Source organism: Lepisosteus oculatus, chromosome 8 (assembly GCF_040954835.1).
Source record: "Lepisosteus oculatus isolate fLepOcu1 chromosome 8, fLepOcu1.hap2, whole genome shotgun sequence".
In the NCBI taxonomy this organism is placed as follows: domain Eukaryota; kingdom Metazoa; phylum Chordata; class Actinopteri; order Semionotiformes; family Lepisosteidae; genus Lepisosteus; species Lepisosteus oculatus.
In genome coordinates, this window is record NC_090703.1 from 33,352,867 (window position 1) to 33,424,955 (window position 72,089).

The following is a 72,089-nucleotide window of genomic DNA, read 5'->3' on the forward strand; positions in this document are numbered from 1 at the left end:
TTAACAGCCTTCAGACTAGATGAGGTAGAATTTGCTAATTCTTCTAAAGTCGAGGACATTTGAATTAACTCTCGACTCAGAAAGTTCATGCCGGCTTGTGGAAATATTATACCTAAATAATATTCCCAATCAGCCAATTTTCTTTGTGGTCTATGGTTTGGTCCGAAGGGGCTGTGGATTTGAACACGGATATGAGGAACCACATATCCTAAATAACATGAGCCAGACCACTGGGCTGGCAACCATGGGTAGGCTCGTTTTCCACAAATTAAATATGTTCCGTTTGGCGCTCCCCATGCCTCTGAAAATAAGAAGTTTATACCGAATTGTGGGGTGTGCCGATCCCATCCTGGAATTTGGAAGGTAGAGGTGGATATATTTGCAGAGATGGTAAGGTTGCAACGACTCCATCCAACCAAGTGCAGACCATTAGTGTGCTGAAAACATATGTTTCCCTCACGTTCCTTATTTAGAGTCAGGTATGGTGGTGTATGGGTTCTGTTATATTTAGGAGCGTAAGAGCCTGTGAAACTCGTAGGCTCTAAGCCTCGCTCCTGTAGATATTGTAATGTTGTGCAGGTTAAAGTCGTGTTATGGCAACCCCCATAGTTTGTCATATTAAAATCTCCTAAAGTATCCCTCCAAATGATCATGCCTATGACTTCCTCGCGACGCCAAGGAATGGGTCCCATAGGAAGTCCTCCCTGTACATATTTGGGTAATGCGGGACACACCCAGCAGGCCCTGATCAGTCTTTATCACACTCATAACCATTGGTTGGTTTTCTTAGCTGTCAGATAGGAGAGGCCTAAAAAGGAATTAATTCCATGTTCTCCTTTGTGGGAGAGATGATCATTAATTCCTGCGGAACATAGTCCTACAGCAACAATTATCATTATTGACAGAAATGATTTCATTCTGGGTCTGTAAATGGGGATGAGGCTCGTCGGCATTGTGGCGCGTGGATCCAGCGATCTTTTCCTTCCACTCGAACCGCAGACTCGGTTGTCAACAGGATCTGGTAGGGTCCGTCCCACCTGGGCTGGAGAACCTGTGAAGGAAATTTCCTGATCCACACCCACTCTCCTGGGATGAGGTTGTGCCCTCCTTCAGGTGGTGGTCCCCACGCCTCCAGGACCTGCTCGCGGGCTCCTTGGGTGGCCTCTGTCAGCAACTTGCAATAATACAAAGGAATGGTTGATCCATCTGAGGAAATCCCAGTCTCAGCACCTGTAAGAGAGCTTGTTTCAAATTATTACAGGCGGCTTTTGCTGCGGGAACCAAGGCAATCTTGTCCTTGTACTGCACTCCCCCCTTAAGCAGATCTGTTAAGAGTTGTGCTCACCCTGTAAAAACATTGCACCCAGGCCCTGTTAAAATTTCACAATGCTAGACACAAAAGGGCCTTATTATAACTGCTTCTATTAGACACTCTAAAGCTGAAGCAACTCAGACTTGTGGGTTTCCTCGTCAGGGGAAGCACTCAGAATACCATCAACATACTGAGTGATCACAGCCAGTTGAAGCCACGTGATACCCTGTTCTGGATAGTCATTCTTTGTAATGCATAATATTCCAACCCAATAGATTTGGAATAAAACCACCCATTAAAATCTGGTACTCGGCAAGTAAAACTTGCTGTCCCAATACTCCTGTGGCCTCCTGCCGTCTTCCCATATACATTAATCTATAGCACACTGTTGAACAGAGGAGTGAAACAAGCATGACAGTAGTGCTCCAGTATCCCCTAACAGAGAAACCAACACTCCATTAACAGTACATTTTTAACCACTGGACTGGGACAGACTTAGGGAGGATATAAGGGATTTACAAGATCTAATCGTTAGGTAAACAGATTTTCTCACAAGACGTTATTCTCCCCAGTCTCGATTCTAAACCTACAGCGTTTCAGTATGTCTGGTTTCGAGACATTCGAATAAAACCAAATTGTTTCCACTATTGCAACTAATAGTATAAAAATACAAAAACTGTTTAACTACTTTTACGTCCACCTGTACTGTACTTATACGTTTCAGACGCTCTTATATTTTCCAATCTCCTTAAGTTGATTTTCGTCAAGTCTCTTTAGTTACGTCTCTAGCCAGTCCCGCTGGCTAAACACACTCACACCGTCTTTTAGTATACCAAAACTCACAGTTACACACATACATGCCGGCACACAAATTCATAAAACACACATACACATCGAGAATATATTTTTCTCTTCGTACTACAATGTGCTGTATTCTTGTTTTACTTCTACATTAATCCTTTTAATTCCTGAAGCGCACTCCACGTTTTCTGCATTTCTAATTTCGGGTGCAGTACTTTAGCCCACCGGTCAATATCTTCCGGTTTTGGATTTGATCGTATGGGGGAATCAGGGAAGGTAGGTACGAGTGCAGACCCCCTCGACGGGGTGCGAGACAGTGTTAGAGTGGCGCTGTCATCAACGGCGCCAGCCCCTGCTACATCAAGTCCTTTCCCACTTCGAGTGAGAGTACAGATCTGCGGGCGCCCTCCCTCTAACAGGGGAGACCCTGATCAGTCTTTATCACACTCATACCAAGTGTTATCCCAATCAGACCCCCCATCTCCATATGGCCACTGTGGGAATTGATCCCAATTATTTTCGTTTCCTGCCTGTTTGTTCCCCTGTGGGAGAGCAGGTTATAACTTAGTCGCCGGCTGTAGCACATTAACCAGTGCAGCGTGACCAGGAGTTAATTCCTTCTTTAGTTTCTCATTCTCCTGTACTGCCTCTTTTAGCTTTTTTTTTCTATACTCTTTCCAAGCGAGTAAAGTATCTTTTCTTCCGGGTTTTTTGTTTTCCCCGTAAACACACTTTTAAGTCACATCCCAATTTCTTTTTTGCCAGCCGTGCACCAGGGTGGGAGGTACATGCTCGTGCTTTTGCCAATCAATACTCATATGCTTTCTTTACAGGCATCTTCGCCCCAAATTCCCTCTGACAAACACAGATTTTCCCATATTTTTCTCCTTCTTTTCCGTCAACTTACACTTTTCCGATATATAAACGGACCCTTCCACCACTTTCTCAAACCATCAGTTAGCACACATGTTCGGTCTCTTTTACTTTTGTCGTGTGTGAGGTAACAGCTCATACAGTAAGGGGATGCTTTCACTTGAAAAACCTGTGCATTCCTGCACTCATTCAGCCAAGGGTGTCTGTTACCTCTAGATCTAAATATCTCTCAGAGACTTTAGAGAGGACTTACACCGCACTGTTCACAGGTAAGGAACGAGACCTCGAAAACCCCCTTTCTTGATCAGTAATTCACCATCCCCAGAACGCCAGCATCGCTGCTTTTGCCCCGGGGTGGACTTACGCACTGAGCTCAATCAGGGCGATTCTCGGGTCTCAACGTCCTTTAAATCCTGCTACTTAATGCTTTGCTCTTTTATTATGAGGTGTGTTTGTTAGTGTCGTGCGTGTGTATATGTATTTCACGAACAAGGAAAACACCAAAAACATACATACATATATATCTCTTCTACTCCTGTTTCCTTTAAAACAAAAAACCACGCCACGCCACGCCAATCCGTGCACGATCAAGGCGTAGCTAATCTTAGGACCCCGGGTGCAATTAAGGCCCACACCAATCCTGGATTATACGTGCATTTAATGTACCACTCAGCTCCAGAACCCCGGGCGCAATTAAGGCCCACACCGATCCTGAGCCTCAGAACTCCAGGCGCAATTAAGGCCCACACCAGTCCTGAATTTTGTGCATTTAATGCACCACTCAGCTCCAGAACCCCGGGCGCAATTAAGGCCCACACCGATCCTGAGCCACAGAACTCCGGGCGCAATTAAGGCCCAAACCAGTTCTGACCTTCAGAACTCCGGGCGCAATTAAGGCCCACACCAGTCCTGAACTACATGCATTTAATGCACCACTTGCTCTAGAACCCCGGGCGCAATTAAGGCCCACACCGATCCTGAGCCTCAGAACTCCGGGCGTAATTAAGGCCCAAACCAGTTCTGACCTTCAGAACTCCAGGCGCAATTAAGGCCCACACCAGTCCTGAACTTCATGGTAAGGGTCCAAAACCCGTTCAAAAACTCCACACGTATTAAGGCATACACCAGCTTCGAACGCCTGTACACAATACCGCGGAACCCCTGCCAGACCAAATTCTGGGCTTACAACAAACAACCCATTACATACACCGGTGTCTTCCCCGGGCCGGAGGAATTCAGAAACTCACGTTTACTCCGTCATCTCGGGCGATTCTCGCAGGGAGCAGAGATTTCCCAATCGGTCAGAGAGAGTTGGGACTTTTAAATAAAAGAGGAGTCCTTACCTCTTAGTTATGTGCGCGCTGACCGTCTCTCCTGCCGATGGGAAGTTCTGCGCCTTCTGGAGCATCCGCCGACTACGCCAAATTTGTTGTAACATAAGAAATAAGGTTCTTGATCCTGAGATGAAGTAAAACAGATGAGTTTATTGCATGCAAGGAACAATAAAGCCAAAGTCTTGTTTCCCGCAAGAAACAACAAAACCGAAGTATTGTTCAACGTACTGTTACAAACTTTTGGGTTATATAGTGTTTTCTTCTCCGTTTCTGACGTCACTCGGTCTGATGGTAAAGAGGGGGGTTCATGGTATTTGGCCAGTTTACGATGTTCTGGACAAATGGTCAGTTTAACATTACACCTAGGGGGGTTCCTAGCTTGCATCTGCAATCCTTATCAGTTAACCCCCTTTCCTGCCATAAACCCCAGCTTGTGACTTAGAAGTCTAAACCCCCTACAGAAAGGATTAAATTCAAACCCCCGTCTTCACATCTTTCTTCAACGCTGTACATTGTCTGTCGATAATGTTTCTGTAGTGCTTTTTCAGCACCCTCCATGTGACCGCACCGGTGGTGCCGTGGGTAAGGTTCCTAACTCCCATGTCACACGGTCTGTGATCGAATCCCACTGGAACTATGACTTTTTTTTTTAACAAACATTTCTTTGAAAAAATGAAACATTTCCCTTTGTCAGAGATTAAATATAACCTCACTTGCACCAAACAAATTTATATTTCTAAATATCACAACATGATTGAATTTAAGTCTTTTTAATAACAATGAATAGTCACCTATGTGTTACAAAATAAACATTTATATTGATTTGAATCGCGTTTTGATTTAAATCGTAAACGCGCGTTTAAATATATGTGTTTAAAGGCGATATATAAAAGCGCTGATTCTTATGGAATGTGTTCCGCCGGGGATTCCAAAAATGTTTTTTTTAATCGCGTATCTAAGGAAAATAGCAGTATAACTTTGTTCATGCACAAACAGTGGCATGTTACATTATTAATTTGGGTGTCTCCTCTTGCCAGAAAGCTCTAAATTGCATTTTGAGTGCAGTTTTTGACTTTTTCCAAATTGCAACCCATAAATAAAGCTGATACAGTTTAGACTTACTGTATTTTAAACTGTATTACAGCAGCACATTGGACAATGCAACGTAAATTGCAAAAATGCACTTGGAATCTGTCCAAGCCCTACTTTGTCAGGCATCTTCTTTTACTGCAACGGACATAAAAACTCTCTTGCTTTTAACAGAGCGTTTCATAATTTCTAACTACGAAAATTATTTAAACTGTGACACTTATCATTCATCTTTAAATAAACTTTATTTTATAAAGCGTTTTAAGCGAATACGTAATTAGATTGCTCATAAACCTAATCGCTTTTTCTACATAAACACAGCGTGATTGCTCTCTGAAAATGCTTTTTCTTTATATTTAGGCTCAGATTTCAACTATAGATTGTATTATTATAAACTTTCTTGGAAAAATGTCTTTTATGTAAACCATGTTTGCTATTAATTCATTTAGGGCTAGAATACGTTCATTGTCTTCCAATCGAGTTGAGTTGACATCGGAAGCTTGCCACACCCAGACTGTTACACCAACCCATTAGCATGTTAAAGCGATTTCATTGAGGAGCCTAGCTTTCTAAACTAGTAAGTACTGTACTTCCTACTTTGAAAATACCTGTGAAACCAGTTTAATAAGTCTCAGCCAGCACTCCCGCAGAGAGGGGGGTTGTACTCGTTAATGTCTTAGCACAAAGCAGAAACTTCTTGTATTTTACGATGACATACAAGTGGAAAGATTACAGATTTTAATCGTCTTTTTTCTGAACCAGGGAAAATCTGATCATGTTTCTCTATTACAATAATAAAAAACTTTTATTATTGTAACTATTAATAAACTATTCTTTATTAATACTAAATAAATAATACTAAAAATACTACAGCAAAGAGGTCACTTGATTTTTGGAATAATTCCAAATAGCACAATGATCCACTGGCATCCCTGAAGTCTGTTTAGTCCATAATCTTCCAAATACAATCACTAAGCAATTATAAGAATTATACCATCCTATTTCTTTGTGATGTCTTGTAAAAACAAAACCTATTTTTTATAAGGCTTTTACTCAAAAGATTTCCAAACACACAAAGCATTTGTGAAGTACTATAGTATTTCTAAAGGTTACTGGTACAACATCAATCATTAAAGCTTAACAATAAAGTTTAGATTGCTGACTATGGACTAACTACATTAACTAACTGCAATGCAACAGTAGACATTTTTCAAGTAAGAATATCTGGTTGAATTCTTGCATTTGTAGCCAATTTAATGCGAGAGATTTTAAGTTTTAACAGAAGAAAACTATGAATATGAAAACATCCATAGCAACAAAAAATACTGTGCACATATCAAAAGGCTACTTCAGTAATGAAATAATGATCACAGTAGAAACCAGACACTGTTTACACCATATTGTTAAGAAAAACTCAAGACAGAAATGTTCATATACAGCTGGAAAAAACAACTTCTAAAACAACAGTGAAGGCTGCAACACTATGCCCATGCTTTTCCACACTTGTAAGGATAACCTTAAAACTTAGGCTGTTGAGTCCAATCAATTAAAGCTGGAGTTCTGCAGGTTGTACAGGCTTAAAAGGTAGATCGGTAGTTTATCTGCAATATAGTCCAGTACTTTAGGTGTTTCTTGGTTTAATTTTCCTGCTTATTAATGCTTACTTTCCTACATTTCCAATGCAGTTCACTATCATTATACACAAAAGCCAAATCATAAACTTTGAAGCTAGCAGACTTCAAGAAAACACCTGTTGGTGTTAAATGGTGAGGTTTTATTATAATCTAAGGTATGAGAACAAACTAGCTACATTTTTAACACACTGTATAATACACCACTTTGTTGTTGTATTCCAAGTGATGTGAAGCATTTCTGTTTTAATTGAACCTCTAGAGTTATTTCTCCAATGTTTAGGAGGATATCGCCACAATAAGGGGATGCTTGTCATATGCTAAAAGAATAGCTTATAACAGGAAATGCAAAGTCTGATTTTTTTAAAAAGCTCCTTTAAAGCCTGTGCCCCAGAAGGTCCATTTATGTTGAGCTGTGAAAGTGCTTTACAGTAAAAACCTTGTGTAAATGGTTAAAAGCAATGATCCAGGGACCAAAGGTGATTCAGGAGCCTAGAACCAATATTTGTGTGCTCGGTGCAGTCAGATGTTGAAATTTGTTCCCCGTTTTTGAAAAAGTCCCACTGTATTCTGTTCCTTTTATTTACAATAAGAATCTAGGAACCTCTAGGAGACATCAACTGCAAAGTGACATGACTGAGAGCCTCTTGAGTCCTGCAGATACAGGGTACCTCATAATTTTAATGAAATCAAATGTGTACTGTACGTGTAAAACTGAAGCTGACCTAACAACCATCCCCTTTTCTGCAGAGCGTGTTTAATTGTACTGTTTCAGCACATCAGTTTTTTTTCCCCCACCAACTTTCCAGAGGAGCTATAAATATTTGAAATAAATACACACAGTATTGCTCATAAGGTCTGATATTTGAGGTCCAGTTATTTAGATGCATACATCTTATTTTATCTCAGCTTTTCAGCTGAAATACACAGATCATATATAAACAATGCAGTAAAAAAAATGTCTCATCAAGTATTTAATCATTAGGTATAACAGTTTCCCTTTAGGCCTCTGAAAACACCACCTTCTATCTTGTGAATACCAGTACCTCCTAATTGTCTAAAGGCTTTATTTCTTAAGAGCATGACATTAAAAACTGCTCAACTTTACAGCTGCATGTTTGCTTGCAGCATTCCAATACCTCTCAAGCAGTAAAAACAAATAACTTACTGCAAAGCTGCTTATTAGGGAGAAAAAAATCTCAGTTACATTCCAAGATCATAATCATTAGCTTTCCCAGCTGCAAATAACTACAGGTGCAAAGAGACAATGTTCAGACACTAAAAACAACCTGCTGAAACATGAAACCAAGGAATTGTCTTCAGAGTTATTATCTGGCATACCTCAGGATAACACAAAACCTTCCATACAGCCAGAACTTTACGGTGTACTGAGAAGAGAGCTAATATACAAAAAGATATCATTTTCAGACCACCACGACAGCAGAACATGAACCCTGTACTGTGCACTTAATACTTGAAGATAATGATTTGTGTGACAAACAAATTAACAAAGTCCCTATTTGTCCTAGCTAGGTCCCAAACCTGAATTTAAGAATAAAATATCCTTTGCGGGATGATATTTCTCAAAGGCAGATGACCCCACCTGTTGCTTTAAACGAAAAAGGTTTTGTAGAGTAACAACTTCTTTCAACATCAGGTTTGCCCTCGCTAACAGCAGGCTTTCCAGCTATCGTTTGTTTGGTAAATATGGATTTACAAACTGCATTATTAACCAAACCATAAAAAAAAAATCTCGACACCGACACGTTAATCGTTTAAACCTTGATGCAAAAACAACAAAGGAATCATATCTCGCCACTTGGCAGGGTGTTATAATGAAATCATGTCTTTGTTGTTGGGGCGACTTTTTTGGTAGTAATATGATGATTAATATTACTAAGTAATATTCTTTAGTATAAAAGTTTTTATTATTGTTATAGAGAAACATGATCAGATTTTCCCTGGTTCAGAAAAAAGACGATTAAAATCTGTAATCTTTCCACATGTATGTCATCGGAAAATACAATACGTTTTTGCTTTGTGCTAAGACATTAACGAGTACAACCCCCCTCTCTGCGGGAGTGCTGGCTGTGACGAATTAAACCGGTTTCACAGGTATTTTCAAAGTAGGAAGTACAGTACTTACTAGTTAAGAAAGCTGGGCTCCTCAATGAAATCACTTTAACATGCTAATGCATTGGTGTAAAAGTCCGGGCGTGGCAAGCTTCCAATGTCAACTCGACTCGATTGGAAGACAATGAACATATTCTAGCCCTAAATGAATTAATAGCAAACATGGTTTACATAAAAGACATTTTTCCAAGAAAGTTTATAATAATACGATCTATAGTTGAAATCTGAGCCTAAATATAAAGAAAAAGCATTTTCAGAGAGCAATCACGCTGTGTTTATGTAGAAAAAGTGATTCGGTTTATGAGCAATCTAATTACCTATTCGCTTAAAACGCTATATAAAATAAAGTTTATTTAAAGATGAATGATAAGTGTCGCAGTTTAAATAATTTTCGTAGTTAGAAATTATGAAACACTCTGTTAAAAGCAAGAGAGTTTTTATGTCCGTTGCAGTAAAAGAAGATGCCTGACAAAATAGGGCTTGGACAGATTCCAAGTGCATTTTTGCAATTTATGTTGCATTGTCCAATGTGCTGCTGTAATACAGTTTAAAATACAGCAAGTCTAAACTGTATCAGCTTTATTTATGGGTTGCAATTTGGAAAAAGTCAAAAACTGCACTCAAAATGCAATTTAGAGCTTTCTGGCAAGAGGAGACACCCAAATTAATAATGTAACATGCCACTGTTTGTGCATGAACAAAGTTATACTGCTATTTTCCTTAGATACGTGATTAAAAAAAATAATTTTTTGGAATCCCCGGCGGAACACATTCCATGAGAATCAGCGCTTTTATATATCGCCTTTAAACACATATATTTAAACACGCATTTCCGATTTAAATCAAAACGCGATTCAAATCAATATAAATGTTTATTTTGTAACACATAGGTGACTATTCATTATTATTTAAAAGACTTAAATTTGATCATGTTGTGATATTTAGAAATATAAATTTGTTTGGTGCGAGTGAGGTTATATTTAATCTCTGACAAAGGGAAATGTTTCATTTTTTCAAAGAAATGTTTGTTAAAAAAAAGTCATAGTTCCAGTAAGATACGATCACAGAACGTGTGACATGGGAGTCAGGAACCTAACCTACAGCGCCACCGGCACAGTCGCATGCAGAGTGCTGAAAAAGCACTACAGAAACATTATCGACAGACAATGTACAGCGTGTACAATTCTTGTGTTGTGGTACATGAATATAATTATATCGTTATTAATTTATTTAGATACGCGATTCCATATTATATTTTATATAATATTTTAATCAAATTCTAAAAGTATGCTTGTAGACTCCGGTATCTCTTTAGTTAAAGACTTCAATGCTTAAAATGTTTAGGGAGAAATGGAATACTTGTGTGTACTTTTTCTTTAAAGTACCAAGACCAGCCATATACTGTATGTTTATGTTCCAAAATTAATATCATTTATGGCCTTCAAACGCGTTACAGTATGCTCCTATTCTTTTTATGCTCAGCTACTAAGATTTCCCTTCAGTGGTAAAATTCTGTATGAATATTCAATACTACAATGGGCACCGGAAAGAAGTGAATTGAGGGTCACTACCCGGTTACTGCCCCGGATGTCCATCAGTGGTCTTATGTCTTCCTCCAAACTCAGCAGAAATAGATTCGTTCAACATTCCCTCAGGATTCATTGTCTGCAAGATGACTGCCAGGATGTGATTCAGCTTCTGCTGGGGGAATCGGGCATTCAGAGTCTTTTGCCTAGTTACTGTTACATTTTATTAATGTCCAGTCTAACAAAATGCCCAGCCATCCAAACCACATATTAGTAATTCGGCAGGAAGTATTAATAATTTTCATAGTGGTAAAAAAGGTCACAAGGCTGATAATTGTTTCCTCATAAAGGGCAGATACAATTTTTTTCTTGCTTCACATCAGAATAAACACAGTGAGTTTATTTGTCATATAAACCTTAATGGGAAGCTCCTGTATGTGTAAGTTGATAATGGTAGTGAAAGAGTCTTTTGTATCTGATGAAGTTAATAATGGGAAACTTACCATTCATACTATCTACAGCAATAAAAAGTAGTATAACCGTGCTCATGTCATTGGAATATAAAAGTAAAGCAGCCTGGAATGTTCTTAGTTGGAAAGGTTATTATTTTTTATTATATCAAATATAATTATATTATTATGTTTTAAAAACATCAAAGTTCATTCCTAAAATCTGTACTACATTTATACATCATTGTCTCTTTTATTCATACAATTAAATGGTTTATGAGTGTAGCAGCAAGGCTTAATAATAATGCAGAATTAAGTGTTTCTGAGCCTTCCCAAATGAGGCCCCATTTCTCTGTTCATCTCTGTGGTGCAGCCACAGAGAAACCATTCATGCAAGATGTTTTCTTTTGATAAGGACAGCTCCCACAGGGGGAGGCACTTAGCTAAGCCTGACTATCATGATCAATGGATATCCATTTGTGCCTATCTGTCTAGGGAGTGCCAGTTGGACATCTGGACTGCATTACTAGGTGTCAGGACTAAGTGACTCATATCTCACCTTGATCAACCAATCAGGGACTGGTAGGGCCGAGTAACCCACGTGGGACTCTGATGCCCATGGAACTTTCAGCCAATCAATGAGCTGAAGTTCCTCCAGGTAAAAACAGGCAACACAGAGAGCCTGAGAGATTCAGATTGAGATTCAGATTCAGATTCAGATTCAACAATTCTAAAGGGAATTCAAAGGAGAATACCAAGGGCAGGACATTCTCGCAGCGCGCCTCCTGAGCATCCTGAGACTCAGCCCGGACAACCACGGAACGGCCAGTGTGTCCGAGTGCCAGAACTTTCCTTTGTTCTAAGAGTCTAGAGTGGAGGTTGCCAGAGAGTAACCAGCAGCAGGCCTCGTGAACAGGTCGGAACTGTGGACAGCTGAATTACTATTCAGAACTAGCTCTTCATCATAAACGAACTGGTCCTCTTCCTGACTTGCTGGGACCCACAGTCATCTTTTCTCCTGTGCACAAACTTTGCTAGTTAAAGCCAACAGTGAGCATCAGCAGCGCACCGTCGCAAGCCGCACAGCACAGCCTGGCACGGAGCCAGAGAGCGCAGATTGGACAGCAACAAGCCTGCAACTGTTTCTTTGTGCCCGCAGGAGATCTGAATCCCCAAAGATTGGATGAGTATTCAACTTCAATGCATTACAGCTCAAGAATTCAATTGTTATCCCAACCAGTTGATATCAATTTAATTCCTAAGAGTTATGTACTTGTTTGAGTATCTAATGTAGAAGTTGTCACCAAGTTCACTTTACGAAACGGTCTTAATGAATGATATACTGAACGTATGTCCTCTTGATATGTGTAACTCTTTGTAACTGATTGAATATATATCTTTTGTATTCTGATAACCCTCTCGATAAGATCTGTTAGATTTACATGCATATTTTATGTATTAATAAATGTATCCTCGTGTATTAGTACCTGTGTGTGGGCGTTGTTTGAGTTATGTCGCATGGCTGGATTCTAAAGCCATCAAAAGAATCAACTTTGTGATTTACTGCTACAATTAATAATTGTCTCAGTAAATGCCCAAACCCTACAGAACTGGTGCCTTCAGAGAACCAGTTTTCCCTACATTATTTGGTGTCCCTGGGTCGGTTTAATCTACATTATTTGGCGTCCCTGGGTCAGCTTAATCTACATGAGCATTCTTTCTTAAATACACTATCAATAAGGTATATGTGTCTTTTCCAGCAGTGAATTTGCTATTTATATTTTTAATGTTTATAGAAAAATAAAATGTCTAAAAAGAAAAAAAATATGTATTCTTATATCATTTTCTAATGCTTTTTTCAAAAATATTAATTTTGTATCAGTTAAGTTAAAACAGTTTCATTCTTCCATGTAAGGGACACCAAGTGTATATTCATAACTGTGACATACTGCATGTGAATATAAGAAGGGAATAATACTCTGCCCTAAATCTCCTCTGAAATTACCTCTGCTGACAGTATACCAAGCATGTTATAGAAAGTTCTCTGTGTCTCCTGAAAATAGAAGTTATGGAGACACCACCAAAACAGAGAAACATGGCAATCACCTGCAGTTATTAGGTCAGGTATTGGGTAATCCCAGGTACTCTCACAAACATATCGTCATAATCATATACCCAGCATTTTAAAGGACCTTTCACTGCCATTTCTGTGTTAAGCTCATACATGTTTGACACAGTGTTATACTGTTTGTCTTTAAATCAGGATAAACTACTCAATAAAACAAATAATTACCATTAAATCTTTGTTTTTGACTTATTTTGTTTATGTACCGACAGACTGACAGAATATATAAATTCATTTGAAATTCTATTTTATTGCATATTTAGAAATGTGCAATAAAAGTAAATGATTCTATTACAGTTACCAAATAAATTGTGCATTCCTAAACGTCCCATTAATGAACTATGAATAATATTTATATCATATTATTGATACTTTTATTATTTAGTATTTATTTATTCAAGTCCATCTCTGTTATATAAATGGGATGTAATATACTTTTTTTAACATTAGTTTTCCATTACAGGTTTAGTTGATTGCTGAAGTTTTTCAGGTGTCAAATTCAAAGCTCTTAAAGAAGATTCTTTTTTCCCAGTTTAACCAGGCCAATTACACTAGAAAATGAAAGAAGAAGCATTTAAAAGAAAAAATAAATTGAAAACTTGGAAAAAAAAATGAAAAAGCACAGCAAGCCGAAACAAACATGTCCAGCTTTAAAGCTAAGGGGATGTTTGCTCAGATATAGGACGCCCAGTTTCGCTGATCAAAGCAATTGTGAACTTTACCCTGGTTTACCTTAGGAACAAACTTTACCTGGGTTAAGTAAGTGGCAATCATTAATCCAGAAAGACACCATATAAAAGATGAAGGACAAGACAGGGAGGAACAACAGATAATACCAAAAAAGAATGATCCAAGGCGAGAATTCCTTGCTCGAGATCACCTGGGAAAACCAGATTGACGCAAAGTACAGTATTTGAACCTTGTTAAGACAGCTTGCTATTCTGTAGTTTTAGGAATTTTCTGAGTGAAGAATCCCTAAGTTAAAAAATGGTTAGGTTGGTGAATTTTAGAATACAGAGACTGACAAAATCTGTTCTTTTGGCTTCTGTAAGTATTATTTAAGAGTTGAATACTAGGAAGTGGTCTATGGTTTTTAAGCATGGTTAGAACATTAGGTCTATGGGACACCTTCTTTGTAAATATATATAGGATAACTTAGTGTTGTATGTTTACCAGCCATTCAAAACAAGTGGGCGATACCGCGTTATGTGGTGCGCTTGTCATGGTGTAACTCAAGTTACCGTATAATACCGTATTAATATAGTATATTCTCGCATAATACCGCATGGTACTTCAAGTAAAATAATAGTAATTTGCGGAATTTCCGCAAGGTGGAGCTAATAAAGCTCAGCCTCTCATGTTTGAGCTGTCGCTATCAAAGTCTTTACCGAAGATATTACTAATAGTATTAATAATGAATGACCTTGGACTAGCTGTAAACTCAAAGTATTGCCCTGGTCCACACTCTTTGTAACCGTCTTTGTAAACGAAAAGATTTTATTTTTTATATAGCGCCTTATTGTGCACGTTTTAGTATTGAATATTTAGATGGAAATTTAGCACTGAAGGGAAATTTTAGTAGCTGAGCATAAAAAGAATAGGAGCATAACGCCTGTGAAGGCCATAAATGATATTAATTTTGGAACATAAACATAAAATATTATGTAAACTGTATATGGCTGGTCTCGGTACTTAAAAAAATATCCCCCAGGATTCCATTTCTCCCTAAACATTTTAAGCATCAAAATCTTTAACTAACATGTGAAATAATGTGTATAAAAAGTGGTAGTTTTAAGCTTTTCTGCAAATACGCTCAATACCGGAGTAAACAAGCATACTTTTAGAACTTGATTAATAGGGAATAGAATATGGAATCGCGTATCTAAAGAAATTAATAACGATATAATTATAATGCATGTACTGCAACACAAACTTGATACTGTATGTGTAGGGCTGTTTCACCACATGGTGAAATGGTCTAACTGCCTGCCTTCTAAGCGAGAGATCGGCTGTTCAAATCCCGCTAGCGCCTTGAATTTTCTTTTAACAAACATTTATTTGAAAAAATAAAATAACAATATTATGGACAATTAAATTACTTTTTATATTTCTAAATATCACAACATGTTTGAATCTAAATCATTTTTTAATAACAATGAATACTTATCACCGTCTTTCCCTCAGAATCGCTCCAGAAGCAGGAACCGGTATCGTGTGGGGATCCCTTTAGATCTCCCTTCAGATTTAAAAGGTTATTAATAATATCTTTGGTGTCACATCTTCCCAGTTTAGCTTATCTTTTGCTGCCTACGCATGCTTACACAGCTCCCTGGGTAAACGATCATACTTGACTGAGAAAGCTTTAGAGAACTTAACATTTTTATTATCAACAAATTGTAAATACGATGTTTACATTGGCGTTCTTAATTTTTCACTTGAGTGTATGGAGGAATGTCAGCTGTTAATGAGAGCAGACCTCCCCTCTTAGGCTGCGCAATTGATTTTTAAAATTTTTATAAAGAAATGGAGTGTGACAGAGGGATCTCTGTCACTGTCCGCAAACAGTGCATTACAAGACACTCATCATCCATCTTGAGTTACGCACATATACACTTTCCTGTCGGCTAGCTAGCTCATGAGGGTCCACACTCGGGGCTTGGCTAGCAGTTACCTATTTTCATACACGCAATACATTATCACCTCTTATTTCAAAATCCATTTCTGTTACCTGAAGAGACACAAACGCAAACTCTGTTTCTCTTTATTTGTACTTATCTGTGTGAGAGAACCCTCTGTCTTTTTCTCTCTTCCGTGTTGCTGTCCGACTTCCTGGTATGGTGGCCTCTTGGGTCCAAACCTGATACCCGTTTTCAGCTTGGCTTTATAATGTCAACGTGGAGTGGTGCATGCGCACATCTTCCGGTAAAGGAAGTACCATTTTTTCAGGAGGTTAAAAATAAGTGAACTGTATTCAAGGTTGATGGGTTTTTTTGTACATTCTGTTTACACTATTCTTTAAAAGAAAGAAGGAATTCCCATGGTGGGGAAATAAGTTTATCTGGGGTGAAATGCAGCTCCATAATTTTGTAGTTGGGGAAATTAGTTTATCTGGGGTGAAATGCAGCTCCATAATTTTGTAACAGTGGTACAGTCCAAAGGGGCAGGGCTATATGGTACCTATTTAGGAAGGGGGGAGAGATCTAACAGGGTTTTAGTCTCGCTATTGCTACAGTGTGGAGCTGATAGAACCTAGGTGTGCTAGAACTCCTGACCTCTTTCTTAGAGAAAGTTTTTTTTTTTGTGTGTGTGTACTAGTTCAACTTTGTTGTTTGTTTTTTTTTTTTGTTTTGCTATATACAAATAGTCTGTGGGGAGCATTGTCATAATATACCATCATCTTTGCACCTAAGTGCAATTGTGGCTGAGCCATCATTTAGTTTTAAAAGGATGCACTTGGGCACCCCTCCTGCCCTCCCTGTGACATGGAGGCTGTATGTGTTAAAAAGAGGAAACACTTTACACTTTAACTCTTCAGGTCACAGTGAACTTTCACCAGAGCCACTCACTAATAGTTTATGCTAACACCTAACTTTCTTAACACATGGCACCCCCCCGGGGGTTCCAGTTAGTGCGTGATTATGCATCAGTGAAAAAACGGAAGTTTAAAAAAAGAGAATTAGCTCACTGATCTGCGCCTCAGGTTCTGTGATATGGTAAAACTTTACAAATACACATTGAAAAAAAAACTCCCATCTTCTTTAAAACACAATAGGCCAGGAAATGTGGGAGCTTTTGATAGAGATTTTCAAAGTATGTTTGCAAGATTGTTCCATTTTGGATGACCAATTCTTCTGGTTTTGATTTATTTAAATTATTCTATTTCTCCCAGAAACCGTTCTGATTTAGTGACTTTTTGTGTGGCCAAGTTTATGCCTAATTTGTTGGTTTGATATTTAGTTTGATATGGACACCAACAGTGTCTGAATTTCGTCATCGCTCAGTGCAGTTTGGAATCTGTCTAGGCTGTCTGTGTCCGATCTGTATGCCTCGTTGAGGTCATACAGCAGGCTGGGCTGTGTCAGTGTGTCTCTGTGCTGGTGTGCTCTCTTCATGTAGAGTGTGATCTGGCTGTGGTCGGAGAGAGGACCTTTAAAGGTGGCTTCTCAAAGCACTTTACAGGATAAAAACAACAATAACAACAACAACAATAATGTATTTCATTGCACTTTGACAGATCATCTTTAAATCAATTGTTGTCAGAATATCCCTGCCTCCAAACAAGAACAAAATTGTGACAATTTTATTAATGGGCTGTTTCAGTAACTCAAAGTATTTATTTAAAGTAATTATTTAACAATATATGTAAATGTTTTATGATATGTCGCTGTTGTGAATGTCTGTTGAGTGTATCTTATTTTTAGTTTTGGTTTTAGTTTTGTAGCCAAAGGGCCTTGCAGATCAGAATATCAAGGAACGAAACAATTACCGCGCCCAGCTCCTCAATGGAATCGCTTTAACTTGCTTATTGCGTTAGTGTTAACAGTCCGTGTGTGGCAAGCTTCTTTCTACCGACTCCAGCGAAAGAAACCCATCTTTCATTGGAAGACAACGAACACATTCTACCCATACATGATAATATAATATAAATATACCAAGGTATTGGGTTGAGTACCCATCACAAAAAAATTTGCAAGCCTGTACTACAGCGACCATAGTATGAAGACCTTTTATGTCTTACCTTTTAGTGCCCAAACAAACGCAAACATGTTTTTAATAAAATGCTTTTATTCATTCATAATCTAACTCACATAACTCACATTCCCGAATGCCCCCCACCCCGCTTAACAATTTTAGGAAGACTAAGGAAGAACTAAGGAAGTTGTCATCTGTTGTTAAAGCTCTGTGAGCTCTGTGCCTTTGAGACCACTTATTATCCCAAGTTATTTAAATCACCACAAATCAAATAGAGAAAAAAGAGCTGACTGACAAGATTTAAGATGTGGCTCCATAAAAAAATGAATTAAAGAATGTGCAATTAAGTTTTTTGTACCTGAAAGGTTTTCATCATCACCATTTCACTGATTCCCAGTTTTAGGTGCTCTGGGATATGTTCAGACACAATCAAGTTAGTATGTGCCAAAAACCCAAAACTATTCTCTGAAGACATGTTGGCAGTGCACAAAATGTTGTAGCTAAAAATCATTTCTAACATTCACGGGATAAGAAGTATAATATGAAATAGGTGAGTATTTAGATTTGCATTTTTTCTGTAAGTTAATGCTAATTGGCATTAAATAAAATGTATTCTTTTGCGTTTTTAGAAGCATTTTCAGACACATTTAGTATGGCCTCAGAAAACAAAAACTACTTTTACCTGTACCTTAAATCAACACTGTTCAGATTTTGTTCACACAGGGAATCTTCACAAGAGGAAATGGCTCTGTCTTCGCATTAATGTGAGTGTTTTGCATCAGGGAAGATGAATACGAACCTATTTCCCTTTGAAACTCATCAAAAAAGATACACTCACTAGAGCTTGCACAACTAAAACAACTAAAACCTCTTCACTGTGTGATAATACAACCTTTATAAGTTTATGCAGGTAAATAATTGCTATTATGAATGATTTTTTTAATCTATCAATGTTAGATTAAAAAATACACATTGCCCGACGTTAGAAAGCATCTTGCATTACATTGCTTGAAAAATTATTTTATTTTGAGAGACTGGATAAGTACAGATGCAGCCATTCAAAATGGCTGGGGTATTTTGCGGTAAACCCCAGTGGGCGTGTCGCAGTATCATGCGGTATCATGTGGTTAATCGCGTCATTTGATTTCATGCCGGAAAGTATCCGTGTACCATGTACAGCATTTGAACTTTTAAATTTAAACTGTGTATTACAGCATGTTAATCATCAGTCATTAAAAAGCTGGTATATTTTATGAAAGCAAGATTGCTCAGTTGGACAAAAGTACACAACCTACCTTTATCAGAAATATTTATGCATCAATGCCTTTACCGAAGATATTACTAAAAGTATTAATAATGAATGACTTTGGACAAACTGTAAAAAGTATAATTTCTTTAGCACATTTGTACAAGCACTTGGAATCTGTCCAAGCCCTACTTTGTCAGGCATTTTCTTTTACTACAATGGACATAAAAACTCCCTTGCTTTTAACAGAGCGTTTCATAATTTCTAACTACTGCGACACTTATCATTCAACTAGAGCTCAAAATATCACAAGGATCCTCCAGAGCACAGCAAAGACTGTATTAAAAGATACTTGTATCAGATACATGAGAATCCAGGCTTTTTTATCAATGCTTTCTTTTCCGTATACCAGATATTATGGAACCACTTCAGAAGGGTGTCAGATAGTCAGATTCCAGGAATCGGTACTTTAAAGAAAAAATACACACCGGTATTCCATTTCTCCCTAAACATTTTAAGATCGGAGTCTTTAACGAACATGTGAAATAGCGTGTAAAAAAGTGGTAGTTTTAAGCTTTTCTGCTAATACAATATGGAATCGCGTATCTAAAGAAATTAATAACGATATGATTATATTCGTGTACTGTGACATTTCTTTGAAAAAATAGAATAGCAATATTATGGACAACTAATTGACTTTTATATTTCTAAATATCACAACATGATCGAATTTAAGTCATTTTAATAACAATGAATAGTCACCTATGCGTTACAATATATACATTTATATTGATTTAAATCACGCTTTGATTTAAATCGCAAACGCGGGTTTAAATATATATGTTTTTTGATTCACAATCAGACAAATGCAACATAAATTGATATCTTTATCCTCTAAGTATCTTAATAAACTTTCAGCATAGCTTTCTCCCCATTTAGATTTATTTTTCTTGGGATCTTGGGATCAAACGTGGAAAGATTAGATTGTAATCGTTTTAATTTTTTAAGTACATTTTAGAAAAGTGTAATCTATACTAAAAAGCTGTATACCACCTGCTATAAAGATACATTTTGTAATACTTTCGGGTTCGGATAGGACAGACACAAGAACTCAGACTTGCGGAGTTAAATCCCAACAACACAACAACAAATCTCAATATCTTTTACGAATTATTCGTAATACAAACCAAAAACTCTCTCAAATTCCTCCAATTATCATAATTATCATACCCCGCCCCTTATGCAAAACCAAACCCTCCTCCCATCCCAGTTTATCCTCTTTATCATAAACAAAATCTAGCTCAATTTTCAACATAAAGCATTACACAAAATCAATACCTCAGCACTCTATACTTAACAACGATAATTCACAAACAGCCAGAACATGTAACTCCACATTCCCAAATAGACCTAATTTCCATAACCCCGCCCCTTATGCAAAACCAACATCCCTCCCCTGTTCTCTCTCTCCGCTGGCGTTTGTAATCGTTTTTATTTTTAAATAAATTTTAGCAAAGTCATGTATTTTAAAAATCTTAAGATTTCTATATTTATGTCTTTATTTAGTGGTTTCATTAGTGACAAAAGCTAAACTTTCTTGGAAAAATGCATTTTATGTAAACCATGTTGGCAATTAATTCATTTAGGGCTAGAATATGTTCATTGTCTTCCAATGAAAGAAGGGTTCCTTTCGCCGTAGTCGGGTTGACATTAGAAGCTTGCCACCAATGCATTAGTATGTTAAAGCGATTTCATTGAGGAGCCTAGCTTTCTTAACTAGTAAGTACTGTACTTACTGGGTTTTGGAGGAGGGGAGGTGTCTTTTGCTGGAAATCTCGCCCCCTTCTACTTTGAAAATACCTGTGAAACCGGTTTAATTTGTCACAGCCAGCACTCCCGCAGAGGGGGGGGGGGGTTGTACTCATTAATATCTTAGCCGGAACACATCATTATATCTCATTTTGTATTTCTATAAAAAAATAGTTTGCCCAGTCTAACACTATTGTTTTTATTGTTTTTATTCTGTAAAGCGCTTTGAGGAGCACAGCTTTCTCACCACTTAGATTACTTTTTGATACCATCCTTACACGAAGCAGAAACTTCTTGTATTTTCCGATGACATACAAGTGCAAAGATTGCATATTTTAATCGTCTTTTTTCTGAACCAGGGAAAATCTGATCATGTTTCTCTATAACAATAAAAAAAAATATTTTACATATCACCTTTAAAAGTGGCATCTCAAAGCAATACAGTAGATGTAAACCACAGATTACAAAGTAAATACCCAGACAAACGCAAACGCGCTTTTAATAAAATGCTTTTATTCATTCAGCAGAGAGAGAGCGTAAAACCTGGGCATAACAGCTGTTCCTTTTTCTGATCACTCGCTCTCTGGATACACGTCTCACCTGTCCTGTTCTTTGTTTTCCTAATTTGCTGATTATGCCTTCTGCGATCCACTCCTACCCTTACACCTAAAGAAGACTATTTTAAATTTCTTTGCACAGCCCACTGTGCAATTAACCCTTGTATGTGCTGTCCTTAAGGTGATCACACATAAAGGTGATATGTAAAATAATGTTTTTTTATTATTGTTATAGAGAAACATGATCAGATTTTCCCCGGTTCAGAAAAAAAGATCTAAAGCATACTAGTTTGTCACTCTTCTCATCCCCTCTTTGCTAAATGGCTTTTGAATAGAGTCACATGAAGAGAGACGTGAAATAGCCCTACACAGCCCTGTCGCAGTACATGAATATAATCTTATTAATTTCTTTAGATACGCGATTCTTTTAAACTGTATTACAGCAGCACAATGCATAATGCAACGTAAATTGCAAAAATGCACTTGGAATCTGTCCAACCCCTACTTTGTCAGGCATTTTCTTTTACTGCAACGGACATAAAAACTCCCTTGCTTTTAACAGAGCGTTTCATAATTTCTAACTACGAAAATTATTTAAACTGTGACACTTATCATTCAACTAGAGCTCGAAATATCACAAGGATCCTCAACAGCACAGCAAAGACTGTATAAAATAATTAAGTCTAAACTGTATCAGCTTTATTTATGGGTTGCAATTTTTAAAAAATCAAAAACCGCTCTCAAAATGCACTTTAGAGCTTTCTGGCAAGAGGAGACACCCAAATTAATAATGTAACATGCCACTGTTTGTGCATGAACAAGATTATACTGCTATTTCCTTAGATACCTGATTAAAAAAATAAAAAAACATTTGAATCCCCGGCGGAACCGGGCATCCATAAGAATCAAGTAATAGATTTATTCCATGCTGAAAAAAAAGAAGAAAGAAAACACATTCCATAAGATTCAGCGCCTTTATATAGCGCCTTTTAAGGTGGCTTCTCAAAGTGCTTTACAGGATAAAAACAACAATAACAACAATGTTGTATTTCATTGCACTTTGACAGATCGTCTTTAAATCAATTGTTGATTTAAAGTTTTACAGTAAATGTTTATATTGTAACGCATACAGCCTCCATTTCTTTATAAAAATTTTAAAAATCGTTTGCGCAGCCTAAGAGGGGGGGTCTGCTTTCATTAACAGCTGACACTCCTCCATACACTCAAGTGAAAAATTAATAAACGCCAATGTAAACATCGTATTTACAATTTGTTGATAATAAAAATGTTAAGTTCTCTAAAGCTTTCTCAGTCAAGTATGATCATTTACCCAGGGAGCTGTGTAAGCATGCGTAGGTAGCAAAAGATCAGCTAAACTACGAAGATGTGACACCAAAGATATAATTAATAACCTTTTAAATCTGAAGGGAGATCTTAAGGGATCCCCACACGATACTGGTTCCTGCTTCTGGAGCGATTCAGAGGAACAACGGTGATAAGTATTCGTTGTTATTAAAAAATGACTTAGATTCAAACATGTTGTGATATTTAGAAATATAAAATGTCAATTAATTGTCCATAATATTGCTATTTTATTTTTTCAAATAAATGTTTGTTAAAAGAAAATTAATGGCGCTAGCTGGATTTGAACAGCCAACCTCTCGCTTAGGAGTCAGGCAGTTAGATCATTTCACCATGTGGTGAAACAGCCTTACACATACAGTATCAAGTTTGTGTTGCAGTACATGAATATAATTATATCGTTATTAATTTCTTTATGGACACTTTAAAACACTTTTTAAAAAAGCCACCTTTAAAGGCACTTTAAAAAATAAAGTTTATTATTATTATTAATATTGATGATATTCTTCCTCCCAGGACTTGTAAAATTGTTGTTGTTATTGTTGTTATCCCATAAAGTGCCTTGAGAAGCATACTGTCCAGCATATTGTATTTCATTGCACTTTGACAGATCATCGTATAATCACTTGTTGTTAGAATATCCCCCAAGAAGATATTCCCCCCAAGAGGATATAGAGGATATCCCCCAAGAGGTATCCAGGTAACAGTGAAACGGGCGTACAGTCTGGGGAGATCGCCCGTTTTCCATGTAAATAGTTCCCTGGTTCCGCACCCATTGGTGTTTCTCTCTCTCTTTCTCTCTCTCGGGCCTGCGCTCTTGGCTGGCTTGTCTTGTGTCTCTCTCACGTCTGAGCATGGGAGAGCTGCTGGTGGGTGGTGAAGGAGAAGAAAAAAAACGCAGTTTTTAACTCCACAAGTCTGATTCTCTGTGTTTGTCCTCAGCAAACCCAAATTCATTACATTGGTGTCAGAAGTTGGAGGATGGACAGTGAACAGCCGATGATGTCAGACCCAGTGAAGCGCCTGTTCCCCCAGCAGCCAAGTGACCCCCTAAAGTGCCGGGACGACCCCTCAGCACCTCCAGTGGCCACAGCTCTTATCAGGGCTACCCAACGGTGACCTACTCAGCAGAAGGGGGGCCCTTTCCTGGGTCGCCTCAGGCAGGTCGCCTGTGGCAGGAAGGAGACACCAGACCAGCGGGGTCCAGCCCACCACCCCTGCTCCAGCCTGCGCCAGTGAGACCGGGCCGTTATAATGGGGAGGTCCCATGGCAAATGTTTGAGGGACAGTTCCAGATGGTGGCCTGGGCAAACGTCTGGTCTCAGGTCGAGATGGCGGGCCACCTCGCCGCGGTCCTGGAGAGGAAGGCCTGCCAGGCATTGCTGGATGTACCCAGGCACCAGCGGTACAACTACGCGGCATTGGCGTCGGCCCTCCGGAGGCGTTTTGGCAGGAGAGGGGAGGCGCCGGGACTGCTGCAGGCAAGGTTGGCCCAACGCTACTGCCTAGCGGGAAAGCCACTGGATCCAGTCGCCGCAGACATGGCCTACTTAGCCCGCCAGGGTTACCCTACTCTCCCGGAGGAGGCCCACCAGGAGATAGCGTTCCAGGCATTCCTCCGGGCTCTGGCTCCAACTGAGGTGCAGCGCCACGTGATACTGGCTGCGCTGGTCCCCTTGGAGCAGGTCCTGGCACTGGCTGAGCAGGCTGATGCCGTATTTGAGGAGACCGGTGGGCACCAACGGAGGGGCGAATGGGGAATCAGAGGGGAAGGATGAGACGGCCAACATGGCGATGCTGGTGGAGCGATGACGGCTGGTCATCTGCCACCGCTGTGGGAAGAGGGGGCACATCGCCCAGGAGTGCCAGGTGGTGGAGCCCCGGGGATTCCATTGAGCGATGCTATCCCCACTCCTGAAAGCCAGAGGGAGCGCTTCACCCCGCCTGCTGCCGTGGGAAGGGTTGGCCAAAGCCAGGGCTTATTTCTTCCCTTCCTCATCGAGGGCAGACCCTGCCAGGCCCTTGTCGACACCAGTTAAACAATATCCCTGCTGTGGCCTGGTGTCCTGCCGGACACCTAGGCAGCCAGACCTCCAGGGTGCTCACCGTGCACTTTGGGGCTGTGAGGGTGAAACACCCCTTCTACCTTGCCCCAGTCCGCGAGGACTGTATCCTAGGGTTGAACTGGTTGCAGCAGGTGGGTGGTTGCCTTGACTTGGGCCGGCGAGAGTTGGTGGGGCAGGGGGAACGAATCAGTCTCACGGTTGGCGGGGCGGGAGGTGTCCCGGGTGTGTGGGTTGATCATAGAGGGAAGTAGAGGTGGCAGTTGCGGGCGTCGCCTGTGCCTGTCGGAGCCACGGGTGTCGGGGCGAGTGTGCCATAGCTGACTCCCAGGACAGTGAGATAAGCTTGCCCCTCACCAGAAGTCTGTAAGGCCCTCTGTGCACTGTGGGAGGCCTTGGAAGTAAGGGACGGGGTGCTGCGCCAGGGTGGCAGGTGCCCTCCAGCGGTGAGGTCACTGCTTGGTGGCTTCCGGCTGGCTGTGCACCGCTTGGAGAACTGCCCCACGGAGCAACCGCAACACCACAAACTGCCACCTGATCTCGTCGCTGAAGGGCACCCGCCACCCCCAGCACAGAACCCCGTCCCTCACACCCAAGTCAAGGCAACCACCCACCTGCTGCAACTAGTCCAACCCTAGGATACAGTCCTTGCAGACTGGGGTGAGGAAGAAGGGGTGTTTCACCCTCGCAGCCCCAAAGTGCATGGTGAGTGCCCTGGGGGTCCGGCTGAACAGTGCCCGGCAGGACAGCAGGCCGCAGCAGGGTGATTGAACCGGTGTTGACGAGGGCCTGGCAGGGTCTGCCCTCGGTGAGGTCAACTCTTCCCACAGCAGGCGGGGTGAATCGCTCCTCCTGGCTTTCCGGAGCGGGGGTAGTGTCGCTCAAGGGTGGCCTTCCCCCCTTTAGGTCGCCCTGCTCCCATTTCCCGACGACCTCCAGAGTCCCCGGGGCTGGGGGAACAAGCGGTTCTCTGAGTCTGACATCATCGGCCGTTCACTGTCCATCCTCCAACTTCTGACACCAATGTAATGAACTTGGGTTTGTTGAGGACAAACACAGAGAATCAGACTTGTGGAGTTAAAAACTGTGCTTTATTTCTTCTCCGTCACCACCCACCAGCAACATTCCCGCACCCAGACGTGAGAGAGACACAAGACAAGCCTGCCAAGAGCGCAGGTCCAAGAGAGAGAGAGAGAGAAACAACTAGGGGTGCGGAACCAGGGAACTATTTACATGGAAAATGGGCGATCTCCCCAGACTGTACGCCCGTTTCACTGTTACCTGGATACCTCTTGGGGGATATCCTCTATATCCTCTCGGGGGAATATCCTCTTGGGGGATATTCTAACAACAAGTGATTATAAGATGATCTGTCAAAGTGCAATGAAATACAATATGCTGGACAGTATGCTTCTCAAAGCACTTTATGGGATAACAACAATAACAACAACAATTTTACAAGTCCTGGGAGGAAGAATATTATCAATATTAATAATAATAATAATAATAATAATAATAATAATAAACTTTATTTTTTATAGCATCTTTAAAAGTGGCTTTTAAAAAAAAATGTTTTTTAAATGCATTTGCATTTGCACACAGAGCAGTGTTTACTTGAACATGAAGATGCCATACTGAATAATTCCTGCCCATAACCATTGCAGCGGAATTTGCATCCTTTGGCAGGGCTATAATTCATACAAGTGGTGGTGGATTTGGAGACAAAATGTATTTACATTGGGTTGCTGTAAGTGGAGCACTAATAACCCCAAAGCTCTACTTATTATTTTACAAGAGAATGCTCCTGACAAGCTGGACAGTATGCTTCTCAAAGTGTTTTACAGGATAACAACAACAATAACAACAACAATTTACAATTGGAAAATTGTAAAATTGGAAAAATATGATCAATATTAATAATAATAATAATAATAATAATAATAATAATAATAATAATAGTAATAATCAACTTCATTTTATATAGCACCTTTAAAGGTGGCCTCTCATAGCGCTTTACAGGATAAGAACTGATGAAACAACAGTTGCTGGGGGTTGAAAATACCTGTGAAACTGGTTTGTTTACAAACAATGTACTGTAGACACAGAGACTCAGTAGCAATAGCAATCAGCAATAGCAAAATAGCAATATTATGGACACACAATTGACTTTAAAAAAAAACTTTTTTTGACAGCTGGTTTTTGTTGACAGCTTGACACAAGTTTATCAGTGAAAAGACCAAGGGCATTCTTCCTCCCCCCTACATTCTCAGAGTATAATAGAATTTATTATTAGCACAATTTATTACAGTGCTAAATTTTGCTAAATTTTGCTAATTATTAAATTTTATAATAATAATAATATTATTGATTACTAATAGTTTATGATAACACCTAGCTTTCTTAACGTGAGAAATTCTACCGTAAGTACTGTACTTACTGTACTGTACTTAAGTACTACGATAAGCAAAAAAAAGGGGCTTTGGAGGGGGGCGAGGTGTCTTTCGCTAGAAGACTCGCCCCCTTCTACTTTGAAAATACCTGTGAAACCAGTTTAATTCGTCTCAGCCAGCACTCCCGCAGAGAGTGCTGAAAACCGCGCCGCGCCAGGCGAATGCACATAATGTTGGGCTTTTGGGCTCAGGTGGATTTGCGCCCTACAGTTCAACCTGCGGTACCGCTGTGTACTGTACATACAGTACGAACATGTGTTATTTTGAAAAATAAAAAATGAAGTGTTTTTGTTAAACGAAAACTCATAGTGATTGCTGGATTTGAACACCTGACCTCACGCTTATACTGTAAATTGGTCACTTAAGCCATGACGCCACCGAGGCAAAACATGTGATATACACTGAAACAGCAATACAGATCTTTTTTAAAATCTTTTCACTAACGACCAATGCACCACATTATCTTCCATGTCACGTTAACATTGGAATGTTTTTTTTACAATTATCAAAAGAAGCGATACACAATCTGTCTCCTCTATAACTCTTCAGTTTACAGAGAAATTCCGCCAGAGCCTCACAACATTGTCCAATAATACTCTTCTTGTGTCTAATTTTTAGTTCAGCAGGCTTTGAGCTACAGACCATAACAGACCAAAAAACAGAATCCATCTGCGATTCGGGTGTTAACAAAACATGTTTACAAAGAAAGTGAAATACAGTAATACTACCAGCTGTGTAGATACATAGATTTAGATATTTAGGTCATTAAATTAATATCATTATTAATTTCTTTAGATACGTAATTACATATTCTCGATTATAAAACAGATAATTCCGGTCCTGGAATCTGACTGGCTGACACCCTTCTGAAGCGGTACCATAATCTCTGGTATACGGACACCACAGAAATTTGACTTTTTACTGTGTAATACATTTTAAAGACAACTTCTCAGCGTAGATGAGAAAGTGTAGATTAAAAAATCTTGGATTCTCATGTATCTGATACAAGTATCTTTTAATACAGTCTTTGTTGTGCTCTTGAGGATCCTTGTGATATTTTGAGCTCTGGTTGAATGATAAGTGTCGCAGTTTAAATAATTTTCATTGTTAGAAATTATGAAACGCTCTGTTAAAAGCAAGGGAGTTTTTATGTCCCTTATAGTAAAAGAAAATGCCTGACAAAGTAGGGATTGGAAAGTTTCCAAGTGCTTGTGTCACGATATTAGTTCCCCCTCCTTAAGGGTGCTCCAGCCCTTTCACTAAGACTTTATTCTCTGCACCTGTTCCCTTTTCCCAGCCCACCTTAAAAACCAGGCGCTGACGCTCATCCGGGCTCTGCATCTGATTTCCATATCGTGCGAGTCCGGGACCAGGAAGCGCCTGGTCCCGTTAAGGTTTTAACCTCAGTTCCCGTTCCTGTTCCCCATCCGCCGGTTCCGACCCGGCCTTCGTGGTTTTTAATTCCTGATGGATCTCCTGGTTTTGGACTTACCCTTGCGTTTTGGATTTTCCTTAAGGATTACTCTCGGATTGTTCGCCTCGGCCACACCTCCCCTGTGCACCAGCGCACCTTGGACACGCCCCCTTGTCTTCAGCCCCGTTTTCCTGCATGACGTTTCCCTAGTGTTTCCCCACTCCATCGGACTGTGTCGTCCGCATAGGGTCCGGAAAGAACTGTTTGTTACAGCTTGTACAAATGTGCTAAAGAAATGAACAAAAAAAGTCATTTATTGCTTTATCATATTGGCTAGCGAATGTCCTGTCCTCATTAGTTAGATCAACGAAATGCTGTGGTGTTTGTCAATGAAAAAAATAAAGTATTTTCATTTAAAATGACGGTTAGAAAGAATGTGGACCAGCGTAATACTTGGAAATATTTATGATAAAGGTAGGTTGTGTACTTTTGCCCAACTGAGCAATCTTGCTTTCATAAAATATACCAACTTTTTAATGACTGATGGTTAACATGCTGTAATACACAGTTTACATTTAAAAGGTCAAATGCTGTACATGAGAGGTTAAGCTTTATTGGCTCCTCCTGGCGGTTTTACAAGGTGATTCCAGATACTTTTTGGTTTGACGTCAAATGACGCGTTACACTGCGTGAAACTGCGTTTTGATGCGACACGCTTACCGCGTTGTACTGTGAAGTACCCTACGCATTTTGAATGGCTGCATCTGTAAATAACACTTGTATTCTTGAAAGTGTCTCCTAAACTGTGCTTTGAATAAATTGTAATAGCTATTATATGGTCATATGGTATTGTGTGAAATATTTGCTTTACAGTTACAGTTTATGCAGCCACATTTTCTGTTTGCATGGTGCATATAATTTCAATACTTCTTTCTGACCATACTAATAACTGTTTAACATCATGCTTCTGCTGGTGGAATATCTAAAAGAATAAAGGTAATTGATAGAATGTTTTTTTTTTGCTTCCTATGTTTCTAGCTACTAATGCTGTACATTGCTAAAATTATGTTTGTTTTTGCTTCAAAATGTACAAGACATCATCTTTATTTAAATATCAAAATGCCAGCAAAGCTGAAATCATAATACATTTTTTTTTATTTTAGATAGGTTTACTATCATTTTTTGTACCAATTTTCTTGAAGGTTTTATGTTCAAATCCAAGTATAAGCTTACAGCTACCACTTAAATTGCAGATACAATTGCATTGTGACTGTAACTGTTAGGTTTACAGAGTCAAAGGGAGAACAATCAAAGTCGGAAGTGTGGAATATAACAACATACACACATAGACCACACACTGGGACATAACAGTGTCACAGCAAAGATGCTATGTGAAGAACAATGAAACATATTTATGAATACAATATAAAAAACCTAGTCCAGTAACAAAGAGGACTGCAGCTCATGTAAACATCATTTTCTGCACATCTTAAGCATGCTAAGATAGCTGTTAGGTAAGTTTAATGAGATTTTAACTGGGGAATTTCTTGTAATCATTATATCATTTTTGGCAAAGGCAGCTGTAAACAAAACAACTTTAAACAACTCTGAAAACCATAGCCCAAAAGCAGCAAGGACTGAACATGAATGGAGACAATGCTTTTTAGTACTGTATTTCTGTATTTAATGAGGATGCAGTAGGAATCAAATTCACTGTGGTAGACAAACTTGGCAGGTGGAAATATTTAGATGTTTCTAAAAGAATTGCATTACTGAACAAATGCAGAAAAATATTGAAACACCTCATTAAAACAGCCAATTAAGACACCCTGGAAAAATTCCTCAAAGTTTCTAAAGAAAATAGTGGGATAAGATCTTTAAAACCTACAAAAGATCATCAGAATTATTTTCCAGTGGTAGGTTAATCTCAATTTTGTGGAAAAAAAAACATTACAGTCATTTCAAAATTAATTAATGTAAAACTGCCTGTGAAGACTGAATCCTTAAAAGATTTCTGTTGTCTTTTAAAATGTAACTGTGTTATTTACTTAGATATAAAATAAATTGTTAAAATGATAGTGAGAAACCAAGAGTAATTTCATAAAGGGAGCATGGAAAACTGATGGGAAATCTTCAAAATGTATCAAAGATAACCTTCACATCTTCTATTTGTTTAGCAGAATAAAGTACAAGTGTTGCATAATTCAAATAGTAATAGTGGTAGTAATGTGATTTACATTTCTATAAACACTTTTAATGTGAGAAGATTCTAAATATGACTTGGTTAACTTATATGCCATTGTAAAACTATATTACTTTATTTTACCATTTCTTGTTAGAAAGGAAACATATCTTGAGATTTTTGCACTTCGTGTCTTCTGAAGTGTTAAAACATCACACATTATTCTCCAAATTCTGTGTGACAGAATATTTTATTTGCAAAAATACTGACTATATTTGCAGTTTCAGAAGTGTGGACTGAACAGACTTAAACAAAACTATCTGTTTTCAAGCTGTCGTCATTTTTTTCCAATGACAATTGAGTGTCAGATTGACTTGTGCATTGTCAAGATAAAAGGTCTGCTGAATCTTTTTTTCATGCACGCAACCAATCACTTTATAGGTAAAGATTGCAGTAGCTGTGACAAAATAGTATTTTCTAAGCTGAGCAGGCCTTTTTGGCCTGCCATTCTTCAATGGCATTGCTCTAAAAAAGGAGAGAATTTTGTAGATCTGCAGATCAAAAACTCACAGGTTCCAGCAAGAAATCAATGCACAATCTTAGTTTCTTGATGCTTTTCACTGAGGGAAGCAAAATTTGCACTGCAAGAGGCAGTGCTGAAAGAATCTCTTTAACACCACCAGCACACTCTATATATATATATGTATGTATGTATTGAACCTGTCACCAAGCAGGAAAAAGAAGAGTCATATAGCTTGATCATACATTTGCGCTCAGGGAAATAAAGAATATAGTCTACTTTTGAATGCAGTTTGCATTTTTTTTTTGGATGTTGTTTTCTCCCTAGAATGTAGTATTTTTTACTTACTAGTATTTAGAATTGTGTTCAGTAAATCAATTAATATGTACCAGTTAAAAAAACAGAAGTAGAAAAGTCTTTAAAAAGCAAAGCCTTCATTCTGTCTGGCAATCATACACTGTAAAAATGCTTGTGAATTCAACAGAAAAGATCTGTTAAATGGCAAAAATAAAATACCTTCTCTTAAAAAATGTTAAGTCACCTTAAGTTTAACAGAAAACCTGTATATAGTAAACAAGAAACTGTATTCATTATTAGGAGCAATATCTGTAAATTAGATTTTTACCTTACAAACATATCATAAATTATGGTCGGGTAAATTTACATGTAAAAACCAATAACAAAATTACAAAATTGTTTCAAATTTCTTTTCAAACAGAAAGTATTTTGGAGTCTAAATGTTATTGTCTATGTTATTGTTTAGCTTTTTGATAAATATATATCCACGCATATGTATTTTATTTTTACTAGCCTTTTTTAACTCTGTAGGAGAGTTTAAAATCTCTATGTATTTGAGCAATATTAGAAGAAAGTAAAACATCTGCTCTGTTAAATGTGTTTTTAATAAACATTGCTGTTTTAGCAAAATTAAATCAATACATGTTTACTAATAATATACTGGATACATATTTCCTATGTTTCTAGAACCTTCCACTCAAATTCGTGTTGACTATTGACAAATTGTGACTGACAATGCATCGACATTTCAAACTTCAAGGGCATTATTCAAGTGTTATTATACATACACACAGTCAGGCTTTTCTTTTCTAAAATATTTAATCCTATATGGCTGTATCAAAGTTCCCCACTGAAGCTAACCAGGAATGAGTCCAGCCAGTACCTAGATGGGAGACCTACTGGGAAAGCTAATGTTGACGTGGACACTATACTGTAAAAAGGCACCGTCCTTTGGGTAAAATGTAAAACTGAGGTCCTCACACCCTTTGGTCATTAAAAACCCAGGGCATTTCTCCAAAAGAATATTAGTATTACCCCAATTTCCTGTCCGAAATTTCCCATTGTCCTTTAATAATCGTGGCTGTACTGATAGCTGATGTGTGGAAAGAGTACTGGCACACTGTGGCTGCCGTCGCCTCATCCAGGTAGGTGCTACACATTGGTAGTGGTGGAGGGGTGTATATAGTGCTTTGAGTACAGTGTCCAGAAAAGCACTTTATACAGTAAGTATAAGGAATTGTCTCTCCCTGCAGGTGTACCAAGTGTAAACCACTGGGAGGAGACCCCAGGGGTTCACCCAGCATTCACTGGAGGGATTATATCTCTCAGTGGCCTTTGGAACACCTGGGAATCCTCCAGAAGGAGCTGGAGACATCTTCTGGGGAAAGAGATGCCGGATACACTCTGTTCAGTCTATTACCATCGAGACCCTCACCAGGAATACGTGGTTAGAAAATGATGATGAAAAAAAGAATAGAACATTTGCAAACTGTCATCTTTATTTCTTTTGAATTTGAATACATTTATAATATGTTCACATTACAAAGGAAAAGAAACAAAACTGTAGGAAATCATGAGGTTTTCTAGAAATATTTTTAAATTGATTTACTGAAACGTCATGTCAGGAATAAGATTGCATTAGCAAATGCAAGGCTTTTTAGATCTTTTAAACTTAATTGTGTCCTACTACCATTAAAGAAGTTCGGTAGCTGCGTCAGTATGCGTAGGCTGCAAAGGAACAAGTAATAGGTTTATTCCATGCTGAAAAAAATAAGAAAGAGAACACAACGTTTCGGCCGTGGAGCCTTCTTCAAGTGAAGGCTACTTGACCTAAAGAGGCTCCACGGCCGAAATGTTGTGTTTTCTTTCTTCTTTTTTTCAGCATGGAATAAACCTATTACTTGTACCATTAAGGAATATTAAATCTTCACATACAATACCTAAGTAAAAGTAAATTGTAATTGAAGACAAAGTTAAAAGCTTCAAATAACGATGCATATAATAATATTTAAAGAAGGGAAAAAAAGTTTTAAATCAATTATCCCATCATTATTTCAACAAATACTATTGTAGCTAAAGCCATGACTCAGATTAAGAAGTCCCTTACAATGCAATCTGTCTTCAATGTGTTATTTAAAATAGTAATTTTTTGGTTTGTTTAGTTGTGTGAAAGTGTTATTATACCTAAGGAAAGCATTTTAGTCATCTGGAACATTTCTTAAATAATGTAATTTTGCAAATGTGTTTATTTCAGCTTTCTGCAAGACAAGAGAGGCCTTTATGCAACATAAAACAGGAAACATGAAACACTCCTGCTTTCATCATAACCTGCCAGAGTACATTATTACAAGGCTTATTGGTTCTCTGATTTTCATTTAATGCGTCTCTGTGATGCACCATTGCTTTTCCTAAATTATCTCATTTTGTTTTATTATACTTCCATTGTGTCTTTCTAATGTTGTGCACTCTTTATGGCAGTCCAATAAATTGCCTCTGATTTTATTTAAAGCCTTTTGGCCATGTCACTACAGTGAAAGGGTGATTACTTGAAATGTCTGCATGCACATTACAAATGAGAACACAAGTGTCTTCTTAGAAGTGAAATAAACAAGGGTGTCCATGAAGTGTGATGCTGTTCAAGTAGCACTTTGATCAATCAAATTTATAAATCAGCTTTCTTTAGAAAGGAGAAAACCAATAACTACAGCCTTCCTAAGATAAATTGGCAGTGACTTATGCTGACTTCAGTCCACGTTTAATGAGACACTTTTCCATTTCCTAAGGGCTGCTTTCATTGTTTGAAAACCATATTGTGGCAAACATTGCAGACATTGTGATTATACATTGTTTCTAATCACAATCACATTATTTCACAGTCAACTATATATGCAGTGAATGTACTTTAATAAAAAGAAATATATGCAATTACCAATATAATATTTAATATTATTTTGGAATATTTTTAATTGAAAAACATGAATAGCTCCAAATAAAAAAAAAATCCCTGCAGGAGACAATGAGAATTTAAAGCTTAAGTGTTTTCAAAATGAGGCCTAACTTTAGTTTCTGCATGATAACTTATCAAGTTTGTATCAAGATCTACAAACACTGCACTGTGATAGACAGACACCCCATCAAGAGTGTATTAATGTACTGGATAAAGATTTTAGAAAATGGACTATGTTATATATAATATATTAATTTGTATAACTCTTAATTTAATTGGATTTATAAAAATATTTTTAATGTTTTCTGAAATGCTTAAATATTTTTATAATTCTTTAAAATATTGATTTCAAGCTGTAAAACCTCTTAGGGCTTCTGCAAATAATCTGCACTAACATGAGCAAATAATGTATGTGAATAGTGTACTGTAGCTTGTATATTTTTTGTGTACCTGAGTTTATCATAAATTATCTGCATATAACCTGCTGCATTCTATTTAATTCCTAAATCAACTGAAGGAACAATAAATATGCTGATAAGCATTAAATTACAACATACTGTAGTTTTGAAGATAACTTATCATTTTAATACAATCATTTGAAACATCAAATGGCATAACTGCAGGAGGCACATTGAGGGAGATGCCAGGATAAGCATAGGCCCAAAAATTTAAGATGCAAAATCCAGTTTGCCTTGTAGTGAAGCAATTATTTTGTGCAGCAACCTACAGTATGTCAATTAAATAGTTATGCAAATTATTCAATGAGCTCAGTTTTAGAGCTACAAATACGGTAATAAGAATCACAATGAACATTAGGCTATTTGGTAGCCAATTTTACAGCCCAGAGGTGGGGAGCAAACCAGTAAAACAGTGCAACAATTAAAATTAACTAAAAAAACAGAGAAGGGGCAGCAAAAGTTATCAAGAAAAAAAAGCAATGAAATGCAAAGTTTATTTACTGGGAGTCAACAGAGGAAAATGAGCATGAAAGAGACCTCTTTCAAGATGCCTCTGACACATATATTTAGCTTATGTTAGGGACAAAAATGTATATATCTTATGGTAGATTATGTTTTAATATGTTTATTTTATTATTATATTTATAATGTCTTACAGTATCTTATGCTTATGCTTAGGAAGCTTTAGCTTATATTGTCAGTGTTACCAAGAAGAATGTGACACAGGTGTCAGGTCCTCTGACAGTGAACAATAGCAGGAGTGGCAATGTAGTACAAGACTGCATTGGGAACAAGGCACAGCTGACATCAACATTAACATCACTGGTGACACCACTGAAGTGGCTAGTGCAATGCATAATCTATGTAGAATAATTAATGTTCAATGTGGTCTGAATATCTTAAATCTAATGCAAAGAAACAGCTCTGGTTCCTCACTATTTTTCATTTCTAGGGGATATGTGAAGAAACAATTAACTAAGGCAGTAATAATGACACCTTGCTGGGTTGTTAAATATGTGCTATAGAACAAATATATATTTATAGACTTTAGAAATAAAATACAATGATGACCACCTCAGTTGCTTTGTGCAAAGTGTCTTGATAATTTTCTGGGGTAGGTATCCTGAATTTCCTGCAAAAGGAAGCAGACAGAAAGGTCAGTGAAATCATGGTCTGGAGAGGTGCTCTGACATGTTCCCTGAAATGGTCAGGAAGTCTTCTTCATGCCATTTTCTGTAAGAGATGCATCAAATGAAATGTCTCGGTACACACAATATTCTCCATGTAATTTTGAAATAGCCCATGGGTCCGTGTATATGTGTAATATTGCATATATATTTTCAGGTAATGCACTGGCTTTTGTTACAGGAGAAGGTGCCTGGTGTGTATGGAAGCTGTGGGTGCATAAGGGAACTGTGGACAAGAAGGTTTGGCAGATTTGGTGTTCAACACTATGAGATGGTAGGGGGTTGGGGAAAATCTTTCCAGTTGACAACTTCCAGCTCTATTCAATATATTGTGCAATACATTTATATTTATATTTATATTTATATTTATATTGTGCAATGTGACTTTTTTGTGTACCGTTCTGTTCTTTGTGTGTTCTGGACTGTGAGAAACTCTTCGTAGTGTACTTCTCACTGTACTGATTGTATTGTATGTATTGTATTATTATTATTGTATCATTCGTTACACTATTGCTGTGTTGTCTGTGTTAAGCTGCTGTTGCACTGAAATTTCCCTCACGGGATCAATAAAGATCAATCTTTCATCTATCTATCTATCCCTTAAATTATGGTAACAATAATTAGAAACAAATTAAGGATCTTGTTATGTTAGAATTGTACTATTAATTAGTAAGACCTCATTTAGAAAAAAACCTAGAGCTTTGTTCACTGTATTATATCTGGAATCAGTTCACTTTTCTACACTGACATAATCATTTAATGTAATATTCAACTAAAATTTTATTCCAAGCACAATATGTCTCATGTTTTATTAATGAAGGAAGGTGTCATCAGTATTACTCCTACTAATGCACACAGAGCAGAGCATGTAGTCTGCAATAGAGATAGTCTGAGATATATATTGAGATAAATATTCTGGAGAGGGAAAACAAGATTTTATAAACAAGTGATAACATCAACCCTAAAAAACAAGGCTGTGAAAACAATTTTAATTTTAAAGAATTATAATAACATACTTTGTATCACACATATAACTGAATTTTGATAATAATAATAATAATAATAATAATAATAATAATAATAATAATAATAATGCATGGATTATACTTTAAACAGGTGCATAAATAGAGATAGTTCATGAACATTTAAATAGGAAATATTTAAACAATCTGTTTATTTCTATTTTAATGTTTTATTTTTACAGTACTGATATATATGCATCAAGATACCTTAATATGACATTCTCATTGCTTAAATACATGATGAATATCTTTACTTATACAGCATTTTACAAGATGTTACCTTGGTAACTACACAGAGCTAATTATACTCCATTGACACCAGATAAACAACCAATTATGCTGTATCTCTGTGTTTTTTTTTAAAAAAGATTGAAACAATTTAGCAAATTGCTTAGAGAAAAATATGCACAAATTAACCCTTTGAATTAATTGAATACTTAAAACTTTCACTCTCTCAGAGTCTTGCTTGTCTTTCCCTCCTTGTTATATTTTTCCCCCTACAGTGTTCATCCTGCCATCTCTCTCTTTCTCTTTACCTTCAGTCCCTCTTTTACCCTTCTGCTTGTGACTTGTAACTGTGTCTAACATGTTAAACAGAAAATACCACGCTCCATCAGATGAAGATATATACCTCGCAGCTGTAATCACCTCAGTAGGTGACCTGTGTCATTTTTAACATTATGTTTGCAGTTACATTACACAGTCAATATTGAGTTGACACAGAATTAAAAAATATATATTTAAAGGATGCACAAATGAGCAATATCATCTATTTATAAAGAAATTAAAAGAGTACAGATAAAGAATGTTTATCTTTATTAGGCTCTACTGAATTCAGTTCTCGGAACACAAATTTAAACAGATTTCTACACATTATACAGTTGCATTATAACAACTAAACCTGATCCCATCAGATCTGAGAAACTCAACAATACTAGGCCTGGTCAATACTGATGTGAATTAAGGTCAAAGAGTGACTTAAATTTGCAAAAGTTAGTGGAACTGGATTTGGATCAGCTTTTGGCATTGTACATCCGGACATTGGTCATACAGAGCTTTTACTAAAGTTCTGCATGAGAGACTAAAAAGCATTGCTCATAACTATGGATTAAAAATTGCTGGAAAGCAGCAGTCTGTCACAGATCCATGCCAACAGACAGATGTGGAAAGTATGTTTGGCTCTTCGGGCTTTTAAGGTTGAATGGGTAAAGAAACTTGCTTTAGGCTTAGATACTGTGCTTTGCAAAACCAAGTTTTACATCTCATTGAATTGCAAAATGTCCCTTTTGGAAAAAATTGAGTTCTAGCCAGTTGCCTCAAAATACTAGTTGGGGCATAATGCATCTGTGCCCCACCACTGTAAGACCTGTCATTTTGTAATAGTTTAAGTCTGACTTAAATGGTATAGGAGAATTTCTAATACCTGATGTTGTGAAAGTGATCTGCTGAAACAGTTGAGTACAATTAACTTAGAACATAAGTCATTTATGTCATTTCCAGCATGGCATTGGATCCATTTTTAAAGCCCTTAACATTAGTCCTAAATAATCACTAGGTGTAAGACAAAAATGTAAGTACAGTTGAAAACAATATACTGTTAGTGCATGCAGCAATTTTTTCATTACACATTACATGCATTTCTCTTTCATCATTACACAAGCCCCTTTATTATTAGCTCACTTGTGATTTGTTACTTTTCCACTGAATAGCCTTTCAGTTCATATTAATAGACATTCTGATAAACAATCTAACAGACTCAAAAAAGTCGGAACTGAAGAATTGCATGACAGTTATTCTGTTCATGAAGCTCCATTTTTAGACACAGGCAAATATCTGGAACTATCATTAAAATCTCTTTTCCAGTCTAAAGCATTTTACATACTGTACTGTATATTACTTCTGTGGTGACCTCATTAAAGACTGAGTACATTCAAACCACAAGTTCAAATGTAAATTAAATATTTTAATAATATTCAACAGAATATCCAATGTTCAACAGAATAATCTGCAATATACTAAAACAACTTAAGAGTGTACTTTCACCAGTTCTGACAAGTAATTAATGACCAATAACTGTAACTTGATGAAATGTATGAAAAATACACTGATGAAAAATAAAAATAAACAGGGGTTAACTTTTATGAGGTTGCTTTCTTCACTCATGTTCATCTGTAGACATAAAACTAGGCATTTGAATATGCTATAAAGCTCAAAGATCAAAACATATTAACTTTAATGCATGTTAAATATACATTAAAAATAAGTCATAAATAAGTCTAATGGAATCCTTTTTTACTCAAAGTTCATACCAAAACCCTTCAGATTTTTAAAGGTTGATTCTGGTCTAATTTAGCATCTTAAACCAACTATTTTTAAAGTATTTAAATTTTTTTAAGTTTTTTTTCTCTTCATTTCACAAAACTTTATTTGGGATTCTGACAACTGGGGCAAATAATGAAACCAATTAGACCATCAACACATTACTTGAAGACATGTAGTGAGTGAAACACAAAACATAGTATGTCCTAGGTTGAAACATGAAATTCAGTTGAAGTGAAGGATTCAGTACATATTTGCATCAATGCTTAGTAAACTGAGCCTGAATGAGGTATACTTGAAAAAGACATTCATAGTCAGTATTAAATATGAACAAATTGATTTAAGTGATCATCCCATAGTACTACACACATTCTTACACAGCCTGGCTGCTTTTTGCTTCATTGTGTTGCCCAATTTTACAAGATGTTCAAGAAGGGATGCAAATTGGGCTAATCAGGCAGTTTGTCTTGTTATAACTGTGGCAATATAAAGTGTTTAAACCAGGATAGTTGTAGACAGCCTGCAAGCAATTTGAGATGAGTCATGATCTATCAGTTTTAGTAAGAATCATAGCAGAGGATTAATGGTGATTTAAAGTCACAGCAGTAAAAATTGGTTGTGTTAGCGGGTTGTTTGAAAGACATTAGCATTCTGAATGTTTGTGGTCTACAAGTTAAAATGTAGATGAACGGCTTCGGAAGCTTCTTGAGTAATACATTCAGTAATAATCCCATTCACAGTTCAAAGCTTCTCTGCACTGCATTTTAAGATGGCTTTATAAAATATCCATAATTAATTTATTACCATCACATATAGTTTATAGTACAGTAGAATATGAAGATAAGAAAAAATCCATACACAAATTACACAAATACAAAAAAGATCAAAACACTTTGACAAGTAAAAATCAAAATAGCTGTAGAGTAAAGATTAACAAAATCATCTAATTAAATAACTTTATTATACTGGTGGCAGATAAGTTTACAAAAGCAAAGCTGTTCTTTCTTAGACCTGAGTTATTTTCTCTTCAGCAAGGTGTACAATATTTTGTACATATAACCAAATTATTAATTTACTTAAAAAGCTAACATTTAACATTTGGTTGTGCATTTAATTTAGGGAAAAAATATTTTTATGGCTACCTGAGTACTTAGTACAATTGCTTAGATTATTAAAAAAAACATTCAATCTAAAATATGTGATAAATCACTGAAATGCTTATCTTTTCCAAGCCTCTTTCCAGTCTACAACGGTGTAATACAGACTCACAGGGAGCCATCAGCAGAGAAAAAAATATTTTATTTAAATAAAAGTTTGATTGCTGTGACCATGTGATCTGTGTTCAGTGCACCATGACATTAGGGATGACAGCTTTCCTTTCTCTCCTATTTATGTAGTGCAAAGAGCTTTATACAAATTTGCCTGAAAGTACTAGAAATTGACATCAGTAAATCAGGTGGACACCCTAATACATCTGTAAATTATATCAGACTAAATCACAGAGAGCAGCTCCATTCAGAGCTTTATTACCCTGGATGTGTTAGTGCTATATTTCACTTTGAAAATCCATGGAAGTTTATTTATCTGGCCAGATACAAAGTTTTGCACTGAATAATTAAACCAAGCTGCTTTCCTTATTTTAATTATCGTAATGACTTAGCATTCAATTTCCACAAATTAAGCATTTCAATTTCTAAGTTGTTGAAGAGCATTTGTTGTGTTTTAATTTACAAGGCATATTATTTTATTTATTTACTTTATACAAATTTTATATTTCTCCCTATATTGGATGTTTTCAGCTATAACATTAGGAATTAATTACTTTTTTGTTTCACTAGTGGTGAAAGAAATATTAATAAAGATGTATCAATATTTGTTTATATTTCAGCAGAATTTAGTTACTGTGATTCCTTGTATAATGCTATTATACATTATATAATGCTATTGCTTTAGCATTATTTCACAAATTATAATGTAAATGGAGAATGATTAAAATGCTCTTATTAGCAAGTTTAACAAATGTTCATATTTATTTTTCTTTTTATGTAATAAGGATATTACAAAAAAACATGTATACCAATATCACTAAGAAAATGTAGAACCCTGATGTTTTAATTTCTCTCTGTTTAATACATTTTCAGGCTGTTTGCTATGGATTGATATCACAAAGCCCAATTAGTATTAGTCCTGTACTTATTTATTGAAGTCCAAAATTAGTGCTAATTAGAGTCTGTGAAACTAATTTGTTATACTGTTACAAATCGTAAATTATTTTTTAAGAAAAAAGATCCTTTATAACACCTAAAACATATGACAAAGAAGGGAAAGCAGTATATGAGGTTTCAAAGAGAGGGAAGGGAGTGTTCTAGCTAAATAAATCAAAACTACATTCTCAACTAATCAAGTGGAAGCCATCTCAGAGCAATCCAAATTGTGGCTTTAGCAGGACCTTTGGGATCTAAGGATACAGAAACACTCCCCTCTTCAATCAGTTACAAATAGATGAATTGACTTCACTTCAATCTGCGACTTGTAGTGGCTGAGAAGTAATGGATCATTCTGTTGGGAAGGACAACCAATTTCTCTGACCTTGTCGCACCATACAGTCCTCAGATCTTCACTTGACTTTTTGATCTGTGAAGCTCAGCATACAGATATGGTTGTTTGTTTCAAGTGTAAAGGCTTTTTAAAATTGATGCATTTAGAAAATACCACAGGGTGTTCTGAAATGTTTAAATACATTATTTTTGTATGGATGAGAAATTTCAATTGCCAACCTTAATTGGCAGAATGCAACATTTAGCTCTAAGAAGCTCTAAGCTCTAAGAAGACATGGGTGAGGGGATAGTTATTGAAGTTTTCTCATTGTGAATCCTGTTAAAGGTTAAAAAAGAGTTAAGGAACCCCTGTCTTTTTCAAATATATTTCTTACTATACTAAACAAGGTTGTTTTTTACTTTCTCTGAATATATTTTCTAAAATGGTAAGTCAAATCTTGACACAAATCTGGTTGGCTCATCTCACTACAGCTAACAACATGTTTATATTGTTTCTGTATATTGTATCTTTGTATTGTTACAAATAGGGGGTCAAAAAACAGAGAAAATCATAAATAAGTGAGTGGATTAATCAATAATTAAAATAATAATAATTTCCAACTTATTATAAAATATTATAAATAGAACCAGAAGACAGAGTGGAAGTGACATGGGACAGTTTCCTTCTACAGGAAGGTTCTTGGACTACATACAGTGTAACTTCCATGTAATTTGAACAATATCAAAACCAATTCTATGCCTTATGCAAGAGACTGTAGTTTTATATTTGTGGAGATTCTGATTTCCTATTTGTGGTATCTACCAGAATAAAATAAATCTTCTTTGCTTAGTGATTCATTCTTTGGTTAGTGATTATTCTAAATAGGGAAATATGGTATGTTTCCATTTATTTAGGATTCATTTTGGTTTTGATCCTGGGTCCTTTGTTTCTCAAAACACAGGCTTTCTCTTTTTCTTTTATGCTGTATAAACACCCGAGTTTCACAGATCTGTAAATGACTGTATCTAATTGTCTGAAACATTGTGTATATTTGTAATTTATTGTATATATATTTATTTTGCCACCTACAGATGCAGCCATTCAAAATGCGCGGGCGATACCACATTATTTTGCGGTGCGCTTTACGCGGTCTACCGCGAGTTACCGTAAATTCTCCTATAATACCGCAATTAAAATAATAGTATCCGGAATTTCCGCAAGGTGGAGCTAGTAAAGCTCAACCTCTCATGTTTGAACTGTAGCCATCAAAGTCTTTAACGAAGATATTACTAATAGTATTAATAATGAATGACCTTGGACAAGCTGTAAACAAAGTATTGCCTTTGTCCACGTTCTTTTTTTCATTGACCGTCTTTGTAGAAGTAACACCACAGCATTTCGCAATCACGCATTTGTTTCCAATCATGCAAAGTACAGTAATTTTTGAGAACTGATTCACCATGCCTTTCACATGCTCATAAAAGAGATTGATTTAGGAACATAAACATATTACTGTATGCAAACTGTACTGTATACAGTATGTATATGTATATTTAATGTCTTAACTGTGCCCGTTTAAGTATTGAACATTTATATAGAATTTTACCACTGAAGGGAAATCTTAGTAGCTGAGCATAAAAAGAATAGGAGCATACTGCAACGCGTGTGAAGGCCATAAATGATATTAATTTTGGAACTTAAACATACAGTATATGGCTGGTCTCAGTACTTTAAAGAAAAAATACACACCAGTATTCCATTTTTCCCTAAACATTAAGCATCGAAGTCTTTAACTAACGTGATACCGAAGTCAACATGCATACTTTTAGAATTTGATTAAAAGGGAATATAATATGGAATCGCGTATCTAAAGAAATTAATAATGATATAATTATATTCATGTACCGCAACACAAGAATAGTACACGCTGCACATTGTCTGTTGATAATGTTTCTGTGGTGCTTTTTCAGCACTCTCCATGTGACTTTGCCGGTGGCACTGTGGGTTAGGTTCCTGACTCCCATGTCACATGGTCTGTGATCAAATCCTACTGTTTTTTTTTAACAAACATTTCTTTGAAAAAATTAAACGTTTCCTTAGTCAGAGATTAATTAAAACCTCACTCGCACCAAACAAATTTATATTTCTAAATATCACAACATGATCAAATTTAAGTCATTTTAATAACAATGAATAGTCACCTAGGAGTTACAATATTAACATTTATATTGATTTAAATCGCGTTTAAATCGCCTTTCTTTAAAACCCATAAAGAAAGCTGATACTGTTTAGACTATTAATTATTTAAAACTGTATTACAGTAGCACAATGCACAATGCAATGTAAATCGCTATCTTTGTCTTCTGTGTATTTTAAAATACAAGTTTCAAATAGAAATAAATCCTCTTCCTGGTACAGTACTGTATAGCAAACCAGCACGTCTTTTTCCCCCAATCAGAGGGGTGTCAGATGGTGTCAGCCAATCACCATTCTGAAGCCCTACCATAATCTCTGGTATGGGGAGACCCCAGAATTCTGTCCCATAGTTCAGACAGATGATAGATACTTTTATTGATCCTGTGAGGGAAATAAAGTAAATCATTTTCATTTTAGGAAATTATTAAACGCTTGGTTAAAAGCAAAGGAGATTGTCTGTTATAGTGGACATAAAAACGAGAGTTCGCTGGCATTTTATCCTAGAAGACGCAGACCGGCGCAAGACCGGTAAAATGTCTGATGAACTAGGGATTGGACAGTTTCCAAGTGCTTGTACAATCGATGGAAATGTTCAAATAAATGTGCAAAAGAAATAAACAAAATAATCATTTATTTCTTTATCATATTGGCTAGCTAATGTCCTCTCTTTGCTAGTTAGTGGCTGTGTTTCTGCGTTGGGTTGCAACGGGTGACTGTTCTCAGGCGGAAGATGTAAACAGCTTAATTTTCATGTTAAATAATTATTTTTTAAAATTAAAATTCATTCTATACAGCAATCGCATATCTGGGTACCGTTTCATAAAACTTTCATGCTTAAAATGTTTAGGGAGAAATGGAAGACTGGTGTGTATTTTTTCTTTAAACTATCAAGACCAGCCATACACAGTACAGTTTATATACATACAGTAATGTTTATGTTCCTAAATTAATATCGTTTATGACCTTCAGATGCGTTATGCTCCTCTTCTTTTTATGCTCAGCTACTACAATTTCCCTTTAGTGGTAAAATTCCATATAAATATTCAAAACTAAGTGGATTAAAATGTGCATAGTAAGTGATTAAATCTTTTCACTACCAACCAGTGCACCACGAGTGCCCCTGTCGGTCATTTTGGCCAGCCAATCACTTACCGCGGTGCCCTCCGGTGCCCTGCGGTGGCTTGTGGGTAGGTTACTGTACCCACACAGTAATGGCTGCATCTGTATTCATTACCTAGCAATGAATGGCTGCATCTGTATTCATTACCTAGCAATCAGGGCGTGAGACAAAGAAAATGTATAATTATCTTGCATAGCAAGCTGGTGTCATAACCTGACATTGATTTGATTAAAATTTCCTATTTATAATTTAATCTCCCTTTGTTCAGTTATTTTCAATTATTCACATCTTTATTCAATTATTCACTTTTCCTAACTCATTACAGTATTGTGCAATGACATGACATAAAGACTGAGAAACACTGTTTTACAATGCGGTAAGTACTCTTATAGTCTCCTAATTTCCCCATGTCTTTTTTTTTCTAGATTGTTAAAAAGAAATCCTAAGCTTTGTTATTTTTTTTTCTTATCATAGAACAATTGAATATAGTGCAATATTATCATTATAAGCTTATATTATCATAAAAAATTACACAACAAGCTTTTTACGTCTTAACCACACTAATTAGGATCAGGTTAAATCACATGTACAATATATACAGCTCTACTCAAACATGATTGACGTGTGAGTGTGTTGTTCTATAGGATCCAAGGCTTTTGCAAGTTTTTTCACAAGAGACATGTTGTGTACTGATGTTGTTGAATATAAATATTGTTTTTGTATATATATATAGTTATGACAAATCTTATAAAACTGACTGTCGAATCTTTCTTATGTTTTAGAGAAGAAAGGGAGAGATCAGATATACTGTATAACAGGAATAGGTTGGTTGAGTGAAACAAAAGCTTTTACATTTTTCAAATAATCTGATGCAGGCCTGCACTACTCTTTAAAACTGCTGTAGGCATCCTCTCATGAGGCACCAGTAAATGTAGGGGTTTTGTGCTTAACTGGGACAATTATTAATTGAAGCTGTAAGTCACAAAATGATTCTTTGATGGCTATTAGAATCAACCTTGCAGGATAACTCAAACAACGCACACACACGGATACTAATACACGAGAAAACATTTATTAATACATCAAATGTGCATATAAACATAACAGATCTTATAGTGAGGGTTATCAGAATACAAAAGGTATATATTCAATCACGAAGAGTTACAAATACCAAGAGGGACATCCATTTAGTATATCATTCATTTAGACTGTTTCGTAAATGAACTAAATTGATATCAACTCAAGTTGAGGTAACAATTGAATTCTCGAGCTGTAAAGCAGAATGTTGAATACTCATCCAATCTGTGTGGATTCAGATCTCCCGCAGACACAAACAGGCAGGGGCAGACTTGTTGCTGTGTCCAGTCGGTGCTCTCTGCTAGGCAGTGCTGTTGCGGCTTGCGATGTGTGGTTACACTGTTTAGACAGGAAGAAGACCGGTTCATTCCTGAAGAAGTGCTAGTCCTGAATACTGGTATTCAGCTGTCCACAGTTCCGACCGTTGTTCACTTGTTGATCAGGTGAGCGTTCATGGTAGGTTCATGAGTGCTAACCTCGGGTGGATCCTTTGGTTACGCGCTGGCGACCTCCGTTCTCTGCTCTTAGATCAAAGGAAAGTCCTGCACTTGGACACACTGTTCATTACGTGGTTGTCCGAGCTGGGTCAGAGAATTTCCAGGAGGAGCTCTGAGTCGAGAACGTCCAGGAGGTGCCCAGTTTTACCTGGAGTTTCATTGGTTGAAAGTTTCATGGGCATTCAAGACCCACGTGGGGTTAACCTGCCCTACCAGTTCCTGATTGGCTGATGATGAGTAACAAGGCACTCTGACCTTAGAGTTGTAAACAACTTTGAATAAGACTCTCCCTTGGAATCTCAGACATGAAGGCGCCAGAGATGAACATTTGTTAGGGTGGTTGATGTGTCTCAGCCTTGGGAGTTGTTCCTTATCAGGACACTCTATCAGCTAGAAAAACACTTAAATTGTGAACCAAATGGAATGGCCTCTCTGTATCAAGCACCACTGAGATGAAGGAGAGAGGGACTGGCAAGGGAGCAGCACTTAATTCCTGTATTTTTAATAAGCCTTACCGCTACACTGCCAACTGGTGCCTTCAATCCATAATGTACCGCAGCTGTGTGTAGCTGTCACACAGATCTTATTTTATTAATAAAAACATTTGAAGAATGTTTTTTTAAATCTCAGAAATTATAATGTAATGTTAACAGATCTAAGAACAGATGTTAGAATGAAACTCTGAAACTATTCTGAGTTAATTCACCCCTATAAACAGTTTCACCATTTCTTTTGTTTTTGTCACCAAATTTGAACATCAGGAAAACAGAATCTCAGTGTTATTTATGTAGGAGTTTTGAGCTTTTCATTGCCACCCTCACCATCCTTATCTTTGTGCATGGTGACAAGATGGGCTTACGTCCTCTTCCTGGCAAATTAACCACTCTTCCAGTGGTGTTGAATTTTTTAATTATTGCTCTGACAGTCATTATTGGTATTTGTAAGGTATTACTTATTTTTATTTGTAACCATTATTTGCATTGTGAAGATCAACAATGGTTTGCCTCATTTCTGTTCTTAGTTCTTTGACATTCCCCATGCTGATGGATGCCAAAAGGTTTTTCTGTGCATGTTTCATCATTGTTATAGCGTAGGGAAACAGGAAGTCACTAAAGTACACACATTAGTTCCTTAAGACAAAATGTAGTTTATTTTATTACAACTTTTTTTTCTTCATATTTATCAAGGGGTACCAATAATTATAAGTGAGTCCACTGTAAACGACTGAGTCAGGAGATTGGGGGGGGAGAAGTTTTAACATAAATCTGAGTATCATTTGCATACCAGTGAAGCTGGAGATGTTTGCATATATTCTGACCGAGAGGAAGCATATGAATAATACAAAGTAATGGGCCAATGACTACACCCTGTGACACACCGTAATTGACAGGGGCCATGGGAGATTTATTTGGACCAAGGGAAACAAAATGCAGCCTGTCAGTCAGATATGAGCAGAGCCAATTAAAGACCATACCATCGTAGACAAGACTGTATGCAATTGAGCAACACTGAATGATTTACTGTATCAAACCAGGAGCATAAGTGTACGTATAGTCCCCAAATCAAACACAATAAGTAAATCACTTACAACCCTGACAAGAGCAATCTCAGTACTACAATTAGAGTACAAACCAGACTAGAAAGGTTCAAACAGCTATCATGTGAGTTGTAATTGATGTACAACCACACATTCTAAATCCTTGAATAGGAATGGTAAACTAGCAATTGGTCTGTAGTTAATCATTATATGAGAATCCAAACCAGGATATAGGAGTGATTGAAGCAGTCTTTAAAGCAGTAGGAACACCTATGGAAAGGGAACTTTTGATTATATTGACAATTAAGGGGCAGATGTTTGTCAGGTAAGCTTACAGTAAAGAGATAGGGTTGGGATCTGGGCAACAAGAAGATGTTTTTGCAGCTGGTAATAATTTCTGTTAATTGATATGAATTAATAAGGCTAAATTCAGAACAATCTGAAAATCTGATACAGATGGAATGTCATTAGAAAAGTAGGGGTTCATATAGTTGGCCAAATCAGGAACGAGACTAACGCTTAATTCAAATAATTGTAGATTTATAGCATCAATCTTGGACTGAAAGAATTGCAAAAACATAAGGCAGGGGTCAGGGGTGGAAGAATGAGAAGAGTTGTCAGGGAGTATAATGAGCTTGCTAATAATAGAGAGGAGCACTTTATGATTTCCTAGTCGAGAGCTGATTGTATCCAAATATGGGAGGATCTGGCACAAGTTAAAGCAGCTCTGTAGACTTGCAGGTGCTCATTATAAGACAACCACTAGGCTATTTTTTTACTTAAGTGCTCCAGATACTTAAACATTATATATAATAATCTGCATTACTTTTCATTGTATTTTGCATACTTTGCACACAACCATTTAACTAATCTAAGCAAAGAGGCTGTGTGGTTCAATAGTAGATTGGTAGTTCAGTAATAGAACTCTTCTCTGATATGTGGGAGGTTTGGGTTCAATTCCTGGTCAATGCACAAAATGTACTTTAACAATTTAAATTTAAATTCTCACTTGGGGATAATAAATATATTTTCTTTAATAATAAAATATAATGAATATTAAGTATATCGATATTTTATTAATTTTATATGTCACAGTAAGCTGAACCTGTGTAGTGTATAGCAAATGTGAGTCACTGGGGATGTTTCACAAAGCAAGATTACTCTGGTAGCCAGACATACAAAATCATTGTTTACTGTGTAGTTTGAGCACAATGTGTTTTTTTCATGTTTAAATATGCATTAAAATAATTTAGATCTTGCCTTTATGCTAATTATACAATCTAAATGATAGAAGGAAACAAATATAAATAAGAAAAGATAGTTTGTTCTTTTGGTGAAAGAATTTATACATAATGGGAAGCTTTCTAGGCTTAGGAGGGCTCCAATGCAAAATTTCTTTTATACCGTAAAAAGTTATCCTTCATACTGTGTGTTGTCTCTGGGGCAAAAACGTACGAAAATGAGATAAATTACTCAAACCACACTTTTCTTTCTTAATTTTCGTGGAATTTAACTGTTTCTTCCGTCTGTTTATCTTCCAAATCCAGTCCATAATCCGTTCTCTCAATCCTTCTTCTATCTGAGTTCCAAAGTCTGTAAAGTAGCACAAATCCGCGCCGTATCCAAGCCCCAATCCGTAAACCGTAATCCATATTTCCTTTCAATAGGCCGTTATTCTTTAATCCTTTCTTTAACACAATCCTACTTCCTCTCTATCCTCCAAACCACATTCACCTTATCAGCTTCCGTGCCAGTTCACTGCTTCCGGGGCATTTATATTTTGGTTCCTGATGAAACTCAGCTGTGTCTCGTTGTTTCTCTGAATAGACCCTTTCCATATGCGAGTCAGCTGGTTCTTCTTGGCGGCCATTTTGCTCAGGTCTATGTCGAGTATATTAAGCAGGTCGTTCCGGAAATACCGGTTATGAGGTACCGGCTTCCTAAGATACCGATTCCTAAGAAGGTTTAAGAAGGCTAAGATATGTCCCCAGATCCTCGCATAAAGTTTACAGATGCACTACAGAAAGCACACTGACAGGTTGCATCACAGTGTGGTATGGCAACTGCAGTATTGCTGACAGCAAAGCCCTACAGCGGGTGGGGAAAACTGCCCAGTCCATCACTGGGGTTGCCCTCCCATCTATACAGGACATTTATGACAGACGGTGCTTGAGGAAAGCTCTAAGCATCATCAAAGACCCCACACATCCCAGCTACAAACTGTGTGACCCTCTACCATCTTGAAAACGGTACAGGAGCATTCGAGCCCGGACTACCAGATTCAGACAGTTTTTACCCCCGCACTATCAAAGTATTAAACTCCCAGCCTCTCTCACTCTCACCTCACCTCTGACCTATGATCTGAACTTCACAGTGCCTTCTTTGTTTCTTACCAAAAACTCACACATTGAAATCTACTTCTACCTTACATGTCAAAAAGCTCTCCCCATAATTTCTATCCTTTTATTTCATTCTGTCGATGCATGTTTTTGCACATTACCTGTTACCTTTTTGTTGTTGTGCACATTGCCTGTTGTTGTTTTGCACATTGCCTGTTGTTGTTTTTTGCACACTGCCTGTTGTCTCCATCTTTCTTTTATCATAAAATTGTACTGTTGGTTTTTTTTGTACTATGTATCTTCTGAGAGCTAGCTAAATAGCATTTTGTTATACCATATACCTGTATATGAGTATAATGACAATAAACTTGAACTTGAACTTATGAATGACCCTTCCTCTGGACATCTTACAACTGTAATTCCTTTAATAAAGTAAAGGTTATCTCTTTCTCACTCCATCTCTCTTTTGACTGGCTTCCTCACTCTCAATCTCTGTCTCAAATACTTTTAATTAAGCATAGATAAGCTCTAAAAAATTATAAAGCTTCTGTGATTTTAAAAAGCTGGACATGGGATTGGAATTCCTTAGTCACTTCTCACATTGCAGGGGGTCCCAGCCTCCTTGTCTTCAAGGGGAGGAGTGGGAACAAGGGGAATGTGAACACATTTTTGGTTTGTTTTCATAACATCATTAATCTCAACATCTTTGTTGTTTATTGTCTTTTAAATTCTGCTTTCAGGTGTAAAAAAATGTAATTAATTGTCAATAAAATGACTGCCAGCAAGAGAGAAGCTAGACTAGCAAGAAAGAAACTAGAAGTACATCGACCACACATTCACCACAATACCACAATATTTCTAACAAAATGTTTTTGATTTTTAATATGCTGTTTTGTTGTGTTACTCAGTAATTTCCTAATTTAGAATTTCTAGATCTATTCCAATCTCCTAATTTCCTCAGTAGGGGTATCCCTGTATAATACCAATATTACCATACAAGACCAAGACGCTCTACAAAGGGTTGTTGCAACTGTACAGAGAATTATAGGATCTGACCTACTAGACAAGATCCACACATCTGCTGTCACAATAAAATCCAGCCCATTATTGAGGATCCCAACCATCCCGGCCACAAACTGTTCTCCCCTCTGTGCTCTGGCAAGTAGTATCACAGCATTAGAACACGGTCCTCTAGGATTAATAATAACTTCTACCTGATGTCAGTGTGCACCATTAACAGATAATTGCATACTACATGAGAATTCAATGCATCTCTACACTCTTCACTTTCTTTTACTAGGCTACCACATGTTTAATTTGTTTAGCTTACACTTCTCATTGTATGTTGTTGTGCAATGTTGTCTAGCCAGTTGATTGCAATCCTCACATTCAGTCAGTGAAAACCTCCTAGACACTAACTACAGTACATCCCCCTATAAGCCACTCTATAAGCTACTGAAAGGCTGCCAGAGTGACACAAAGGCCAAACATATTGATTGCTATAGCCTCCTATAAAATGCATTCCTTTTAATCCAATCCTAAAATGTAGGAGACTTTACCAAACTGACCATCCACCATGGTCCATGGTTCACCAATAATAAGGAGCAGATAGGCATCTTCCCTTGTAACCTGATTATGGTCTCAGTAGCTCAAACAGAAATGAGGCATCCTTTATTCACCCTTAATTGAGCACCAGCCTAAATTCCACCTATGAAGGGCTCCACGAGCCTGGAGCTGGTGTCAGCTGGTGTTGACCATTCACTAAGGCTCCTCCAGAGAATGAGAGGAGTCTCAAGCAGCAATAAGGAAATAGTGGATCTCTTGTCAACCAAGGCCTCCACCCACACATACACCACAACACATGAAACATGCATGTGTCTCTGTGCTTATTTAGATGGGGCAATTCTCTACTTTGACAGCCACTCCTGTCACACCCACTACTGCAAGTACATCTGTTTTCCACAATATCAGTAGTGTATTGCGAGACCTCACATTCCATTGTCCTTCACCTCATGGCTAAATTCTTTCTCCTGTTCCTCATGCTTTCCCTGCTCTAAATCCACTGCCCTTTCAATGCACATTCACTGAAATCTGCCTATATCCTCTCTGCTAATTCAAATATTGAACCTAAATTAGGTGAATCCACAAGAATTACCTACTGGTGCAAAGGCACATAGAAGTCATCAGTGTGAGAACTTATTTTATCATTCCACCAGGGAGGAATGATTCTGGGCTACCATGTCTGAGGCAAAAGAGTTCACTCTCTTTGAGATGAGATATCTTAGGGTCTAGCTACTGACAATATGTGATTTGAGGCTCTGAATTGCTGAAACTCCGTGACAAAGCCATTCACAGCTGTTTGTAAAAAGGTTGACCACCTGCTCTGCGCTGCATTTTTGATAATACAATTTGAATAACTCACTTAATTTTACACAGCAAATGCTGAAACTCAAAAGAACATAGATTTGTGTTAATTACAAAAGTCTGTAATAGTATTTATTTTTTTCATAGCGACTGTAAATCTGAACAAAGATCAGATATAAGCCTAAAATCACAGCCTAGTTAAGGGAATTGCATGGTTTCTTCTAATTGAAAAGTGAAAGGTTAATATCAGTTCTGATAATCTTTGCAGAAAACATTGAAAATAGTTTGAAAAGTGAAAAATATTAAAAAATTTGAAATTAACCCCAGTAGGTCAAAAAAGTGTATTTTTCCACAATAATAATATACAGTTCAGTATTTACTGGAACAGTTACACTTTTGAATGATGAACAGGTTCTGTGACCAAGAGGCTCTACCCTGCTTTATCAATAGAATAAACTGGATGATCTTCACTCGGTTATTATATTGTTCAAGGCAAACTTTTTTTTAATACATCATTCATTGCCTAAGGCAATACTTTCTTACTTTGATCCTCTGCAAGATTGTGCATAAAGGATCACAAGGAATACTGCCATTAGTACTTGGAGGATTAACTGATGTAAAAGAACAACTTCTTTTATCACTTTAATCAAAGTGTACTTGCCACTACCCATTAAATATACACATACTTCTGCTTATGGAAAGTATAAAGTTTGTTCACAGGGTTGAGAAAAATTAACTTTAAAAAAAAAGACTTTAAACCACTATCTATTGCCTGTTTTTGTTGCATGAGAGTTAAAACATTTAATTGTAAAGCATCAGTAGCATTATAAAATGAAAAAAAAAATTCACTGTAACCCAGTGGGCAAAAGATGTAGAATATATGTCTATTAAACACATACTTTAGACATAAATGTGGTCCATAATTGGTCTAGAATGAAATTCTAATATACTGTACATATATCATTTTAGGTCAATTATACATCTATGATTATATGTTCATCATACATAAATGGTTGGAGTTCTATTATATGGATAACTTTAGAGGACTATTATACATTTATGGTTAAAGGTCTATTATGCATCAAAGACTTTAAATGCATTTAAAGGTTTTATAGGTTTAGAAACTAGTAAATCAAGCCAATGATTTGGTTTAGAAATATATTCTGAAAATGTACAATCATTCACACCTAAAAAATATGTAGTTCAAATTATACATTACAATATTGTAATCAACATATGGCTAATCATAAAAAAACACAATTAGTAAACTTCAGCTACAAATTCTAGTAACATGGCAATATATTGTAAATATATAAAGTAAAGACAAACTCAAACTAATTACATGAACATGCTAAAATTGAACTCAAAAAACACATTTTGATTCAAATATAAGTTTCAAAAATTACAACTTCTATATTTCCAAGAAAATATTTTTACAGTGTGAAGTTTTTTTTACTGCTCACCATTTTCAAAGCCCTGTCTAATTGTCCCAACAGTAAGAACCGGCAACTTATTTTCAGTGTCCAGACTTCCAGGCCCCCTGCCTTGCATACGCATTCTTCAAACATTGTGTGTCATTTATTTCTTTTTCTGTTGCTGTTGGGTGGGACTTCAGCACCGCAGCTAGGAGAAAATGTTATAATATTGTTAGGAATCCCTGGTGGGAAGATACAAGGATCCTGTGCAGACGCAGAAACGGGTAATAGATGAGGCAGGCGAACAAACCAAAACGAGAGGCAAGGTCATAGTCAAAAGGCGAAAGGCAAATCGTAATGCAGGAAGATCTCCAGTAGCAAACACTCCGAGTCGAGAGGCGAGGTGCAAAGTCGAAAAGGCAGAAGGGGAATCCAGAATCCAGAATCCAGAATAAACGAGGTACGGGGAAAAACCGCCAGGTAGAGCTCTCAAGGAGTAGACTCAATACCGAGCAGCGGGAAGCAGGTGAAGATGGTATAAATAGCAGTGCGCACCGCACAGTGAGTGTGCCCAGGTGGTTTAACTCGTGCGGCAGCGTTTGTTAATAATCACCCGCTGCTGGGGCTGATTAGCTCGCTTACGATTTGGTCTTGACTGCCTGGTGGTTGTGACAAATATTAGTACTCAAATAACAGATGATTAATCTTATCTTGAATATAATCTCAAAAAAGAACTATTAATGTTAACTAAGCTCAATGCTTAATCAATGTATAAGTTTGGCTTGCATCATAGTAATTGAGCAATAAAGTCTGCCCTAATTAAAGAGTACCCAAAGTTTGAAAGTACAACATAGAATATGAGTACCTTTAATTGCTCTAGAAAGATTTGTGTCTCCCAGGCCCTTCTTTTGTCGTTGATCTTTCCGGTTAGTGCCAGCAAAGTTGAATTCCAACATCAGTTCATTTGTCTTAAGTCTTAAAACCAAATTATCGCTGAGCCTAGACATTTTTCAAGTGAGTTTCCACTCAATGTTTATTAACTCAAATATTTAGGATCAAATCTACTATTGTAATCCTTAGATTTTAAAAGACAATTCTGCAGTTTTACATCTTGCAAATTCAGTGGTTAACACATAGGTATATATAATCTACATTTTGTGGATATTTTAAGTTGATCGAAGTAAAAATATAATGTAAAAACATTTAAAAAATCAATAAGCAATACTTTGACAACACTGTGAACACACTCTGACATCACTGCCACCTACTCTCCGAAGTGTTGCTAATGTACTACATGCAATTTATAATCTTAAAAATTTAAATTCCCATATTTGTAGTTGATTTTGTGTGATCTTCACCTTCACACTATTTTATGTGCCATTTATTGCTTATTAACATACTACTTTTAATCAAAATAATATTAAGTAAGACCTGGATGTCTTCAAATAGTATTATTATTATTATTATTATTATTATTATTATTATTTATACTTACTCGTCAAAAGAGGATTGCTGAGATTTTTGCTGATTTCTTCTTCGTTGAATAACGTGAGAGTATTTAACCAAAATGGCAACTAATGAGTATCAGCAATGCATTGTGGTATGTAACCGGAAATGTTACTGTGTTAGATATGTTTTCAATGTAAATAATATATGCGTTTATTAATGTTGTTGAGATTACGGTTGCAATTTAACATTGATAATACATCACGGCAATGTCCCCCCTGCTGTGTGCTGATGTACAACTTTAACGCATGCAGTTAGTATGGAAATGGTCACTGTTGTAAGGTATTATAATATATATATATAATGACACTATGGAATAGGATGGGGACAGGCCTGGCGTCATGGGGGGAGGGAGGAGTGTCATCCCCTCAGTTCTGGGCAAAAGGATTTTTTAACACTTTCTCTCATTTAACCTGCACCCTAAAAAAATGTGGTACTTTGTCAATGTTCAGATAACACTATTTGACACTAACAGTCACACGGACTGTTTGATGCGCAGGAGGGCTATCCATCCAGGAAAGGCACATATAAGTATCGTTATTGGGTGTCAACATGATCCTGTTTGCTCAGGTGGACTGATTCCTTGCAGTAGTTTATCCTTATACTTAAAATCGTTATATAATTAGGATTAGTTATAGTATGTGCTTTCTGTTGGTTTTACAACTTTTTTTCGTAACGATTCAGAACCTCGTTACCGTCGATGTAGCTGCAAAAATGAACGCGTGTGGTACTTTGTCGCTCCAGGCAATACTAACCGCGAGAGTGCCGATAAATGTGAAACTGAACTTCATCACAATTACCAGATTGCTAGTCGTTATCTTCTATCATGAAACACTAATCAATGGCATAGTTGTAAGATTTCATGTAGGTAGCTGCAACGTACGGCTCCGTTTCAACCGAAACATCACCGCCCCCCTCAGAATTTCAGATCCCAGCCTACAGATTTGTCCCCGGGCACCACGCCCTGATGGGGGACGGGGTATCCAGAAAATGGTATCAACCTTTCTATAAAAATAAAAATAAAAAATCTATAGGAATTCAAACATTTTACTATTTTTTCAGGAAGTTGGCAAGACCCCTGTCACAAAACCCCTGTATGCAAAGCTGTGTAAATAAATTGCTGCGAAAATAATTCGTACATTTTGCAGATTGCCATCATACTCCTAGTTGCGGCACACACGATATATAAAAAGCCTCAGGCACTGTGTTAGATGTGTTTTCGACGTTATATATGCATTTATTAATGTTGTTGATTTACGGTTGCAATTCAACATTGATTATACATCACGGCAATGTATATATACGTATAGCCATATTTTCGCTGTGATATATACATATATTTGACAAATCACTGCCCACTGGGAATGCTATGTAAGCCATTAGGAAACTTGTCCAATAGTTTGTAGTAGTTCAGGTGGGTAGCTGCGTCCACATGCGTAGGCTGCAAAGGAACAAGTAATAGGTTTATTCCATGCTGAAAAGAGAAAAAAGAAAACACTGACACCTGAAGAAGGCTCCACAGCCGGAATGTTGTATTTTCTTTCTTCTCTTTTCAGCATGGAATAAACCTATTACTTGTTCCTTTGTCCAATAGTTTGCTGGTCTGACAATTCACCCAGGATAAGCAGTAAAATTTATTTAGGATTAAGTTTTGGTGCTAGCCTACCAGAATGAGCTGAATATCTTTTACTCCCGCTTTGAGGCTCAGAACACTGAGCCCGCTATCAAAGCTCCCTGTGAACCAGGGGACTTTGTGTTACAGCTCTCTAGACATGAGGTGAATAGAGCCTTTAAGAGAGTAAAAACTTGTAAAGCAGCCGGCCCAGATGGTGTCTTCCCCTGTATCCTTAAAACATGTGCAATTCAGATATCTCCTGTGTATACAGACATTTTTAACCCCTCTCTGTCCCTGTCAGTTGTACCAGAGTGCTTTAAGAAAACCACAATTGTGCCACTTCCCAGGAAGACCAAGGTAACTTGCTTGAATGATTACCTCCCAGTGGCTCTCACTTCAGTGGTCATGAAGTGCCTGGAAAGTACCTGGAAAGACTACAGTAGTATTGTCCTATATAAATTGCTCTATCCCAGACTCCCTTGACCCACTTCAGTTTGCTTACTGCCCAAATAGGTAAATTGATGATGCCGTATCTCTAGCACTTCACACTTCCCTAGAACATTTAGATGGATGGGGTACCTATGCTAGGATGCTATTTATTGATTACAGCTCGGCCATCAACACAATTGTTCCTGCCAAGCTGGTCCAAAAACTCTGGAATCTGGGATTATCAGCTTTATCTGCAACTGGATACTGGATTTCCTGACAGGCAGTCCTTAGGTGGTGAAAATTGGCAACAATATCTTCCCTACAGCGATCCTAAACACTGGAGCTTCACAAGGGTGCTGTCTCAGCCCTAGGCTATACTCCTTGTTCACCTACGACTGTACAGCCATGAAAAGCCACAACCACATCATTAAGTTTGCAGATGACACCACTATAATTGGGCTGATCTACAACAACGATAAGTCTGCATACAGGAGTGAGGTAGGGCATATTACAAGATGGAGCCTTGTCAACAATCTGGTCCTGAATGTCAACAAGACAAACAACCCATTATGAACTTCAGGAGACCCAGAGGGAGCCATGCCACAATTAGCATCAATGAGACAGCAGAAGTCAGCTGCTTCAGGTTACTCAGCCTGCAGATCCCTACTGACTTGGCGTGGTCTCAAACCTTGAAGCCAATCTGAAAAAGGTACAACAGCACTTGCACTTTCTGCGGGACTTAAAGAAATGTGGTATGGAGAAACATTTCCTCATGAACCTTTACCGTAGCACCATAGAAAGTGTCCTCACTAGTGGCATCACTAAGTGGTATAGCAATACTACCAAGCATGATAGAGATGCACTAGAAAGGCTTGTGGCAATGGCACATTATAGGATGTGATTTACCATCAATCAGTGAGATCCACACCATCTGCTGTCGCAATAAAGCCCATCCATCATTCAGGATCCCAACCATCCTGGCCACAAACTGTTCTCCCCCCTACCCTCTGGCAAGTGATACCAAACTGTTAAAGCAAGGACCACTAGACTCAAGAACAGCTTCTATCACATTGCAGTATGCATCCTCAACAGCTAACTGCAGTGCTTTAATACACATCTGCACTACTTTTTTTTTGGTCTCACTACTACATATTTATTTGTCTACAACATATTTATTGTCCCTTATTGTTCATTGTGTGGTACTGTCTGTTGTACTGTGTATGTCTCGAGAAATCTTTGTGATTAAGATTTCCCATGTGTACATATGGCAATTAGCTACTCTACTAACTCAGTGTCGGAAAAATCAACAGAGACAAGTTACTCAGCAGTCATATGTTGGTATTTTGGATTATTTAAAATATGAATCTCAAGTTTTTTAAAAAGTAATTATTTAATGATGGAAGAATTTACAAATACAACAATACAAACTAAAATAATTTATATTATTACCCAACACTTAATATCGGTTTTAAATTGAATTATTTGCAGTTCTGGTTACTCTCATTGATTAAAGGTCCTCCTTTTGCAGACACTCGTTAATTACCAAAAGGTTCAGAGGTGACATGTGGGAATGCGAGACACGCCTAACTTGGCCTCTCAGGGGCTCTAGAACAGGGACAGAATAGACATTGCATCATTATACCCGGCATGAGGAGTCTGGTGAGGGCCGCAAGATCCCGGGGTGTGAGAGGCGCCAGCCACGGTCGGGTGGCCGAATGGCTGTCTGGCCAGGCGGCTTATACACTGCACAAGCCATGTCTCAAAAACATCCTGGGTTGTAAGCACACACACACTGACTGCGCAAAGTCTCACGGAAAGAACTCTCAGGACAAACAGCATATGAAATGTGAACCACTTTATTTCATCAATAGATTTTCAAACACAGAAACATTCTAGTACACACTTTTCACAAATGTTACAGACTCCAGTTTGCAAGCATGTGAAATGCGAACCACTTTATTTCATCAATAGGTTTTCAAGCACTGAAACATCGTAGTACACACTTTTCACAAATGTTACAGACTCCTGTTTGCAAGCATGTGAAATGTGAACCACTTTATTTCAAAAGTAGGTTTTCAAACACAGAAACATTGCAGTACACACGCGTTACCGGCTCCTGTTTGCAATCAACAATTAAATGTTGGTGCGGAAAATTAGTTAGGTACACGTAACCACCACCCCAACATTGCTGAGAAACTTTGAGGCATCTGAAAAAGCATTCATAATCCCCTTCCGCTCTCCATGTCTAAAACCATATGAACCACACTGGGTGATCCGATCTAGCAGAACAAAAAAATTAGCCTGCGTAATCAGCGGGATGGTGTTACCACAGGTTCTGTGCAAAACACGTTGTATTTTGGAATACACACTGTAGAATCCCCCAGGCTTCCATTTCTGATCTGAAAACATCAGATCCGCAATAATTTCACTCATGTTCTTGACATACGCATCTATCTCTTTGACAAATTTAAGAACATTAGCATTCTACTCTTTGTTTTTAATATCAAGCTTTGTAGAAAGAAGTGTGTAAAGCACTCTTTGTAAGAATTCAGATGTATACATTCGAGATTCTTCATTCTTCGGACGATGGCACACTCGGGTCTGTAAAACAGAGTTAAAGCTGTATTCACACGCTGTGTATTTCACATTTTACATAGATCTTTTTTTTTGCGTCTGTAAAAAAAAGAATAATGTTTTTTTTGCAACGCATCAAAAGTCACTTCAACTAATTTTTTATCCAGCTGTTCAAGTATTTTGTGTACATGCTTGTAGGGCAAGCGGTTGTCAATTATGTTTCTCAGCAAGTGTCCACTGCTCTTCACTTTGTAGAGCAGTGGACCCCGATGTTTCTCCACACAAAGAAGCCATCTTTGTAGCTACAAACACCGGGGTGGTGTCTGACAGATCCAGGGACACGCTGCGCCAGTGTCAAGCCGGAGCGTTTAAGAATATGAACCAATGGTGTAACCACGCCTACATAACACAAGACATTTTTCAATTGGTTGTGGTGTTAAAATGACCCCCCCCCACACACACACACACACAAAGCCCCATGTGTTTTATCGAGAGTGAAAAGTATTCACTTATCAGCTTATAAGTTTTAAACTTCAAAAGTATTAACACACAACACAAACACTAATTATGTGTTTGCCCAGAAAATAAATTTTTAAACACAATGGTCTTAAAGTTTTAAAATAATGTAATAAGACACAGCTTATTTTTAATAACACATTTGCGACAGCTTTTTCATAAGTTTGAAATGAATTTCCACGCACCGCACGCGTAAAAGTCTTTAAAGTATTAACAGGCAACAAATGATGTGGTGTTGTTCTTTATATTTTAACGGACTGGTCATAAAGTTTTAAAATAATGTATAAGAGATCTTTGGGAGTTGTGTGGTGGGGGTTGGTGTTATGGTATTACTTGTTCCTTTGCATTCTTTTAGAATGCACATTTAAAGGTGTCTATAACTAATAAAAATTCCCACCGTTTTCTATTTTTTGGTAATTTGGTGTTGAGTTCTTTCACTAATGGTATTTTCCCTCTCCGTGCAGAACCAAAACCTTCAAAAAATAAACTGTGACAAAGTGTAAACAAAGATTAATATAATTTAAGCGTGGTCAAGATGTGTTATGATCCACTTACTTCAACAGTTACTTCTTTTGTTAGAATGTTAATTCGTTGAAAGATCCTAGTTCACGTAGTTTTCTGTTTTGGGTTATTAAAAAGCCTTATTTTAAAATGCTTAGCCTTTAAAGTTAAAAGCGACTGGTCTGCTCCATGTGTCTATATGCCGTTAACCATACTGCTTGACCCAGTAGCCCCACCACTGTCTTAAAGGAAACCAGTGTAACAACATGTCAGGGTAACTTGTTCCATTCACCCGCAGCCCTTTGTGTAAGGATGCACCACATGTGTGGCGTTTTTATCCTAGTTATCGCAGTTTTCTGATTTTGACCATTTAGATTGCATTGATTGGTGTGTTGAAAAGTCTTTTATTTTTATTTTTATCATAGTGTAGTTTTCTGATTTTGAGATGTGGTACACTGGCATGGTATTAAAAAGTATTTTATTTTGATTCACACAACAGCTGTATCAACGAGCGGTGAAAAAAGTGTGGAGGAAACGTCAGGCCCTAAGGTGGTGACAGCGTCGAAGATGGCCGTTAATATGCTGACCAAATCCAAATGTGTCAAGCCTTTGAAGCAAAATAATAACGCAACTAGAAACTTGGTGTTTGGTGATGTGCTAGATTCAGTGCGGTGTATTACACAGTTACTATCAATTGTGAGCACTAATGTGGTGGATAAAAAATGAGATTTAGAGCATCTAAGAGCGGCTTTTGCAGGTGTACATTCCTTGTTTCCAAAACCGATCCAGGCTTTAGCCACTAACCTCTTAGATATAATTTCTACAGAGGATGCAGCTCTAAACTCAGGATTTCACAACCTGATGATGATATTTCATGATTCATTGGTTAAGATCCCCAGTGATAAATGACTAAGCATGCAGTCTAAAAAGTGTTTAAAACACCGACCTCTTGCCAACATCAAGCGGTTGTACATTAATAAAATAATTAAACTGGCAAAAGCATGTTTGTTGAGACGTAAAAGATTCAGAGAGAGGCCTCAGATTTCCCAAGGGCAGCCGAACGAAACAATGAGAATGCATTGGTGGAAAATAAATTAGTGCGCCGTGGTGCTGTAGCAGAACAGGATGGCGGTAACTTTGAAAACCAAGAACCGGTTGTGATGAATGTTGTGAATCAGGTTGGTGACGGTGTCTGCGCGAATAGAGACCCCTTAGTTTTCCTGGAGCGTATACATAGTTATAACCGGTCTTATAATAATTTTAGAGCAACAGAGCACTATGAAGAATTTCATTTTGTTAATCTTGACAGAATAGCCTCGTATGTACAGGCTATAGACGCTGTGCATGGTGCAGTCCAGAGAATATTGGATGAACTTTCTCCAAACATCGGGGCGAATGATTTTGTACAGCTGTGTTTGACTTGGGGTGGTTTTAACAAACCCTTGTTCTCATGCAGGAGACACCCCGGAGAATTAAATGCTGCTGATTTTTTAAACCACATCTTAGACCTCTTACAGAGCCACACAGAAGTTCTCACCGATAACAGCCTCGGATTAGTGGTGATGATACTTAGGAATATGCAAGGGGTTGCCCGCAGAAGATTTAAATCCATTCTGTACAGCAGGGTAATTGAGCGGAAAAAAGTGCATCTTATCACTTACATTACACGGGAGGTAATCTGTGTTTCGCGGGGAGTGTGTATGGATTGCTAAATGAAGGTTATACCGATGGGGAAATGTTACAGGGGGCTAAACAAATGCAAAAAGAGTTGGGTTTTCCAGAGAATCTGAAAATTTGTCAGAGATTATAGTTTTTAAAAAACATTTAAAGGTGGTCATTAAAATTTTGAACCACGACCAGGGTGATTGGAAATATTTTACAACGGGGCCCACACCAGCAAATTCTAAAATACTTTTTGTTCTACTGCATGAAGGGCATTTTTTACCGGGTTTTAAATATTAAAGCTTTTGTGGGGGAGGCATATTTTTGCACTAACTGTATAGTCACCGGAACGCACACGCCTGTTGTGAAATAGCTCTCAGAGTTTGGCGAGAAACTTTCAGAATGCGGCGACGGGTGTTAGTAAGTGTGAGCGCAGGGTCTTTTATGAGAAATGTGGGGTTTATTCCTTCGCAATTCACAAATGTAAGAGAAACTGTGCTCACGTTGTAACAATGGGATCGACACCCCTGACACACATTTGTGCTACATACCGCCTTTGAATAACCCCAAAATTTCAAACAAGTACATTTTTTTCGACTTTGAATACATGCAAGAAACGGGGACACACATACCAAATTACGTCCACTCCCTTCATATTAACAACAAACAAAGCTGGGAATTTTATGGTTGTAGCGGTGAGGCTTATTAATAAGGCAGAATTAAGTGTTGCTGTGCTTCCCCAGATGAGGCCTCATCTCTCCCTTCATCAAGCTATTCATGCAGGCTGATTTAAAGATGTTTTCTTTTGATAAGGGACAGCTCCCAAAGGGGGATGCACTTAGCTAAGCCTGGCTATCATGATCAATGGTCATCCATTGGCGCCTATCTATCTAGGGAGTGCCAGAAGGACATCTGGACTGCATTCCTAAGTGACTCATATCTCACCTTGATCAACTAATCAGGGACTGGTAGGGCCGAGTAACCCACGTGGGACTCTGATGCCCATGGAACTTTCAGCCAATGAACGAGCTGAAGTTCCTCCAGGTAAAAACAGGCAACACAGAGAGCCTGGGAGATTCAGAGAGATTCAGTGAGGATTCAGGAAAATTCTGTGGACTTTTCTAAAGGGAATTCAAAGGAGAATTCCAGGGCAGGACGGCCCAGGAGCAGAAGGCTCCCAAGGGCAGGACATTCTCGCAGCGCGCCTCCTGACCATCCTGAGACTCAGCCCGGACAACCACGGAACAGCCAGTGTGTCCGAGTGCCAGAACTTTCCTTTGTTCTAAGAGTCTAGAGTGGAGGTTGCCAGAGAGTAACCAGAGGATCCACCCGAGGTTAGCACCAGCAGCAGGCCTTGTGAACAGGTCGGAACTGTGGACAGCTGAATCAGTATTCAGGACTAGTGCTTCATCCTGACCTGCTGGGACCCACAGTCATCTTTTCTCCTGTGCACAAACTTTGCTAGTTAAAGCTAACACTAACTAGCCGGTCAGTGAGCATCAGCAGCGCACCGTCGCAAGCCGCACAGCACAGCCTGGCACGGAGCCAGAGAGCCCGCAGGAGATCTGAATCCCCAGAAATTGGATGAGTATTCAACTTCAATGCATTACAGCTCGAAAATTCAATTGTTATCCCAACCAGATGATATCAATTTAATTATGTACTTGTTTTGAGTATTTAATGTAGAAGTTGTAACCAAGTTCAATTACTAAACGGTCTAAATGAATGATATACTTAACGTATGTCCTCTTTATATATGTAACTCTTTGTAACTGACTGAATACATACCTTTTGTATTCTGATAACCCTCTCGATAAGATCTTTTAGGTTTATATGCATATTCTATGTATAAATAAATGTATCCTCGTGTATTAGTACCTGTGTGTGTGCGTTGTTTGAGTTATATCGCGTGGTTGGATTCTAAGGCCATCAAAAGAATCATTCTGTGATTTACTGCTACAATTAATAATTGTCCCAGTAAATGCCCAAACCCTACAGAACTGGTGCCTTCAGAGAGCACACTACATGGTGAAACTTGTCTAAAGGAATTTGTGTGTAAATTTATCGATAGTCGTTTCAATAACCATACTTTCATATCGCACAATGGCAAGGGTTATGACAATTACCTAGTAATCAGACAGTTGTTAGATGAAAAGATGGACGTTGAACTAATTAATCAGGGTGGTAAGATACATACATGTGTATGACCGTAAAACCTCTGAACATCAGATTTATCGATTCTCTAAACTTTCTCCCTATGAAATTAAGCAAACTGCCATCAGCTATGGGATTCCCCGGGGGTAAGGGTCATTTTCCACACTTGATGAACACTTCAGAAAACCAAAATTATTTAGGCCCTATGCCGCCACCAGAACTTTATGGTGTTAACTACATGCTGCCGAGCGAGAAAGCCAAGTTTTTGGTTTGGTATGAAGAATGCAAGGGGAGTGTGTTTAACTTACAGAGAGAATTGAAACACTACTGCCAGCTGGGTGTGGCAATTCTAAGAGAAGGCTGTGTCAGGTTCCGGGACAAGGTCATGAATATGACCAGACAGACGCATGTGAGTGAGTCAGGGGCAGTCTGCTTTGTGTGCATCGACCCCTTTCAGTTTGTGACTATCGCTAGTGTCTGCATGGCCATGTTTAGACATATGTTTTTACAGGAAGAGACGATAGTGTTGCTACCCCATGACAATTACCAGCGCCAGCAAAAACAATTTTCTACACCCAGCATTCAGTGGCTTATGTACATCGAACACACAGAGCACGTTAAAATCCAACACGTGTTAACCACACCCGGTGAGTTCAATGTTGGACCATATTTTCTGGATGGGAATGTTGTAATTGACGGAGTGCAGACATCCTTTGAGTTCAACGGTTGCTTTTTTCACGGTTGTAGTGTGTGTTATTGTGAAAACGATTTTAATCCGCTGAAAAACACTACTTTTGGTTGGTTATACAGAAAGACGATGGTGAAAATTAATTTTCTCAAAATGAGAGGTTTTAAAGTGTGTGTTTTGTGGGAACACGATTTCAGAGACATGCTTGTTGAAAATGGAGACTTGGGTAAATTTCTAACAGCTGCACAGTTACCAGAGCCTCTGCAACGATTCGCTTTCTGGGGGGAGAACAAATGCTATTTGTTTGCATTACACAGCGCAGCCCGGTGAAAAAATTAATTACTATGATTTCACCAGTCTGTATCTGTTTGTGAACAGAACTAAAAAATACCCACTGGGGCACCCCCGAATAATTTATAACAACTTTGGAGATTTAAAATGGTATTTCAGTTTAGCGAAGGTGAAAGTTTACCCACCCACACTTTGTACTTTTCAGTTCTTCTAACCAAAATTGACAAAAAACTGTTTTTCACACTGTCGTGCGTGTGCTAAAACAAAACAGACCACTCCCTGAGAGGACAGTGATGAAGATCACGCCTTAACTGGTGTCTGGTGCACCCCAGAATTACAGATGGCTTTAGATCTGGGTCATAGGGTAGGTAAAATTTACTAAATTTGGCATTTCGAAAAGTCCTCACACTATCTTTTTTCCAATTACATCAAACTGCATCTGAAAGGGAAACAGGAAGCTTCTGGGTTTCCAGAGTGGTGTACTGATGTTGCGAAACAACAAAGATATATCAGCGAATATTATGAAAAAGAGAGTGTCCGGCTGGACCCCGGCAACATTAAAGAGAATCCGGCCAAAGACAGCTTTCAAAAATTGCCTTGAACAGTTTGTGGGGCAAGTATGGCCAAAGAGACAATTTACCACAGACCACCATTGTGAGAAACCCCGATGAATTGTTCAGGTACTTATTTAAGCCATATCATGAGGTGTCAGCCTGCGAGGTTATCGATGAAAACACAGCCTGTGATACATGGAAACACACTAAAGACCACTATACAGGCCACTAACATTTTCATTGCTAGCTTCACAACTGCCTATGCCCACTTGGAGTTATACAACCTGCTAAATGCCTTGCAAGGCCGCTGTCTGTACCACGACACAGATTCCATTATCTTTGTGAGCCAGGAGGATGAGTGGAATCCGGGGCTAGGTGATTATTTGGGTGAGCTGACCAGCGAAATCGATGCTGGACAACACATCACCGAGTTTGTATCAACAGGACCCAAGTCGTATGGGTACAAGCTGTCTGGTGGGAAAGCCTGTTTAAAGGTGAAAGGTATTACGCTCAATGTGAACAATTGTGAAAAAGTTAACTTTGAGAGTCTGCAGGACTTGATTTTTGACTATGGTGTTAACCCCTATGCTGAGTGCCAGGAATTTAAACATATTTCTATTCAACAGCCAATGATCGTGCGTGTTAAAAAGGATTGGCGCATTGAGACCCGGACCTTAAAGAAAACCCAGAAGGTGGCGTACGACAAGCGGGTGCTGCAAGAAAATTTGACATAGTTGCCCTAAGGATATTAACATGATGGATGTCAGGTTAACACACCCTTTTTCATGCATTTTGTCTGGACCCTCGAATTGCGGTAAAAGTTATTTTATAAAACAACTCTTGGAGAACGGCGATACCGTTATGACTCGTAAACCCGAAAACATAGTCTGGTGTTACAGCTGCTGGCAACCTCTATACGCTGAGTTGCTTGTGAAATTTCCATACATTCAGTTTATAGAAGGACTATCGACGTTGTTTTCCGATGACCAGCTACTGCCACCGGATAGAGTAAATTTGATTATAGTTGATGATTTGATGGAGTCTGCGTGTGAAATTAATGAGATAGAAAAAGCTGTTACCAAATATGTACACCACCGAAACCTCAGCATCATGTACATCGTCCAAAATGTGTTTTGTCAAGGCCGGAAAAGTAGAACCATAGCGTTAAATACAAAGTACATAATGCTGCTTAAAAACCCAAGAGATAAACTACAGATTACAACCCTGTCCCAGCAGATGTACCCTGGTAAAGCCAATTTTTTTTTGGAAGCGTTCGATGACGCTACTAAAAAACCTTTCGGTTACTTGTTGGTGGATATAAATGCAGACAACCCAGGTGACTATCGCTTGTGAACAGGTCTTTTCCCACCAGATGTACCCATGGCTTATTTATTTATTATTTAAAATCTAAAAGTCGGTGATCTCCCAACCATAGACTCATTCGAATAAACACGTTCGGGCCGTCATCATATCTTCACGCATTCGGAGAAACTTGACTCTCTTACATTTTCTGTTGAAAGCCTTGAATACCTTGAATCGCCTTGAATACCTTGAAAGAGAACATACCATTATCTGCTAAGTAGTTTGGGACCCTGAAGAGAAAGCGTAAGCTTATAAAGACTTTGAGTCGAAAGGGTCTTTCTCTGAAAAGAAAGAGACTCTTGGTGAACCAGTCCGGCAGTTTTATCGGGACCCTGTTGAGTATCGCAGTACCATTGATTACGGGGCTTCTACAACATCAATAATGGAGCACACTGAAAAAATGTACCTGGTACCTCAGAAACAGCTTGATCTACTCCGAGAGTGGTCTGGCCTCCAAAGCGATGTAAGAAAAATAACAACCCGCCATCTGGATGATGAAATGAGAGACATTCTTCAGAACTCACATCTGGCCGAATATTAAAAAAGTAAAATTGTACAGTCAGGTGTTACAAAGGTATTTGACATTAGTACGCCAGGAGACTTCCGAAAAGGGGACTTTAACTGTTGTACTACCGGAAAATGCACCCTTCGAGCTGTCACACACGTTAGCACAACAGCCGTCATCGAGCGACGCTGACTTTGGGTATATTTTGGACAGTGTGTCTCAGCGGTTCCGGAGAAATGCCGAGATATTGTTAAAGACTATGGCATGCAATGAACCATTAATAGCCTGGAATGAAAAAGGGGAATTTGTGTACAAGGGGGCACCCGTTGAGGGCTCTCACATGATCGATCTTGTCAGGGCTCTCATGCAGCAGCAAGCAGTTGCGGCCGGTAAGAAGCTGTAGCGGCGAGGCTTATTAATAAGAAAGAATTTAGTGTTCTGAGCCTTCCCAAATGAGGCCCCATTTCTCTGTTCATCTCTGTGGTGCAGCCACAGAGAGACCATTAGTGCAGGGTGATTTAAGGTCCTAGGACAGCTCCCAAAGGGGGATGCACTTAGCTAAGCCTGGCTATCATGATCAATGGTCATCCATTGGTGCCTATCTGTCTAGGGAGTGCCAGTTGGACATCTGGACTGCATTCCTAAGTGTCAGGAGTAAGTGACTCATGTCTCACTTTGATCAACCAATCAGGGACTGGTAGGGCCGGGTAACCCATGTGGGACTCTGATGCCCATGGAACTTTCAGCCAATCAATGAGCTGAAGTTCCTCCAGGTAAAAACAGGCAACACAGAGAGCCTGTAAGATTCAGAGAGATTCAGTAAGATTCTGGAGAGGATTCTGTGGACTGTTCTAAAGGGAATTCAAAGGAGAATTCCAGGGCAGGACGGCCCAGGAGCTGAAGGCTCCCAAGGGCAGGACATTCTCGTGGCGTGCCTCCTGACCATCCTGAGATTCAGCCCGGACAACCACGGAACGGCCAGTGTGTCCGAGTGCCAGAACTTTCCTTTGTTCTAAGAGTCTAGAGCGGAGGTTGCCAGAGAATAACCAGAGGATCCACCCGAGGTTAGCACCAGCAGCAGGCCTCGTGAACAGGTCAGAACTGTGGACAGCTGAATCACTATTCAGACCTAGCTCTTCATCAGGAACGAACCAGTCCTCTTCCTGACTTGCTGGGACCCACAGTCATCTTTTCTCCTGTGCAGAAACTTTGCTAGTTAAAGCCAAGAGTGAGCATCAGCAGCACACACCTGGCACGCACAGCACAGCCTGGCACGCAGCCAGAGTGCGGATTGGAAAGCAACAGCCTGCAACTGTTTCTTTGTGCCCGCAGGAGATCTGAATCCCCAAAGATTGGATGAGTATTCAACTTCAATGCATTACAGCTCGAGAATTCAATTGTTATCCCAACCAGTTGATATCAATTTAATTCCTAAGAGTTATGTACTTGTTTTGAGTATCTAATGTAGAAGTTATAACCAAGTTCATTTACGAAACGGTTTAAATGAATGATATACTGAACGTAAGTCCTCTTGATCTGTGTAACACTTTGTAACTGATTGAATATACAGATGCAGCCATTCAAAATGGGTGAGGTATTTCGCAGCATACCGCGACACGCCCACCGGGGTATCACACAGTTCACGTGTGTCATGTGACATAACATAAACATATTACCGTATGCAAACTGTACTGTATACTGTATGTATATGTATATTTAATGTCTTAACTGTGCCCGTTTAAGTATTGAATATTCATATCTAATTTTACCACTGAAGGGAAATCTTAGTAGCTGAGCATAAAAAAATAGGAGCATACTGTAACACGTGTGAAGGCCATAAACCATATTAATTTTGGAATATAAACATACAGTATATGGCTGGTCTCGGTACTTTAAAGAAAAAAATACACACCAGTATTCCATTTCTCCTTAAACATTGTAAGCTTCGAAGTCTTTAACTAACGTGATACCGGAGTCAACAAGCATACTTTTAGCAACTAATAAGAAGCGCGAAACGGTATGCGTTTTACTTTCGTTTTGTGCTGGGACCCGTGGATTGATTAGAGATATCAAGTACATACAAGTCATTTTTTAAATGTTGTAGTTCGTCTTGAAAAAATGTTACGAGTACATCATCAATCAACAATTACACAGGTTCTGTTTCCATATTGCGGATTTTGGTTACGTAATATTATTTTCTAGATTTCATGTTGTGAATATGATGGGATGTCTGATGGGATGTTTCTAAAAATCCATCCTCTGTAAAACGTCTTCTCTAGTTGTCCTGCATATGTATTCACTAATGAAGCTGTGTGTTCTGAGCCTGGATCTCTACATTTCTGTATGAACCAGCTTAGAGGGCTAAAGACAGCTTGTGTTTAAATTGAGTGTAAGGCAATTTATGCTTCTAAAGTCATGGTCAGCATTTATTTTTGTACTGTGCTGTAAACTTGTTCTGTGCCAAGTCACATTATTTTATAGTGTTTTTATAGCATTATCAAATATGGTGTTACTGTAGTTTACTGAGTCCCATGTCACATGGTCTGTGATTGAAACCTTTAAAACCGGTTTAATTCGTCACAGCCAGCACTCTTCAGGTGTGAGGGTCTTCTGCTCAGAATGAAACGCTAAAATGTTTGTGTATATTCTAATGGTAGTGGGGGCAGGGTGTGTGGGAACAGGTTTGGTTGAAATTGCATTGGACATCTATGTTCTTCACACCTGAAACATTTTCTCTGAAAGCATTTTCTTCGCAGTTTAACCGATCTTGTTACAGCATGTTACAGTTTACTATTATTAACCATATTAATTTTAAGTGCTTAATGTAAAATCTTGTAAAAATATATTTTCA